Raw genomic sequence first — 72,089 nt, forward strand, 5'->3', positions numbered from 1 at the left:
TGATATGGAGCAATTACTGCATTGCTGTTGTGTTGAAGTTCACATAGATAATGTGGATCAAAATACGAAGAGAGTTTGAGGAAAGAATAAAAATGTGTGTTAAGTTTAATTGTTAGATCTGTATTTAGAGTTGGTGTGTCTGTCGTCTCTGCAACCTTTCATTCTGACAGGAAACACTGGACAAAGAAGCTGCTCTCAGCTCGTCTCAGTCTCTTTGAGTGCTTCCACAGTCCACCCACAAGATGGAGACTCTTGTGTGTGTCCCAGTCTGACAAACAAATGATTTTATATGTATTATTCTAGCTGAGGCTGATATTAACAATGTTTAGGGAGTAACTCAGTATTCTCATTGGGTTTATTAGTTGTTTATTTGTAAAAACAACTCGATAATGATTCCAAAAAAGCTAGTTTGTGCCAGATTAATTATCAAATACCCTCGTCTCCTTTTAAACCTGCATAGTGCCATGTTGTTGCTCATAAATAAATGTGGAATTGAATGCCAGATGTTGCCCAGTCTGGCTAATTCTTAAGGTTTTTCTGTGTTAGTTGCAGAAACAATAGTGTGGGTGCTCTTCATAGAGAAGGGGGCAGATGGGGTCCCCTCTTCAAACAATGTGCATTGCGTGGGGGAGGGTGTGATGCATTGAAAGTCATCCTTGACGTGATATCACCCTTTCACTGGTGTGACAGAGGGGGGAAACTGCAAAGGTTTATGTGAAAGCTCATAAACCCATATTACAGGAATGGAGAGCTTTAGCCACCACCATCTGTCCGAAATTAACATTTGCGTGCAATGAGTTGCTGGTAAACAGAACGGGATTTTTGTTTTGCTTGTTTCATGGTATGTAAATATAGACTTATGAAGTCTATTATTTATTTGTCAGATTGGGTATACATATATATGGTGCATATGAGTGTACATATCACACAGATATATTTAGTTTATTCTTCAGGAAAATAAACGAGTATAAACACACACATATATATATATATACATACATACGCTTTTTTGTAAGGATTAGAGTAGAATAAATGAACTAAATATATTTGCCTTAGTTCATGCAGCTCATGAGGTTCCTCTGAGTTTTTTTTTTTTTTTTTTTTTTTTTTTTTTTTTGTGGCATCTGCTTATATCGGTTAAATGTAACACAGATAAACCATAGCATATGTGAACATGCTCTATGATTCTAGTCTGACTACATCCCATCCCTGTATTCGACTGGATCCGTGGAAGCACGCACCATTTTCAAGCAATGGTATCATGTATCCTAATTCTCACATTACTAAAGCTTTGTAGTTTAAATAAAATAATCACCCATTTTATTTCCTGAGTAATGAGCTTTTCTCGAATGTGACTGGTAGAATAAACAAAGCAACTGAGTTTGATTGTTCCACATTGATTGCATTTCATGGATGGCCTGACTCAAAAGAACACAAGTGTTTTATAGTCATTTATTTTGCTCAATTTTCCCGCTTTAAATAGGAGTCAAATGTCTCAGTATCGGTTTGCCACATACCTCCACTCACACTGAGCATAGGCCTATGTATTTCAGAAGACACTGGCGCACTGCTGAGTTTTTCCACAGAAATGTGAAATTGCGTGAGGGTGGCTCTTTGTGTTCATGCAGTAGACGGCGCAGCATCACCTCGATGCGAATCTGGAATATAGAGAAGTGCTCGCCTCCGGCCCTGATGTGTTGACACAGGAGGAGTGTGAGTGTGTGACAAGAGGATACAGAGACTCTTACTGGGCACTGAGGACACTATATACTGTAAAATATGTATTCACTATGTTTGAACAAATTGTACAGATTTCAGTTTTAGTTCAGTAGTATTTTGTTCATTGGTACTAAGTTTTCAAAGCTCAAATACTGCAATAATGATAATAATAATAATAAGGTAAAATTAAATAAATATAAAAATAAAAATTACATTAAAACTACATTAAAAAAAAATAATAATAATGATGATGATAATAATAAAGTTATTTAATAACAATAATGATAAATAGTTATTGTTAATAATACATGATAATAAATTTACATAAAAAATATTCCCTAATATATTAAAAATATTTATATAAATACATGTACATATTTAATATATATTCAAATATAGACCTAAACATTTTGTTAACAACAACAATAATAATAAGGTCAAATTAAATAATAAAAAATAATAATAAAACAACATTAAAAATGAAATTAAATAATGATGATATAATAATAAATAGTTATTATTAATAATAATCATAAATAATAATCATAAATAAAATCATAATGATGATGATGATAATAGGTATTGTTAATAATAATAAAATTACATAAAAATATACCATATAAAAATATATATAAAAAAAAAATATATATATATATATATATATATATATATATAAAACAACAACAACAACAACATTAGGCTAATTATACCCTAATAATAATAATGATAATATACTGTGGTAGAATGATTGGGTGTTAGACAGAGACGAGCTGCGCATTTAGAACTACGACTATTATTTTTCACAACCCTGCGCCTATTTTTCAATGATGCTCTCGCATTTTTATCACCACCACCTCCTCCTGTCTGTGTTGTCATGTGACAAGCAGGATTTATACTTCGCTTTGCAGGAGAAAATCAAATCTCGACCAATCGCAGCTAGAGGGGGGCGTGTTAGTTCCTCCACATTTGACAGGCGCGCGCTCGGCTTCGCATGACGTCACCCGCGGCTCCGCGCTCCAGCAGCAGAAACGCGCAAAGATGCTCTGAAAGCAAGACTGCAGCATCTCCGAGTCAGAGCCTACAAAAACATCGCATCTCCTTCAAGCGCTCGTCCAGCGCTTCAACACCGTCCAGCTCTATCTGCAGGGGTTTGCCCACCTGCATGCGGGATCCGCTGTTTTTCCCTCTCGACTCTTGTACATTTCCCGTTGCTATTTATTATTCGCGCATCTTCCCAATTTTTAGCAGTGAATCTTTTGAGTTCTGCTGACCGCTGAGCCTGAGGTCTCATATTGTTTTCAGCTGGAGAGCGCCATCGCAGAGCCACGAGTGAGGACGTTTCCCACATCACTTGTTATTAATAATACCAGTAGCCTACAGCCTAAGCAAAATCGAGCCACTGGATATCGATGCGTCTTTCATTCTGTATCTAGGCTGCTACGGAGGATCGACGCACCCCAAACATTCATATCATCGTGGTTTCACATTCAGAAACAACATATCTGCGTATCGCGTGTAGGGGAATCGAGAGCGAGCCTAAAGCTTCTTTATAAAAAATGATGGCCGGTGGGGCAGTGCAGCAAAACGGGATTTTTTCCAATCCGCATCATCACAATCAACCGCCGCACATGGAGTCTGATCCCCCCGATTCCCGCAAAAGACCCCTGGAGACCCCGACGGAGGCCAGCAGCACCAAACGCACAAACACAGGAGGTAAGAGCCAACTGCTGTCTACATAGGCAACTCACTTGGCAATGAATTAGCGACTCTTCCCAAAGACAAGTGCTTTGATGTAAGTCCCAATGGCAAAGATGAAAGCAAAATCGTTCATGGCATATTCATTCATTTTCGATTTCCACGGAGCATCTCACCATCTAACGTGGTCATGCTTCACCAGACACGTGCATCTGTGATTTTAAATTCATATTTACAGTTCGCGTCCATTTTAAGTGACCCCGAATTGGTGGTTGCGTCTATTTACGCACTTACGACAGTCGTTTACCAAACGCATCCCCAAGTATTCCTAAATTAAAGGCTTATGTATGGAATAAACGGGTTGTGTATTTCTAAATATAGGCTAATATCATGAGCACGTACCCAAACATTAGAAAACATGGCTCGTTCACGCATCCTTTCTATCACCACAGATGACCTTGCTCTGGTGCCTTGAATCTATGTAGCCTATTCCTTTATTTTATTTTTCACTGAAAACTCAAATTATGCATGATAAACGATAATATAATATTTGGATGAGAAATACAAATATAGTGCTAATAATTATTATACCAATTGTATTTATGAATTTTATTACCAGTTGCAATATTTAATATAAAATGTTGCTCACAATTTGGTACACATTTGCATGCTTCACCTGCATCACTGATACTCGAAATTTCAGACTGTATTCAGTGCTTGAATGTGCACTCGATCCTTCAATATTTGACTGTAGTCTATTGTTTATAGCCTACTGGACCCATGCTTGCTTGTTTATTATGCATTCCGGCAGATGCCATAAGAAGTCTTGTGTGCACTACACATGTCTGCTAAACTGTTATGCAGACTAGTCATCGAATTAATCAGTTAAAAACAAAATAAGCTTTTACTCTTAACTGTTTTCGGCCGATTGGTAGATCTTAGTTTTTTTAGCAGATAAAAAGTGTAAAACATTGTTTTTCTGATCTGTGATGATTAAATCCCCATTAAGCAGGAAATCTTATAAATCTTATTTAGGTCTTTTTGAACTCTGTGACATTTAAGGCAGAGCATTTTGATATTAGCAATATTAACAATATCTCAACTGATTGGCTGAGGTCAATATTTGTTTTCATTAAAGGCCAACATTTTTTTAAGTGCAAGAATCTCTTATTTCACTTGCTAAAGGGTTTATTAAAAAAAAGAAACAAGTATTTGTAGTTAGAGTTATAGGGTTAATAATGGCGCATAGATGAAGTGATTGGCGGATGTTTACATGTGAAAGAATCGATGCTGAAAGCGTAATGAATTGTCAGTCATGAAGAAGCACGCTGGACCCGTGGGAGGCATAACCTGCAGATCCATTTGCTCAAATGAAAAGACTTTGATGCTTAAGAGATCTAGGCTTCACTGGAATTTATTTACCAAGGCAGATTATTCTATGGGGTTCTCACAACTATGGAAGGAACGTTTTTATATTGTCATTTCCAGGCCATTATTAATTTTTTTTAATAAAATCTTGAAATGTCATGGAAGGATAATGGAAATTTCTGTTGGTAATAATATACAATTTTGTGTTGTTATGCTTAGCTATCAAAGATCGCCTGTTAGAAATTGCTCTTTGTCCATGCAATCTCTATAAAATGATTTTTAAAAACCTTAGCCAGTTACGTAGTATAAAAGCGATTGAAATGTATTAACCAAAAGCTGTAAATCCCTGATTCTATTCAAATACTCAATTCATTTATTTCAATTTATTCAAAATAATGTATTTATATTATAGGATGAATAGGATGTATTAATATTACAAAACAGTTAACTTAATTTAGTATTGTAATATGACTATGTTTAAGCATATATATATTTATATGAATTAATCTATATTTTTTAACTTACAGGAAAATTATCAAATACAAATGCTGAAATGATTTTTTATTATTAATTTAGTGTTTTGTGTCTCTAAGAGTTGGTAAGACATGTTGATAAATATGTGGAAGGGAATTTATAATTATATTAAAAGAGTCAAATTAGTTAGATAAATATGGCACGTATTAACATACGTTTAGAGTCGACATTTACCCGTAGTTTCCGCTTTCTGGTTCATATTTAAACACCAGCAGTTAAACAGGCAGATCTTTGGCCAAGTTAGTGTGAATCTGAACCATTTATGTAGTTTATTTTTTTGGACTATATTTGAGCATAGCATGCTGCATGGATCCAGCTTAGCATGCTGAAAACGGGAAAAGCAACTGACAACAACAGTCCTACAACAATAACATTTAATGTTTTCATACATGTAGGATTAGTTTCAGATTTTGTATGACTTGCATATTGTTTGAACTTTTTTTAGCGGATTAAATCATGATGTGGCAGAAGACGAAGGATTTTATCTTAAAGGCTGCCTGGAAAGAAAGTTATAGACATTAAGATGAAAGTCAGTTGGCTTAAAAACAATAATCATTTTCCTGCCAATTGATCGTTAAGGCTTCGACTTCAAGTTAACCAAAGAGCCTCTCTCCGCGTTCCCGAGCTGTCTCATAAGATGTAATGTTCTAATTTTGTAAATGGATGAATTGGCACAGGACAGTGCTTCCATTTACAAAAGGTTGTTTTAGGGGATATATGCCCTAGCTGGACGGCGTGAGGGGACTGTGACCCTCTGAGGCCGCAAGAAAACGTGGAAATGTGTGTGTGTGTGTACAATCCTGTGTTGTTTTTACTATATAAAGACATTTTCGGATGCTGCTCGGCACCAGTGAGTAGCTTCTCTCGCTTGTGCATTTCTACCCGCAGGATGAGAAAATAGACGCAGGATCCGTCTTCGAAGGGGTCGTTACGTAAACATGATTTGCCAGCTGTGTTTGAAGATTCAGGCATTTATACGGGGGACCAATAACCGATTCTTCGCTGTCGCCCACCTAGTTCTCTCACATCCTACAATGCAATACTCCCACCACTTGTCAGATTAAGTGCACAGTTTTTTTCTACAGCAGTTTTTTGATTGGCTCAGCAGAAAATACATTTAGGGTGCGCTGCGTTGTGCTCCCCCATCATTTGTTTGTTTCGCCTCTAATCATGATTATGGGTCGAGGCAATCGTTTCTTCCTCCTTCCCGGGTCCATCTCTCCCATCCTCCATCAATAGCGGCAAGTCATTGATTATCCATGCAACCCTCAGCCTATTGATCACCGTACGATCACTTCAAAATGAAGGGGGCGCTGCTTCAGTTTTTTCTTTAATGCACTGCGTCAAAGAAAAAAAAAAAATCTCATGCAGGATGGCGAGGATTTGGGAGGGCGTTGTGAAAGGCAGCCCCACATTGGACGATTTGCTCGCCTCTCTCGGCTTGTCTGCCGTGGAATGGAGGAAGGGACCTGAGATGAATATGGATGAGATGAATGAAAGAAGCAATGCGAAAGCTTTTCTTCGAGCCTTCGCGCTTGTTAGAACAAAGCATGCTGCTTTCTCTCACGTGCGGCGGAAAGCGAGGAGTATGTTTGCAATGTTTATATCGGAAGGCATTTTGGTCAGGCAGTTGCTTGGACAGCCATGCAGGGAAAGTGGTCCTTTCATCACTCCACTAAAATTAGATGTTTGTTATGCTTAAGCAAAAATGCTGTCTAACCCAGTGATGCATTTGAAATCTAATGCAGTATAAATCTATTTGTCAAAGACTAAAAATCAAAATCAAAAAACAAAAAAATTCATTGCTTTGTGTCTGTTTTTGAAAGGCCCCCAACATAAGCTCTCAGGAACCTTCAATCCTCAAGGTAACGTTGCTTTTTCTGAACCACAGGTCGCTTGGGAGTCTCTTGCAACCAATGATTTGTATTTACACCCACTGGTTTATTATAAATAATACCCATTTGGGCTTTTTTATTAATTATTCTGACTTCTCAGTGAGTGTAATCATAGATACATGCAAGACGAGGACTTAAGATATGAAGTAAGTTTGAGGAAAGAAAAACAGCATACCAACTTGTTCTTGTTTTGTTCCCGGTGTAGCACAATGGGAGGGACTCATTTCCCTCAAAGGCACTGCTACGGATATGCGTGGAGTGTAATCCACTGATTTTTCTCAGCCAGGGCTTTTGTGTTGACAAGTGACAGGAAATATGCTTGATCCAACTCAAACTTGGGCTGTGGATGCTCCGTGTTTTAGAAGTGCCTTTTATTCTGATGTACTGATTATGGTTGATACAGGCTTGTTTAAAGGACTATTCCTAGTTCAAGTTAAACTCAATTGACAGCATTTGTGGCAATATTTTGTTATCGACTGGTTCCTAGTTTCCTTCTTTTTTTTTAAAAGAAAAGAAACAAAAATCAGTGAGGCACTTAAAATGAAAGTGAAGTCAATTTAAAAGCAGAAACATGCTTAATATAAAAGCACTTAGGCTACATGCGTTCATTATCCAGTTATTTTAGGCTTTAGACATTTCATGGCAACTAAGTTGAAAAATTGGAAATAACTGTATACATAAAAGTTTATTTAGGGGGTTTTCCCACACTAAAATCATGTTAGTACGCGTATTGTTTACCTGTGGCTAAACAGTGATTATATCTATGTTTATAGATTGGCCCTCTTTACTAATTTGTTTCTTTAAAAGAAAATTAGGAATAAGTTAATCCATTAATTTTTGTGTTAATCAACATTATGCCACAAGTGTTGTTGTTTATTGAGTTTAACTTGTATTGAACCTGGAATAATCTTTGAATTTACAGTGCCATTCAATGTAGAACAATTCAGTGCCATTGAACATTGTTATCAGGTCATAATAGTGAAAATAATTGGAAACCTGGAAGTCATTATTTTAAAGTTCATGATTACAGCATCTTGTATCTTTTATCCATGACGTAAACATTCACAATCACAAATTAGAGCAGGAGGTTTGAAGGTAGACTCTTGTCATTGACTCTGTCATGTTTCACTTTGTTTTGTTTTTCTATCTGACATTTCCACAAAGATTAATTTTCTCATTCACATTCTTTTAGAGAGATGCAACCAACCGGCCATCCATGATCCTCCATTTTCATCAGATTTTGTCGGATTTCACGGTAATGTTTAATTTTCTGCCCAAATTACGTACAGATCTTGTTATCTGCAAACCAGAGTCTACCTTTAACTCTATAATGTTTCTTTCTTTATTTTTATTTTTTCAGTGCATAACTGCCACAATGCTTTGTAATATTTTGCTGCTCATAATTAAAGTAAAATATGTAACCTTTAAAACAGCCTAATATTGTTATGAAAATGTGATGCTTGACATAATATCTTGTGTCTAATGTGCTACATTAATTAGAGTAGATAATGTCAATTATAGCCGGTCTGGATGCATCCGTGATCCAATTTATGACAGACTTTTGTTAGATGCTTTTTGAAGAGAGAATACTTATGTATGCATGATACACATTATTTATGAACCCCACGCCATATTAATCAAGGTTAAATTTAGACTCATCCAAATCAAAAGGAGGACAGTCTTAGCTCTGTGAGAAATCTGGGTCATTGCAGAAAAGCATGTATCTGTAGTGTTCTGTAGACACAGTTTGAACCGCCTATTCATAATGTGTGAAAACAACAGCAATTTTTAGTACGTGAGTGAAAAATCTAGACTTGTCCTTTAGAGCTGTTCATGAGCCTAGTTCTGAGTACATTTATTTATGTCGCAGTAAACCTCCATTATTCCCTTGTTGTTTATGTAACTCATAATCTGGTGGCATCCAGCACTAGTGTGGCTAAATATGAGACTATACTTCTTTAGTTAGAGATCCGCTTCATTACACATCCAGATCCATTGGCAATGTAATTCTAACGAGATTATCTCAAGAAGACTTAAACATTGTTAAAATCATCCCATTGCCTACTGTTAAAGGGATAGTTCACCCATAAATAAAAGAAACAATCCTGTATGACATATTTTCTTCAGTGGAACACAAAATGTGATGTTAGATATAATAAAAGTAATTGAGGACTGTGATTGTCAAGTTCCAAAATGACAAAAAAGCACCATGAAAGTATCATAAAAGTGGTTCATATAACTTCAATGCATTATATTTGAAGTCTTCTGAAGTCATAAAAGCTTTGAATGAGAAACAGTTAAGTCATTATTCATTGAAAATGGAATTTGCTTGTTTAAATTATGTCAGAATCGTTAAGAATCATTCCGTCAGAGTCAGATCTTTTCAATTATCCGTAGATCAAGTTCACAAAACCAATCTGAGTGATTCTTTCACGAATCAGATTCGAATTCAGTTCTTTAGTTCAATTCACTGAATCACTGATGCAGCCTCGTCAGTTACCAGCTCAGTGGAGGCGTCAACTGTCAGTGAATTACGAATTCAATTCCAGTCGGTTCGCCACACGAACCTGCGCACAAATCATATGGACTACTTTTATAGTGCATTGTTTTTCAAGCTCGAAATATCTCCGGTCCCCATTCATTGTAATTTACATGGAAAAGAGAGATCAGTACATTGTTCAAACTTACTCCATTGTGTTCCATGGAATAAAAGAATAAAAATCAGTTACGGGATCCCGCACATGACATACGAGTTAAAAAAAAAATCTTACTTCGTGGCCATGATATACATATTTGTCCACATTTCATGTGCAGGGCTCCGTAATTAGGTGAGTAAATAATGACAGAATTTGTATTTTTGCCTGAACTATCTCTTTAACCTTAAAACAAATCTGCTGTATTAATACTAACCCTCTCTATGATTTCCAGCTCAAAACAATCTGATCTGTGACGTCCATCTTGTTAACAGAACACTAACACTTCTCTTAATTTGGCTCACACGTAACTACAGACATGTGTCATTACTTTGTCAGTGATGCGGTTAAGTCGGGCCTTCGACCAAAACATGCCACGCATCCCCGCCGTCGTTGCTGTTGTTAGCTTGTTTGCTTGTCCAGCTGCACTCTGAGATTAATACTCCATAGTCTATATCATTTTTACCCAATCATCAGTATTAGGCTGCAACTGCATGTAGTTTAGCCTAGCCATCAGCCTAGCTTGACAAGATAAACTGCTTCTCCAGAATAACAATCTAATCTAAAGCGGCCGTCTTCTGGGAGCCGACACAGATTAATTGTGGTGGAATATTAAGCGCGTACCCAAGCGGCCCAGGCAGAGGGATACAATGTCATGTTAAAGTCACGGTGTAGGGACCATGTACTGTGCTTCTGCTGACCTGGATATGCTGCAGCCAGGTAGAGCCCAACAATAGATGAAGCACTTTACTGCCCCACCGCTGCTCCACTTTCAAGAAAACCTTTGCTGACCTTCCTCTAGAGAGGGAAGGGAAATCAGGATGTCTTGTGCTATATTTCCATGCTCTTCACTTGCTATAACTGGCTACTTCTACACATTACGATGTCTACGTTGAAATGGAGTCTACTAATACGTCTTTTGAAATTCACCCTCTCTTGCATTTATTTTGATTGACGTTTAACAAAATGTACCCTCATCCCTTTCCTACTTGCATAACTTATAATTTTCTTGTACCTGCACTGGAGTTTTTGTTCTGCTTTTGACTGCTAGCAGCCCTGCTTAACTTAAGCATTAATACTTGTGGTTCAGCTTTAATTACAACTCGTTAAGTCCACTGATCTTATTATAGTAGTCTTGTAGTTCTTTGCTGGTCTAGTATTTCAGCTTGACTTTTATTTATAGCTACCTCGTCTGATTGCCACTTAGGCAATATGTGCTTTTTCTCATAAGTCAGGCATTAAAGTGTCTAGCAAAAATGTGAATTGCTCTGTGCAGCCATAACCATGAGGTCTTCACTTCAGTTTGCCAACTTGGTAATAGTTGGATATTTCTGATCAGCATATGGTAAAGCTTTATGTCATACTTTCTTTTTTTCAGATAACAATTCGATGCTTCAGGCCATAGGAAATAAAGCTATTTAAAAATTCACTACCTGCTAAAATTTGGATGCACTTTCTCATTCTTTATTACTTTATTTTACATGTCAGAATAATAACAGTAAAGTCATTAAATCTATGATGTAGCACAAATGGAAGCATGTGAATTATGTAGAGGCCAAAAAAACAAAAAAACAAAATCAAAACGATCTTATTTTAGCTTCTTTAAAGTAGCCACCCTTTGCATAGATTACAGCTCTGCACACTCTGGGCATTCAACCAAATTCATGAGGTGCCACCTGGGATGCTTTTTAAACTGTATATATTATTAAAGAAGTTCCCATGTATCCTAGGCACTTGTTGACGGCCTTTCCCTTCACTCTCCCTGCTAAAATTCATCCAGACATAATTTATATTTGTCTACAAAACTGATTGCAGGCATTTAAGCGCATGCAGTTTTTAAATCTCAAATTTAAAAGTAAATGTCAGATTACATAAAGTTTAAATCCATTGCAAATATTTATTATTATTGTAAATGTCAGATTAATGTTTAAAAAATGCTAAAAGTTATTGCAAATATTTATTATTATTGTTATTATTATTAGTAGTAGTAGTTAGGAGGAGGAGGTATTGTAAATGTTAGAATAAAGGAAAAGTTTTGCAAATTGATATTTGTTTGTTTTGTATACTTGTTTGTTTATTATTATTGTACGTGCCAGATTTTGGTAAATCTATTGCGGAGTTAATTTTTTTTCTCTTTCTCTTTTTCCAGAGGAAGGCGAATATTTCTTAAAGGTGCTGATTCCAAGCTACGCCGCAGGCTCCATCATTGGCAAGGGTGGTCAGACTATTGTCCAGCTACAGAAAGAGACAGGGGCCACCATCAAGCTGTCCAAATCCAAAGACTTCTACCCGGGTAAGTCTCCTAATTCCAGAAAGCCTTGAAGGGAACCCTCATCAGCCTCCTCTTGTTTACTGCTCTACTCTACCATCCAGTCATTAAACGGCACACATTTTGAAGCACCTGGATTGCTTTATATCTTAATTCATCTATGCCATCAGTCTATGCTAATACATTACCAAAGGTACCTCGTTCCCAAAGTCACTGCGACTCGTGCTTAATGAGAATCATATGGGACGCTGTCACCTTTGGGCTTGCGGCCACACCATATGGCCTTTATCGGAGCTCAGGTTGCACATAGTGCCAGATCAAGTGAGGACAATGAGCTGAGAGACTCAGAATGGAGTTCAGTGCTCAAATGAATGCCGATACAATGTCTGAATGCTCCTTTTCTAGCACTGTTAATATTTAGAGAGAAGAAGAGAGATGTTTTGTGTCTGTGTGTGTTGGAATTCTTTCAGATGTTTTTAGGGATGGGGTGACAGAGGAAACGAGAAGTGGTGGGGGGCTTCTGGGCTCTTACTTAAAAGGGCTTTGTGCGATTTGCTCATCCTCCCATCGTTGGCATGTCCAACAGGGCACCTCTGTCCCTTTTCCCTTGGGATGTAGAGCACAGAGCGATGGCCAGCCATGGCAGATGCCAAATGCAAGACACCTCCTACCCACCCCCCCCTTTTCATTGGTTTTGGCAACCTTGAGTGCTCCAATGTCTAGAGCGGGGGGTTGTGATGGCTACTGAATTCAGCGAGAAGTTGCCGGTGCTGTGCTAGGTTGTTCGAGTGCTTAATGGGGGGTTCTTCCTCTCCAGTGAAGGGGGCATCTGTATGGAAATTAGCTTGAGCTTTTCCTTGGGTGCGAGTCAAAAGATCCACCTGCTGTGTTGCTCTCAGGGTGGGGAAGGAGGGAACTCTTTCCCTTTTCAGGAGAGAAGTGTCCGGTATAACTAAATCACTAAACTGTTTTAGGAAGCACATCACATCTCTGAAGACATCATCTGTGATAGAAGCCGCACTGGCATTTAATTTTGGACAAAGCAGCGCTGGCCAGAGACATCCATTATTTCTGCAGAATGAATTTATTAGTTGTCTTCGCTCCAAGTATAACTCCTGCTGCATTTTATTGGGAAACAGCCATATTTGACAACAACCTTGCATCTGTAAAGAACACTGTTCCATCTTAAAGACACCACAAGAGACTGCTAAATTAAATGTAGTTTCAAATGTTGTCGTTTTTATCAATTAGCAATGCATGCAAACGCAGAACATAAAACTGGATGTTACAGTTTCAGTTCACACAAAAATGAAAATTCTGTCATTATTTACACACCCTCATGTCTTTCCAAACCTCAATTACTTTCTTTCTTCTGCGGAATACACTTCAGAACTATTTTCAAAAATGTCTGTGTGTGTGTTGGGGTCTAATGTTGTTTTGGATCCCATTGACTTTCATTTTATGATCAAAAATATATATATTTTTGTGTTCCATTGAAGAAAGAAAATCATTCAGGTTTGGAGCAACGTGATGGTGAACAAATAATAACAGAATTTTCATTTTTGGGTAAACTACAAATTTGATTTATGTAACCCTAAATGTATTATGTTGTCATTTTTATTAAATAGCATGCAAATTTATGCAAATGCATAAATAGGATGTTAGACTAAGTATCCACTACTTAAAAGGATAGTTCACACAACAATGAAATTACCCTTATATTTATCCAAATCTGTATGACTTTCTGTTTTCTGTGGACCATTAAAAGATTATTTTATTAAAATGTGTCCATACAAAGAACATCAATGGGTCCAATGCTATTTTGGACCCCACTGACCTTCATTGTATGGACAAAAACAGTTAAAAACATTCCTCAAAATATGTTCTATTCTTATGTTCTTTTGTTATCCACAAAAAAACCCAAAAAATCATACAGCTTACAGAAAAAACAGCACGAAGGTGAACAAATGATCACAGAATTTTCCTTTTTGGGTTAATTGCTCAAAAAAATACTTTGAATTTAAAGGCTTATGTTCCACAGTAATTTGCATGAAAGAAAACTGCTCTAAAAGTCACATTTTAATGCACAAGACTCGCTCGATTTTTCTCACAGCATTTTCAGATATGAGTCCAGAGAGTTGCATCATCCTTTTTTTTTTTTCTTTATGATTGGCCAGCGCTCTCTCTGGTTTCCTGACCGTGTGTACATTCTGACTTTTCCATGTCCAAGTCACTGATCCCCATCCAGCCTCTGTCCCTTTCAGCAGTATGTAGCACAATATTAAAGCTCGCTCCTAATCTAGCACCGTGATTGCAGTTTTCAGTGTTTAATACCCAGAGAGCCATGCTGCCCTCCCCCACACATTATCAACATTACTGATTTCTCTGCTGTGTAATCTGCTTAAGACCTAAGCTTTGTGGCCAAAAGATGAAAAGCCGCAATATTACAAATCTAGGGGTAGAAATTTGATTTCTGTGTGTGTTTATATTATTTGTTTTTGCTCCCTTTCTTCAGCCTCATTCAGTTTACGTTTTTATTTACGATGACCTTAGTGTTGCTTAGTTTAATTCAAGCTGAGTTATCTTGTGAAAAAGAATTAAACTTTAGATTTCTTTTACAAAGAGTACTTAGTACGGAAATAACGTACTTTTAAAATAATTTACCCAAGTGAAAACTGAATGCAATATTTACAGACACTTGACTGCATGTTATTTGCAGTTAAATGAATGTCTTAAACATTTAAATTTAAATTAAATGCAATTAATTCAAGAGTACATTTTGACACCTAATTATGACTTACATTAGTATATCTTTGTATATAAATTCATAATTATTTTTTGAATATCACGGTATTACCACCACAGAATGTTTGCTAACACTTAAGGTTTATGATAGAGTTAGCCTTTATTACTACTAAATTAGCAAATGTTAGCAAGTAATTATGTGACTTTTGTTTGTGTCTTGGATTCGGCCTGTGGAAGACGAATAAACTTAAAAGATTCACACTCGAGGAGTGTTATGTTTAGAAGGTGAAGTCGCTCACTATGCTAGTTGCTCACTATGCTACTTCAAATTGTCAACTCCTAAAATGTCAATAGGCCTATGTCTTAAAGCTTGCGCGTTCTAATTAATGATTCAACACATTTTAGTGCTTGTTAATCAGTCTGTCTGTAAACTCCATTAGTGCTATGTGCTAGCCTACATGCTAATTGTCTTTAGCATGTAAAAGAGCCATTGTCAGAGGCGGCGGGATAGTCGGCATCTGGGCTGTGGAGGAGAGACGAGGTACCCTTAATCCCTGTGGCTTTGTTTTCTTTTTCAGGCACGTGACGTCATCTTCTGTGGCCGCTAGCCCTCAGTGCCAGCCAGTGCCTGAGACTCACACAGTCAAACCGTCTTATACAAAAGAGCCTTGCTTTCCAGAGCCAGTTTGACCCGAGTCTCATCATAGACAGAGCGATATAGAGAGAAACACTTAGCGAGGGGGATGATGGGAGTGATGGCGCAGACAGTGATCTTGAAAATGATGAAGATGCTAGGACATCAAAGTACATTTGTGATATAATTAGCATGTTGCCCACTTAGCCTGCTGACGCTTCTAATTAGGTATGACTAGACCTTTTTCAGGGATCATCAGGAAGATCTTTAGAATATGACTTCTATCTTTCTTTCTTTCTTTCTTTCTTTCTTTCTTTCTTTCTTTCTTTCTTTCTTTCTTTCTTTCTTTCTTTCTTTCTTTCTTTCTTTCTTTCTTTCTTTCTTTCTTTCTTTCTTGTATTAAATGGCAACTTCATCATAACAAACATAATTTTACAAATATATTTAAATACAAGACATACAACTAACTGCATTTAATATATATTCAAATTCTAATACATTTTTATTGAATTTCACATAATTAAGTGTCCGAAAAGTATATTCTTTAAGGTATGTTATTTAAGTAATCTTTTTTTTTGTAGAAAAGCTAATGTGTAGATCTATTTTTACAAAGGTATCTTCCTGGGTACCCCCTCTCTTTCATTTCTCTTTCCTCTTGGGTGTTGTACTTTTGCTGTAATGTGTAGCTTTTCCGTCAGATGTAATAAAAAACCTCAGAGGGACTTGCCATTAATAGAACACTGCAAATTTATTCCAGGGATCAATTTTTGCATCATGGGATTGGTGCCGTGTCCTTTACTCCACCCTCCCCCCTCGGCCGGCCACCATCTCTAGTGCATCTCTATGAGGCTTCAGTACAAATACTATTGATCGATCCTGCCACTGCAAATAGACAGGATAAAGGATAAAATTCACCATGAGAACTGAAGAGAATAGCAGGTGCCTTCCCTTCAATTTTCAAAAGCCAATCTCCTTCCACCCAGGAAGTACACTGACTAAATCATTTTGATAATTTTAACCTCGATTCAATAGCGTCGAGAGGGGATGTGTGTAACAGAACATTAAAGTCCGATCTTTCGCATTACTGGCTCAGAAAGACTGAGGCTTACCTGCAGACCCACACTTAAAAAAATGAAAACTCTGTCATTATTTACCTACCGGTCATGTCGCTCCAAACCTGTATGATGTTCTATCTTCTGAGGAACACAAAAAAAGATAATTGAATGAACATTGGGAAGTTAAAAAAAAACTATTGACAAAAAACACATTCTTGAAAATATCTTCTTTTGTGTTCCGTAGAAGAAAGCCAGTCATATAGTGGCCTACCGATATGCTGACCGATATTTTACTTTTTTTATTTATTTATTTGTTTATTTTTTAATCACATTGGCCAATACATTTGTCTGGATGAACTGAGACTTATTTTAACAGAGCTAACAAGATGCACAGGATTTTCCATTCTCCATCTTCATTAGTTTACTAGAATCAAGAGGTTACTATCTAAAATGTAAATCTTATCTATTTTCTTTTTTATTCAAATATATTTTAAATATAATTAATCTTTAAATTATTTCTAATTTTGTAAATATATTGTAAAATAAATATACATTTAGTTGCAACATTTGTTATTTACTATCTTTATATTAAATGGTGTGATATAATATATATCGGATTTATATCGGATGGCCGATATGATATAGATCATATCATATGATATCGGCATATTACTTAAAAAAAATATATATATTGGTTGACTACTACTGATTGATGATTATATAGGTTTGGAACAAGACAGAATTTTAATTTTTGGGTAAACTATTACTTTAATCTTTTTCTTCTGAATTTCAGCACCAATTTTGACTGATTGACTACTGAATTGACTTCAAATTTGTTTAAAATATGTTAGAATCATCATATCAGTCAAAAAATGTGAAATACACACAGCTTTCTGAATATCAACCTATTCAGATCCTCCACCGGGCAGCGACTGCATACGGTCCTGCTCGTCCGGAGCCAGTATTTCGCATAGCGCTTGTTATATTAGACATTTTCATCATGCAACTTGTTTGGATTGTTTTTAATAGTCTCTCATGGAAACGGTAAAAACAAATGAGTTGATGTCAGTTCTAGAAACTGAAGCCAGTTATGAGATAACGGTAAACCATTTTGTAGATCTGAGAGCCTTTAATCCAGCATTCCTGTAGGTCTCAGCGGCGTTCCCTGTCTGTCATCCCTCAGACTGTGCATCATTAGACCAGGCACCGAGTGGGCGAGAGCTTATGGGCACAGAGCTTAGGACCTCAATAACTGTCCCATGCTTGGGCGATGTGCGGAATAGTGGATTCTGACAAAAATATCCCTCCAAATGTTTGACCCATCTGTAAGTCCTTCCCATGGTCTAGATAATAACCTCTGACACTGAGCTTACCGCCTGACACTCCTGTCATTTCTCATATTAGACTCGAAGTTGTGAGTGTTTGTGTCTCTGTCAGAGTATATCAAGGGATTTTATATATTTATGACGGTGCAGTTATGTCTGGTCCCTCCGAAACATTAGGACAAAAAGATGCAGACATGGAAAGAAGTTGAGAGGGGAATGACACAGTGAAGGGGGAGGAGTGATTGAATATGTAATTGTTTGAATGGTCAATGATGGGTCTAAAACTGTGTAGGACAAAGAGGAGTGGTGGGCCACTCATAATGACAATAGAAGCTTTTGACATTGTTGACGACACAGCTCCTCAAGTTTGGGGGGAGGTGCAGGCACGCAGGCTGGTCTCCCATCTGCCTGAGGAGGTGTTAGTGTGTGTGTGTGTGATGATGCGGAGACAAAAAACAAGAGTGTATAGGAGACTGGCAAAAGTGAGAGTGCTGTGCACCGTGTAAATCTCAGTTGACTGAATTTGTTTAACACGATGTACATATAGCGGTTTTTAATTGCTGATTTTGAGATTAACAGCATTATTATTGTTCAGAGCCTTAAATTATATATAAAAAATGTTATTTATTTATAGTATATATCCATAAGGTTTATTTTTATATAAATGTATTTATTAGATCATTATAATATAATATATAATTCATTTCGGAATACAAATCTCAACATATAATTGCCATCATTAAATGATTATGCATACATCAGCATCTTATCAGACATCGACCAGCAAGCTCTTTAGATATCAGTCTCTGAAAACTGACTAATGCTGTAAAATAAATAGTTATCAATCATATTGAATAGCAAATATCTGTTAACTCATAGCAGTGGTAGTAGTTGTATTGAACAAGTCCCTTTTTATGTAGAAATGCATCCAGGGTGTCAGTGGGAGTCCTGACGTGTTACATAAGTGGGCCTGTCTCTGTGCTTTTGTCTGAGTCTGTCAGTGGTGTAGAGATGATGAATGTGTCAGTGGGAGACAGCCATCCTCTTCTCTCGCTGCGTTCACTCTGTCATCTGCTGCACATTTTATGATGAGCTCATCAGTAAAAGCCAACCCCCCACGCTCAAAGCTCAGCAATGCAGGAGCTTAACAGATTTGATCTATATGCATGGATATGCTTATATGGAAGCTTACGTGCAACTTTTGGTAAAAGTGAGTCGCTTTGGATAAAATCATTTATAAATGTAATGTAAATGTATATCGATTTGGATAAGTGGATATATTTTTTGGCACGAGTACAGGAAATTGATTTAGTGATACTATATATATGTAAGGCTTGTAAATTTTACTTTTTTTTTCTTCTCAAATGTGTAATACTTTAATTTTCGAATACCATTTTGTTTTTTGCGTTACATTGGTACACAAGTCCCTCCTTTGTTATTGTAAACAAAAGCTTTAAATTATTCAAATAAATGGTAAACAATCTAAAAACAGCATTCGATTTTCCAGCCTTGTCTAGATTGTGACTCTCATGTCTTATAGCTGCACGCAAGGTGCACAGGATCTGTCCCACGAAGGTGGGACCTCTCCTGGGGTTTGGTGCAGAGCTGACGGGGCCGACACCCCCCATCCCCCTTTGTCACAGACACGCCCTCCTCCCTACGGGTTCTCACTCCCCCCTTAGAGACAAAGCATGCTTTGTTAGTCTCTACACTTGGTTGCCTCAGAGATGGGAATTAAAGTGACGGCTCTAGAGGCAAGAGGTTCCCCTCTACCATCATCATTATAGCCGTCTTTCTCTGTTTCCCCAGCTACAGCAGGCAGGTAGACAGGCGACAAAGATGTCTCTCGCTTCTGTGCCGATGTTTGCCTCTGGGCTTAGGGCGAGACAGAAGCGTGGTCTGAGAGAGAGAGAGAGAGAGAGAGTCAGCCGCAGTAAGGATGGATACTCTTGCAGTCCAGTCACGTAGAGAAGCCTTAGACTCCGGCAGCCAATCGCATAATGGCATGGCCTCCATTTTGAAGTTCCCGCGAAGGAAAAAAAAGCGGTGGCAGATGTCCTGTTGCTCTCACTGGCTGATTAAAGCGTAACGCAAACACATGTGAACACATGTACCTTTAAAATCATTTTAATAATTTTTGTTGTAGCATTGATATATATATATATATATTAAGAATATAATATATATTCTTGGAATTTACTTGACCAAAAATACTATATTCAACAAGGTTCTCGGTTGATTTCTGAACTAAAATAATATAAATATTCTCAAAATTGCCAATAAAATAATTATAAATATGCAAATAATTTTGAGTGGCATTAAGATTAATATATAATTAATAAAAACAAATATTCTGACACTTAATCAACAGAATAATTATTCAGAAGCCATCTTTAATCAAAACTCAAACATCACCATGTTAATAAAGCCATTTGATTAATAATCTTTTTTTTCACTGAAGCACAATCAAAAGACACAAAAGCCTCCAGCACATTTCTTTAATCGTAGATCCACCATCATGACACCTGGCTTTCCGGTTGCTGTGGCATGCCCTCCCATTGCATAATGAGGTTATAAGTGCAAAATCATTTAATGCCTGTGTCCTGCATTTGGGGCAATTTAGCATTTGTGCTGAGACATTTGGGGCTTAAATGAGAAAAGCCCCTTACATAAGATTAGGACAATGGAAAGCTGCATTGTGTAGAATAGGGGGGCACCTTTCCTCTAAAACGGAAGGTGGTGAGGGATGACAAAGAAGAGTATTGAGTGTTGGCGGTGGGTTTCTTTTTGGAGCAGATCCAGCCTCTTCGCAGAGGGGACAAAGCTCCCCCTCTGTGCCTCAACAGAGCCTCTAAAGGCACAGAGTTCCGCAGCTGCCTCCCACTCCGCCCATTTGCCTCCCAAAATCTCTAATCCCCACTGAATGACCCCCCAAACTCCCTTTCCCTCTCTCATACACTCTCTACCACCTTGAGCCCACCAGACTAGTGATTCATTTCTCCTTCGTCCCCCGTCAGCTGTCGGAACGTTCCCTTCAACACACCGGCTGTATGCTCGTATTAATTGCAACAGATCGGCCACGGCTAATTATCTTTGACCCCTTTAGTCTTGTAGGAGTAGTGTGTGTCTATGCGTCAACTATGGGTTAGAGAGGATACAATTGGGAATTTGCATGCACAGATATCTACATGCAAGACTGCTATTTGATATATATCCAGAGATATTATACAGCCTATCTGATCATCTTTGGCACTAACGCATAGGTTGCTAGAGCTGTTTGTGGGTCAGCTTTGGATCTGGGGAGAACAGTTGTCCCTTAAGGGGACCTCTTGAGATGGTCATGTGATCATGGCCTTCTAGAATTATGTAGCATGAGGACTGGGATGGGTGCTGCCTATTGACATCAACCAATTGTCACTTTGATTTGATACCTTTTGTTGTTCTGAAGATACAGCTGTGTCTGTTATTTTTGCCATCAACAAAGAAATCATAAAAAAGAAGTAAATTATATATAGTTATATAATTATATAGTTAAAAATATGAAATATATTTGATTGTTTTATATGTAATTGTTTATAATCATCACACATCATTGACAAAAGAAAAAAAATAATATATATATATATATGTATATATGTGTGTGTGTGTGTGTGTGTATATAAAATTAAATATTTTTTTCCTTTTGTCAATGATATCCTATATCCAATGATAGCCTATATATATGTATATATATATATATATATATGTAAAATCAATGACAAAAGTAAATATATATGCAAATGTATCAGTGTTTTTTCTTTTTCTTTTTTTTGTTGTAATTTCTAGACTAAAGTCAAGTGAAACAAAGAGGCAGATTATAGTTTGCTATTCTTGTTGCAACCAGGCTGTATGATGTTGCCTTTTCAGTCACATGAAACCTTCGACCGCAGACACAAAGGAGATTGCTAATTGCTATTTTGCTGATTGCTAATTGCTATTTGCTTCTCAGCTATCGCCAAAGCCAAATGTTCCCCAAAGCATTTAGTTGATGCACCACTTGGGCTTTCCCTAAAAAACTTCAAGCAAATAAGCAAGGATAAAACACATTAAAAAGATTCCTGTTTGTCTTTAACTACTAACCTCTCAGTTTTCATGTCAAAACTGGAAGCAGAGGAGGGGGGAGATCCACACGTGCACTGAAGACTTCACAATCAGTGCTTTCAACCTTCGTACCCACTGTTTCACCTCCCTTGCCCACGCAGGGCAGGTGCAGGCAGAGGGGGCAGAGTTTCAGAGCCTCCTTTGTCATGAAATGTTAGCACTTTACTGCACAGGGTTTGGCTGGCCAGTGCCAGGAGCTCTATGCCAAATTTCAGGAAGGAGGATGAAAGCCAAGTCAATTGTGAAGACACCCACACCCTTTAACCGAAGAAACAAGCGTAATGCTTCTGTGTTCCTAACGGGGAGCTTCTTCATTCGGAGTGGCATTTGCTAACTCCTGAAAATCCCTCAGCAGAGCTGAATAATGGCTCTGGTTACGTATGCATTTTGGCAGCCGCAGCTAAATGAAACTTTTCCTGACAGGCAGTGCTGATCACGTCCTTTTAGACATGAGCTGTAGGTTTACCTAAGGCGGCCTAAAGGGGCTTTGGAGCTGAATCCTAATTGTACAGCAAGTAAAGTGACTCTCGGTTGTGTCTATAGAGCTGCACTAGCTGACTGTCGTAATAGTGACCTGAGGCAGTGTCATGATCGTCTGTGCTGTAGGGTTGTGCATTGTTCACAGTTAAATTGAGAATGCCTTTTAAATTCTTGTTTATTTTCTAAATTTCACTGTAAAAAGTGAACAGTTGGATCAACTTAAAAAAATTAAAAATATCGTGAAAAGCGTGATAATTTAAGTTGAGAAAACTTAATTTCTTTAGGTGTTACCAATTGAAGTAATTTTTTTAAGTTGATCCAACTGTTCACTTTTTACAGTGTTGAATTGTCTTGAAATTGAGGTAGCAAACAGGATGCACAATTGCAGTTCAAACCCAAATGTAAGGAAGTAGGTTTAAAAAGAACTGAAATTGAAAGAAATTCATATAACACATTTTTAAGGAGAAAAGCAAAATGAGACAATTGCAATAAATTTCAATTTTGAATTGCAAATTAATTTGAACTGCAATAGAGTGCAACAGCTGGGTTCCGGAAGTAAAAATGCCATTAATTTTCTCCAAAGGGGAATCGATATTTTACAATAATTTATAAACTATTAAAGACAGACCCACTATGAGTTACGAGGTTGTTAATTAATGGTATACGCTTTTGTTGAAGTCATGTATTTTTTAAATAATTGTTTAACAGCTGGCATCCTGGCGAGAAACTACATTACCCATGTTTCTGCAAAGAAATCTCTTCTGATTAGAGAATAGATCAAATCACACCAAGGCTGCATCAGAAATCGCATACTTCCCTATACTATATAGTAGGCGAAAAACAGTATATGACAAATTAAGTATGTCCGAATTCATAGTACTCACAACAGAGTTGGCAGAAAGTACCCGGATGATCTGCTTTTTCAAACCAGTATATATATACAGTATATATTTATATTTATCCATCATTTTTTATTTGATTTCCATTCACAATGCTTCATGGGATTGTAGTTCTTTCCCTCATTGAAGCTGTTAAATACACATTCGTGTACCTTTGTCTCTTCAATTACTTTTTTGCTTCAAATCAAAGTTTGTTGTGTTGTGATTCACCTCGTAACTGGTAGGTTTGGTTCATGACCTTATCTCTTTAACGAAGACTTTAAAAAAAATCCCTAATGTAATGGGATCCCTAATGGGAAAAATTAATGTAAAGAATACCGGAACTGTTCTCTGTTCTGTTCCGGAACTGTTCTGTTCTCTTCTGGTCATTCCAGGTCAAATTTCAGTTCAGCTTCTTGTGCGGTGTAGCCAATTCAGTTCAGATTTAGATTTCGATTTGAAAAGGAGCCAATTCTTCAATTCAACCCAACCGACATTTGAGAAGTGACGTGGCTGCTTCTTGGACCACCAGCTCTGTATTACACAAACGTCTTCTGTCTGCACATCTGCATGCACATGCGAGATCCATTCATATGTTGGCAATTGCATTCAGTGCATGTTCATTTCAAGCACTCTTTATTTCTGCGCGCCTGTCAGTATATTCTCATGGTGCTGAGAGCCTTAAAAGGCGGTGGGGGTGTCTCATTTTCAGGTCGACTTCTCCGGCCTTGCTTGGCTCCTTAACCCCATTGCCTCACTCGAATTCCAGCTGTACGAAATGGGGAACAGATTGTGTGCATGATGTAAAACGGCAGGCATTCTCCCGTTGCTATGGATAAGGTCAACTGTTGAGTAAACTCAAGCAGATTAATACACATTATGAAAAGTAGAAAACTGAAAACATGGCACTGGAGAATAAAAGCTCTTCTAGTGGTCTCTTGCAGCAGACAAATAAATAAATAAATAAATAAAAGAAGTTAGTGGTAAAGGGTTGCGATAAGGAGTGGGCTGGAAACTGAATCTTGGCTCAGGGTTCGGAGACACTGAAAGCGCTGATAAAGAACCAGAGCAGAAAGCTGGCCCTGGACCTTCAGGCCTCGGCGCCTCAATCGGCTCGGAAGAGATGACTCACAGGCCAGTGGAGGAGGCCCAGACCGGAGAGGACTCTCAGCAATTAGCAGTGCTTGGACATGACAGCGTTGGGGGAAGCGGCAGCAGGTTTGGATGGTCTTGTTGTAGGTTGTTTGGGGCAGCCATGCCAGCTGACTCAATCTGCCTATCGTTCAGACGGGCAATGTTTAGACATCTTTGATGGACAGCAGGCAAGCCGAGACAGGTGTGTGTTGGGCTCCGAGCACTTGTGTGGAACCCAATACCTCCGCAGGGAGATGCGCTCAACGAGCTGAGGACACGGAGTATGTGGACGGGAAAAGCATTTAAATGCAGATTTAAGAAGGAAGTGTTTTGAGAGTCGCAAACAGGCTATGCTATGTTAGCATTCTGGTATTGTAATAATAATGCCACGTTTTCCTGTTGCTCACCATAATCTTACTCTGTTAGCTTTTCTAATTCGATTTTTCTGATCCCGTAAACTTAATCCTCCTCCACTCTCATTAACTTGCACTTTATGGTTAGCAAAATGGACTAATGTTTCTAGTTCAAAGATACTTGGTTCAAAATTCAACTCATTTTGCAAATGGAGCTCTCTTTGTTTGGTGCTTTCATATAGTCTCTCTCATATTATAAGGCACAGTGTTCATTTTCCAAGTTACAGTCCCAGTTACACATTAGCAGCATACACCTAGTTGTTTTTCCTTCCAATTTTTGTCCTTAGATGATCATGTACCTGATTATGGAAACATTGCAAATTAGAAATATTTGAAAGGCACAAAAATCTGTAAATAGACAAAACAGAGGGACTGATGGACATTTACCAAGCGCCCCGAGAGTTTTGCGCCTCCTAACTGGAATGTGAAAAGCATTGTGACACAACCTCTCCATTATCTTGCTCAGTTTTCTCCTCTCTGCAGCTTTCTTACAGCTTCATTATTCATATTAAAGGATGGAAAGAGGTAGAGGAGAGATCTTAATTGCGTCGTCCACACACTATGTACTGAATTATGGGGGCCAGTGGGTTACTCTCTTCTCTATACCCTAAATGTAGATGACCATCAGTCACTGTTTGAATCATTTGTGCAAGCCTGGAATTCACACCAGCTCCAGTTACCACACCGGCCTTTAGAGATTGCAAATGCACTATGGGTTACCAGGCAGTGTACATGTGTGAGTTTGAGCGTGATAAAATTCCTGCTCTAATGGCTTAATTCAAGCACGTTTTGAAGTGAATTGATACATGGTGAAAAATTAAAAGAGTTGTTGTGTAGGTGTGCGACAAGCAAACAGTGTATTACTGTATGTGCATGTTGACACCAAGGGGCAACATTCTCATCTGAAAAATGAAGCCTACCCGGAAGTGCGAAAAACTGCAATACATCGAAAATCCGCTAGGGGAAGGTCCCAAAAGGGAGCAAATGTCCATAGCCCCCATGTTAAAATGTCCGTTTTCACAGCATAAATTCATGTTTTTACAGGTTGGTCCCATGGACTTTTATTGTATTTTTCGATAGCTTCCGAGTGCCTGACAACCATGAGGGCAGTGAATTTTTTTCTAACTCGTTAGTTTAGATCGTATTTAGATATAAAATGTAGGACAATAAGGGCGTGGTTAACTTTGATTGACAGCTTGATTGACAGCTGACAAGGCAGCGCCACGGAGAATGACAACATAAGAAGCGCCATTTTTTAATACAGTTGACATATAATACTACTGTTTCTGTATCATGAAATTTAGTTTTAAGAGTTTTTCAGGCGAGAATGTAGTTGTTTAAAGCTCAAATCTGTGGTTTATTTATAAAGATTTATGAAAATTGTATCCAGTTGTGAGATCCAGCGATGACCGGGCGCTCAGCGCGATGTACCCCGCCTGGAACAGCCTTTGCTCGGCTAGACGTTCTGAGGTGCCGCGGTCTCTGGCGTCTCTGTAGTGGTTAAACATGATTAGTCTTGTGTATATCTAACGGGCGATCTTTGGTCTCGTAACGTAAATCTATAATTTGTTCCCTGGGCAATCGTTTTGGCTGAGTAAGTTTCATAACTTTATATTGTTTATAAGCTATTTAACTGTACCGTTGTATGGTTAGACTAGATCGAGCGCTGACTTTTTATGTTTGACTGAATTGTTTGCTTTGTTTGTATAGCTTCTTGTAACTTTACCTTTTATATTGATAAAACTGAAATATATCAAAAAGAGACTGGGTTGAGTTTTGTCATTTTAATACAACGAATATGATCTAATGTTGTTTACTGCAACATCTGTTGTTTAGTACAAATGCACATATTGCCTGGACCATATTAATTTTTTTTATATTTTTATATTATATTTAAAACGAAAAGAGGCAGGTTGTGTTTTATATTTCGTTTTGTTATAAAAAGGCAAACGTTATGTGCAGTGAATAACATTTGTGTAGCTATAATGTTTAAGATTTCTTTAAATGAAAACGAAAAGAGTTAGTTTGGTGTTTTACATAGATGGTGTTGGTGTTTTATAACATATTTTGTTGCCTAAAATATACACAGAGATAAGCAGAGCGAGTTGAGTGACGCGCGCTGCGTCAGAAGGTGGGCGGGGTTAGGATTTCCCAAGATTTTCCAAGATGGCGCCGCCCATACCCCCCATAAACGGCTTCAAACCCGTTCTTCAGAAAGTCTATGGGTGACGTCACAGACGCTTTGTCCATATTTTTTACAGTCTATGGTTGACACGCGAGTCAGGCATTGTGCTCTGGTTAGCGTGCATTCAGCATAACAAGCCGTTAGACGTGTGTTGGATCTGGCTGAGCAGTTTGGTTGCTCGTTACATGAAGCAAGCTGAACCAAAGCGCTAACTTAACATCCACAAGATCCTCTTGAGGATAGATGGTTTTGATAAATCTTCACAAACAGATCCAATGGATTTGTAATAGAGTCTCAGTCCCAGTGTTAAATGCACATGACTAGAAACAAATAAAAAATACACATAATCCCTCTCAAGTGTGTGGAAGGTCTGACTGAAACCATAGTCTGTGTAACACTTGAAATCATTTCAGCAGTAAATTCATTGGCTGTAAAGCAGGGTCGCCTCTAACAAGGAGCAAACACTAAAGCATCTATGGATTTTACACCTTCTCTCCGTTCCCCTGCAAGGCAAAGGCAACTGGTCTGTTTAAGCATCAGCAGCCGTAAATCAGGGGCTGTAACTCTTTCGAAAAAAGATCTGCTGAAAATACCTTTTGATATTTTTATTAGAAGACATAACTCATGCAGCTATCGATGATGTTTCGCCAAAGTCCATGAGTGTTAAGTGAAACGCTGCTCAGGCTAGTTTGTTAAACTTTCAGTTTGTGAGTTCGAGTTGCGAGTCAGAATGTGAGGTATTCGTCCAGAAATAACATCACATTCTTATTTGACTTATAGGTTTGTATGCAACAGATTTATGACAGTAAATAGCTGGTTGTGATCTTCAGGGCTTAGGTTTGCGAAATCTGAGTTTAAGAACCGAGTCACATAGGATTACAGACTTGAAATGTCTTTTGAAACGACCCATTTTGGCAGTCGTGTCCCTTTCTTTCTTCTGTCCCTTGAGATTAGCCATCTCTAAATGCAGTTCCCTCTTCAGAAATCTGCATAACACACCCGTGGAGTTGGCCTCGGTTGCCTCTCGAGTCATTTCCTCATCAACAGTGAGTCAGTGTCTAAGCTCATGGACCCAGTCTTTATTTTTATTCGTTTCATATGTGAAATGTAAGAAATATATCCGGGAAGTCACTCGGTTACATTTTTTTAATGGAATTAGTTACATGAAACGGCAGTTCATTATTTTGATGTATTTGCACACAAATGAAGATAATTCAAAGACATTACATAACATTACACATTTATTTAGATGTTAATAGTGTATTAACGAAATTAGTGAATGGTAGTGTAATTTATTTACACTACCATTCAAAGGTTTGAGGTCATTAAAAAGTTTGGGGATATAATTTTTTTTTTTTTTTTTTTTTTTGGAAAGTAGACTTCTTTTCCTTTGTTACAAAAATATATATATTTCAAAGAATTAAAAATGATATTTCAAAGAAATCTGAAAATAAAAACTGTATCATGGTGTCCATAAAAAATTTTCAGCAGCATAACAGTTTTCAACAGTGATAATAATAATAATAATAATAATAATAATAATAATAAGAAGAAATGTTTCTTGAGCATCTAATCAGCATATTAGAATGATTTCTGAAGGCTCATGTGACACTTAAGACTGGAGTAATGATGCTGAAAATTCAGCTTTGCATCACAGGAATAAATTCCATTTTTAAAATATAATTAAAATAAAAAATAGTTTTTAAGTTGTCATCAATTAAATTTTTTAATAATATTTCACAATATTATAGTTTTTACTAGAGTTTTGATCAAATAAATGCAGTCTTGGTGATCATAACATAACATTTAAAAAATCTTTCCGACCCCAAATGCTTGAACAGTAATGTGGGTAGGTTGCACATTTTTGAAAACAGTGATATCACAAACTATTTTGTTTATTAAGGAGATTTTTTTTTCAAATTATTTTTTAGTTGTTTTTAATTATTTACGTTTTGCCATATGCTTAGTTTTTCAGCATCTCGCACTTGAGCACCACTTTGAAGAACATGTCTAGAGATCCTTGCTCTCTATTTTTTTATTTTTTATTCTGTTCTATTTTTCCCAGCTATACTCTTAAATGCAAGAATGCATGCTGTGTATGACTCAAGAGCATACAGAGGATTTTCAAGCTTGTATTACTCCAATAATGAATTTTATGGAATGGTCAGGGGGGCGTGACTAATACATTTTTTATTACATTTCTTAAATTGACAGCCCTAAATATATCACATCACATCTAAAATGCACAGATTACAACAGTTGAGGAAAATATCCTTTTTTGAGCCAAAGTGGAAAAGCTCCCCAGAGCCTTTGAAACCGTGTTAGGCACCTGGCAGGAAAGTTTAGACCCCCCTTCCCATCTCCTACCTCTTTTTTCATTCTTCATCTTTCTTTTTAGAGAGTTTAGTTACTCTCTGAGTAATGTTACCCCCTCTTTCCTCTCTTTATTGATAGGTTGGACATATTGAATAAAGAATCTCTTTTGCTTTCCCTTTAATCGCGTTCCCTTCCTCACTGTTTCTTTCTCACTCACTGCATGTTGTTTTGTCTCTTGCTCTCTCTTTGTCCTTCTGTGAGGTCTTGGAGGGGTGTGCAGGAAGGTCTTGAGAGGGTGAGAGAGAACATTAGGGAAAAGATGAGGACAGGATCTCAGCCCAGTCCAGGCATCTCTTCAGCTGTTTGCACGACATGGGCCCCGTATCCATGGCGACGTCACTATAGATGTGGGGGGCTGGGGACGGCTTAGGTCAAACTGAGGAAAAGGGGTGGACAAACCCAGCACTTCTCAATAAGAGTGACATCACTGAAGAGGAATTCACTCTTTCTTCCAGATCCTTTGTTATTCTTTGGAGACCCTTCTATCCTTCCTCTGCCGTTTAGAAAGGCTTGTTGCATTGGAAAGGCAAAGCCGAACTGATCCAAGTTCACTATTCTGTCATCGTTTACTCACCCTCGTGTTGTTCTAAACCTGCATGACTTGCTTGTTTCTGTGGAACACAAAAGAAGATATATTGAAAAGATTGTTTGTTTGTTTGTTGTGTTTATACAATGAAAGTCAGTAGGGAACCATGTTGTTTTGGACCCCATTAACTTTCATTATACGGACAAAAACAGTTGAAGAATTCTTCGAAATAACTTTTCTTGTGTTCCACAGAAAAAAAAAAGAAAGTCATAAAGGTTTGGAACAAAGACACAAGGAACAAAGGTTTGTTGGGGGAACTATCCCTTTAAGAAGACTTGGAAAGTGAGATTCCCATCTGCCCTAGTGACTGCTGACATGGGTTAGTTTAGGCCCATAAAGAAACGTCTGGATTTGGAGTGTCCATCCAGCCTGACAGACTATAAAATACCGGTTCAAACAGCATAAAGAGATTTGAATGGAAACTCTTTCCGAATTTCCAATCCCCATCTTTCTTCTTCCTTTTTACTGTTCATGATTACATAAGCACATGCAACACCCCTTCCTTTCTGTTTTAAAATAAAAACACATTACGTCATTAGCAGCTGCCCCACAATATTTTCAGGGTCTGCCAGTTGCTGTGGTGATGTGTCTTATGTCATATGTCAGGACTGGCCCTATCCCAAACATTCATGTAGTTATTAACATAATGGTGCACACTGACACCAACAGGACCCAGGTGTCCCCTGTTTTAATTTGCTCGTCTGCAGTCAACGCTTCATCTTGTAGTGGGTGCTTCATGCTAAAACAATGGCCCATGTGCTCCTAAGGGACTCGTATGTGGAGGCTGCAATCAGCCGCCCTTTGATGGGCGGACAGGAAAATACGAGTCACCGAGGAAGGGAAATTTTTTTTTATTCCCCCCACCTCCCCAACTCAATCTTCCTCTCGCTCTCGCTCTCGTTTTCTCCCCCCCCCCCCCCCTTTTTTCTTTCTCCTAACACCAAAGCCAGGAAACATCTGTAACCTCGTCCACAGGCAGGGCCGTATGTTCATGAATTCTCTAAGGCCACTGTTGGAGTCTTTGGAGTGAGGCAATCAGGAAGCTTGACAAAATTTACTCATATTGAGATATGGCGTAGAGACGTTTCTTGGACAAGCCCGTACGGTGTATATTCTGAAAGATTCTCCATGTGTTTCCGGCAGCTGTTCTCATTTGTCATGTGGTACGCAGCAGTTTAATTGGTTATTGAGCCTGCTGTGGACGTTTCTATGGGTTCGGTGCCCAATCTGGATCTTGTCAATCAATGGGTCAATCCGTCTAGCAGCTTTTGGTGTTGTGGGACTTGTGATCAGCATTTGTGATCTACATGACACTGCACTATTCTTCCAATTGACAAGCTCTCGGCATCTGGTTTAGGGAAACATCTACCTGCTCATGAATTTTTGGTAACACTTTAGCTTACGGTCCAGTTCTCACTAGTAACTAGTTAGCATGCATAATGATATTGGCTGTTTATTAGTACTTATAAAGCACATATTAATGCCTTATTCTGCATGACCATATTCTACATCCTTTAATCCTACCCAATACCTAAACTAACTATTAATCAGTAATTAGGTAGTTAATAGTTAGTTAATAGTGAGAATTGGACTCTAATCTAAAATGTGACCAAATCTTTTTTAGAATTATATATTTTTTGAATAGTTTAGGAAATCATCTACCACTTTAAGCCAACTGTTTTTTAATCACTTTTTTTATAATTTTGTGAAAAAACATATACCGCTATAAATTACCATATTTGTTATAGTTTTGGAAACAAGAATTTTTTTGGAAACAAAAAAAAAACTTATTTTTTGGGGGGGATTGATTATGGTGTCATTTTCAACAGTATGCAACAGCAATATGTACCAACACTGACTCTCCATCCGTGGCAGCAGCAGCAGAGATTAGAGGGCGTTCACACAGGACGCTTTCTCCTTTCCAAACAGCTAGACAGAGCTGGAACAGAGCGATGTCTTGTGACACGTTTCTGCTAGACTATTTTTAACCTGACACACCTTAAAAACAACGTCTGTACATAAGACCAACAAAATAATGCAGATCTATACGCCTCTTTCCGCCGTCCTTGAGCACATTTATCTGTCTAGTACTCAAATAAACAAAATGACCAAAATATCCATCCTTGCTATGAGCCACCATATTTCTGTTCTCTCTCTAAATAATTTGCAGGATCTAGGCATTACCTCATATTACTGCACAGTTTACCAGGTTTAATTGGCTCTTCTTTTTTTTTTTTAATGAGCTCACATTACATTCCATATAGTAGGCTACATGTTAATGTTTTGTTCATGCTCATGTGGTTTTGATTAGTGGCCCTTATAGACTTACATTGTCTGTTTTGAAGTCATGATAGAGTTATTCTTTAGAACAGTCTTCCAGACACTCCATCAGTCACGCAACTACAGAAAACATGGCCCTCCTCTGTTTTACATGCTTTTGGGAAAAAGATTGGCATTCCTGTGAAGAAAGATAGGATAGCCCATGCAACAATAATAATAATAATGATGTTCTCAGTAGCTAAATCACCAAAGAGGAGCTCCATCTAGCAACAAGAACAAGGAATGAATGACTCATCGACTTAACAACTGTATAAAAACAATTTAGTACAAGAGTGAACAGCCAAGCAGGCATTCCCTAGGCAACTATAGAAAACACCTCCGCACTGCCCAATACCTTTTCTTAGTTTTAATTCTTGGTCTGTATTGAAGCTTATTGTGTTTCCATAAACGCTACTATAGCACAAAGCTCACACATATTCTAAAATCAAATGGTGATTTAATAGATCTATTAGATAGTCTCTGGGCTTAGAGACCAAACCCTTAATTTCAGAAGTTGCACAGTGGTCCATCAGAAATCATTCTAACATGCTGAATTATGCTCAAGAAACCTTTATTATTATTATCTTATTATATTATTCTGTTGAAAATATTTCTACTACTTTGATCATTTTTCAATATTCTTTGATGAACAAGAACCATTTATTTGAAATAGAATCTTTTGTATTACTGTGAAATTATTTATTGTCACTTTGATCAATGTAATGCATCCTTGCTGAAAAAACAACAATTATTTAAAAAGAAAATTGAACGGTAGTAGATGTATGTATGTATGTACGCTCCATTCCAGTTTTTGTTTGACCAATTCTCTCTCATTTAATAAGTAAATGTTGGTAAATTTTATATTGTCAACCAAATAATATAAAATATATTGTGTATAAATATACTATTGCCCAGCCTTACTATGTGGTGTGTCTTAATGAGGAGGCAGAGCGCTGTTGAGGGGGGTGTTTATGTGTTTGGATGGGTGGTAAAGCAAACTGCCCATCACTTTCAATGAGCTCCATGAGCAGAAACTTAAACGTGTGTCAGAAAGTGTTCCGTCCATTTGCAAGAGGAAAGAAGATCCTCAGTGACCTCTTTCTAAACACTACCCCACCCCACCCCTTTCCCATACCCCGCTGAGTATCTCACAACAGACACATCACAACCTCTCCAGGAACTCTTCATCCAGACAGTCAACACATCACATAAGCTTTCTGCTTGTATGCTATAACCTTGCCTGTGCAGCTATTTGGTATTTAACATGTCGAGTTTAACTAATGGTCATTGTGTGTATACCGTATATATATACACCATAAACATAAGTCATGTTTCAAAACTAGTCTTCCATCTCTGACAGTTGTTTGACTGGTGTTGTCCACACCCTACCCCCTCGTCTCCCTGCCAAAACAATGGTGATCTCTGCTCTAATAATCTACCACCCCGATTGGTCCGTCAGAGATTACTCTTGGGCCGCCAGCTGTCGAGAGCTCAGCAAAGCTTTTTTTTTCCTTTTCTTTTTTGTAAGATCCCATCCATGATCCTGAGATTCCTCAATTTGAGTGTATTAACACGGCTTCATATAGCTAGTCTGGGCCCAAACCCAATTATTTTCATGCTAAACAATAGAAGGTTAAAGGAAACCGGAAAACCCTACTGCACCATGCCGATAAGGGCCGATTCTCTTCCCAGCCTCTCGGGAGCCAAGAGATTCTGGCTTCGGATCAGTCTGGTTGGGTTTTTTTTTTCCTCTTCCCTTCTACTTTAGGCTTTTGTCTTTATTTCTGAATCTGAATGGCAACGTTTGACTGTCTCACTTATGGTGCAATGTGATTTTGTGTGGGTTTTGTAGGATAAATATCCCGGAATATAAATATCCTTTCAGGCAAATTGTTATAGTGTAGAAGATTAGTAACCAATCAGAGAACCGCAGTCGGCTAATTCCTTTAGAGTCTGCACCAAAACGCAGTTAATCGATGGTGATTTGTATGTGTGTGCATGCACTGAACCTCCTCATGTTTTGTAGGAGAGATGGTGGAACTGGAGTCGAATTGCCGATATTGTATCAGAATTAATTGAAAGTGGAGACTTTGGGGCGTCTAATGGAAGGCTTTCTGTGAATAGGCTGCCAAAAATAGTAGCTTTGCCAGGCGACTGTTATTGCAGCTGCTCCCATAACTTCAGTCTGCATGTACATAGATCCATGGTATTTACATGGGCAGATGCTTTAATGCTGCTTGTTTGCCTCCTAACACAATGTCTGTAGTCTCGTGTAATGTGATTGATAACCCAATGACTGACGGATTCACTCTCTGATAACACATACTACTCTGAAACTCTGTATGTGCCTGTCATACAAACAGTGCACTATAATATTATATCATTTAGTGGAGTAAAAACAGAAAGTACGTTTTCTATTATCAGCCATTTCTGATTTTGTCAGCTGATGATATTTTATGCTGCTTCCATGTAAGGAAAAAAGCATTCCATCACCGTTTCAGTTCCATACACCATCAATCGCAAAAACATGCTGTACTGACGTCTTAAACCAGAAGCAGTAAAACAACTATGGGTTACTTTAGAAATGGGACATAATATGCTTAGAAAGATTACTAGGGAGCTTAAAAAAGGTGACGAATTAAATTTTAAAGTGCAATTTCTTTAAGTCTTCAGTGCACATTATCCTTCAGAAATCATTCAAATTTGCTGATTTGGTGCTCAATAAACTTTTATTATTATCGATGTTAAATACAGTTGTGCTGTGTAATATGTTTGTAGAAGCCTTGCATCCTTGGCCTTGCTGAATAAGATATCATACTGACCCCAAACCTTTGAACAGTAGTGTATTATTCATTGGTCATCTAACACTTCACTAGTCAGAATTTCAAAAGATTTGGCCAATGTCAGTTTTAATTCATTTTAATTTAGAATAATTGTTTACATATTTATGTATTATATTTATATTAGTGCTGTCAAATCGATTAATCACATCTAAAATAAAAGTTTATGTTTATGTAATGTGTGTATAAATATTATTGTGTATAGAGTGTACACACCCATTTATGTATGCATTTTTTATATTTATATATATATATATATATATATATATATATATATATAATGTATATATGTATATAATGTATATGTGTTTGTGTATATGTATATTTATGCACACGCACACACACATATATAAACAAAAAAAAAACGTTTATGTTAGATTAATTGCGACTAATATCGATTTAACAGCACTAATATAAAATGTTATGTTTACATGTGCATATTTCAGTGTGCAATAATTCTATTGGGGTGGTTTATTATATTATATTTTATTTGACGACATGGCAGTCGTCTTGGACGACTTGTTACGCACTAACCTATACTGACATTACTAATTTAATCTGGAAGAGAAAGCGTATTTAAAAAGTATTTTTTGGCTGGTCATGTGATCTAAATATGGCTGCCCCCATGAGGTAACCTGAATGAATGTTTATTTTCAAAAAATCATTTTAAAAACATTTATTCACATGTGAAACATTTTATAATGAGGAAAAACATGCTCCTTTGGCCCTCACCTCATCACAGCACTGCAATTTTCTTAATCATTTTACAGCACTCTTTGGACAACATCTGTAAATCGCACTGAGGTTAAACTGGAGTTCTCTTTGTGTGTGTCCTTCAGGAACAACAGAGCGTGTCTGCTTGATCCAGGGCACTGTAGAGGCGCTGAATAGCGTCCATGACTTCATCGCGGAGAAGGTGCGGGAGATGCCGCAGAGCGCTCAGAAAACAGAGCCAGTTAGTATACTTCAGCCACAGACCACAGTCAACCCTGACCGTGTCAAACAGGTGAGGCTTCACTTCCTTTAACTCGCCCATTTCCTGTTTCTTTTCATTTCCAGTTTCCTCTCTATCCTTGCAGAATTGCAGAGCACATGCACAAGATTGTGAACTTCCTTTTTATTCATTCTATATTTAAATCAGATTTTTTCCCATTCCCATTTGATAAGTTGTAATAAAAAGCACAAGCAAACAGACCAATGAATATAGCCACAGAATGAAATGAAGTGTGAGGAAGGACATTTTGATTATATCATCCTTTCTAATAAACTGTGTTAACTCAGTCAAACAGGCCCCACTTGGTTTTGCCTTTGGATTATACAAGCAAACAAACTCTCGAAGATTCGGAGTGTGTTCCAATTAGACAAGTCATTGATTGTGTACCGGCTATCTGTTTAGGAGATTATCGCCACCGGTCACTTCATTATTATGGTCCATTGATCTGCTGGGCTCCTGCATTGTTGTCATCCACATCAATGATTCTTCTCCTTTATTTATAATTTGCTTAATTAAATCACCCTTAGGACAAAGAGACAGAGTTGGCTGTATTCATGAATAATTTACGACATGCTACCGTTTTCTGCTCTTAATTTTTAGTTAAGCCTGTCCATTAAGGAAGCTTCTTCTTTGTGCTTATTGAGCAGTTTCTGTGAAGACAGGGCCATAACCTGAATTCCTAGAACATAAGTCCAAGACGCTTACCCCTGCAGAGTTGCCGACCTAATTATTTATGCATGTAATTATAGGGCTTATCAGCGGAGCAACACAACTCAATTTAGTGCACACTATTGTCTCTGCTGGGACAGCATCACTGCATTCTGCTGCACCCTGCAATATGACAAACTATATTTGTATGATTATGATATATATATACATACAGGGATGCAGAGAGTATAGATTGTGGTGATATATTAAAAATGTTGAATATGAGGATGTACAGTTGAATCATAACTAGCTGTCCTTGAAAAAATGTATCAAACTGTTGATCAGACCTTATGGATAGGCATTGGTACTTCAACATATCGTTTAAATATATATTTTTTAGTCATATAATGAAATATATTTTAATGAAATGATTCAATTCAATTTTGTACATTTTTATGTCAATATTTTGTTTATATTTTATTTCGTTTGGTCAGAATTTTGCCAATGCCAGTCCGGTTTTGGCCACAGTGAGTTGTGATCGATGTCATATGATCTTGCATTGCCTTTGCGTTCTTTTCCAATTGTCACCACACGTGCAGCTGTCATGGCATGTATCTCATTGCAGTGCACACTGATTGAGAGATGGAGGGCAAGAATTAAAGTCATATTAAGCGACAGCTGCTAATTTCGGGTCAGGAACATCAACCGCTGATCCTGCAACCAAATGGTCAGGGCAGGAGCGCGGCTGACACCTAACTTAATCCACCCGCCCATCAGCACAGGAAATCAATCTGGTCATCTAGATGGCTCATTGTTATGGACGCCTCATTGTTTCCAACAGAGTTTGACTAAACTCAAATGTTGAAGTGCCAGCCTTCAGTGGCTTCCTCTTGTCAGCACAGGTTTCCTCTGATCCTTTCCTCTGCCTGCTTCCCACATCCTGTTTTTCCTATCTACAAAGGAAATGGACCATTAATGCAGAGGAATGCAAGAGTTCCTAATGTTGTCTATAGGTAGACACAGTGAATCAATGCAGTTGGCCATTTTCGTCGCTGAAGAGCTGGCAGATGCTGTATATGTGAGCAAAATAATGCGCTTACTGCATACCCAAACAAATCAATCCCAATGTAATTTATTCAACTGAAAATCTATAGTACTGCATATGGCAATTACAATAATTCGCTAAGCAATAAAGAGAAAAGAAACGCATATCCTGGACTTTCATTAAAGCTATGAAATTAATTTTGAAGCTTATTCACATTTTGATTTGGCACAGGAACACCATCAAAGGTTCCTCCTGCTTCGCTTATGACTTTGAAAAAATGGAACAATTTCTCTGTAATATCCATTTCTACATCAAAGAGAAAAGAATGATTTTCTCCATGCATCACTGGCCTTTTTCATAATAACCCACAGCTTTACTTCTATTATATTGATCAGTGGGATTGCCTTAAGTGGCTGTGCTGTTTCAAACCATCCTTTCCCTTCACGACACCACCAAAGCCAGCCTATTTAATTATCCTGCATCATGAATCTAATAAAAGTTCTCATTGGAGCACTACGCCCGCACACACACATAGAGACAGCCAAGCGAAACACTGCTGTGTTCCCTGCTCATCTCCTAAATTAAAAGCGACATCAGGAAAATTGCTATAACGTCTAAAATTGAAGAAGAAGAAAAAAAATCTCTCGCCCGATAGCCCCAACCTTCCCTCCCCTCCCTGCTCCGGTCTCTGGAGGGATGATGACTGGCTAAAATATTTTATGCCTTTTTTAACCTTCAAATCCATCAGCCGGCCAGGAAAAAGGTCACTGTCTCTCCACGGAGGATCGATCTAATTTCCAGAAGAGCCAATGGAGAGGGAGAGTCTTACACAACATTGGTTGTTGGACAAGGAAGTACATCCTCTAATGCTGGGCTCAAATCTCTTTTGGGTGAAAGAAAGGACAGATGCTGTCTGTGTTGTGTGTCTTTAGTATTTGCAGACTGGCAGTTTTGTTAGTTGTTTGTTTATACAGTCATGGCGTGTTTGTGGAAAGCATGTGTCCAACTTATGCACACTTTCTACAGGGTTCTCACAGGGAAAATATCAGGGAATTGTGGTTTCCAGGTGTTGAAAAATCATGGAAATATTTATAATGATTGTTTTTTATTTATTTATATAAAATAAAAGATTTAATTGGCCAAAATGCCTTTTTTGTGAGTGAAATCTCATTTTACAGCTTTAAAATGGTCTAACAAATTTTTATTTCTAGACATAATTTTATTGTTATTGTACTCACAAATTGCACTCAAATACCAACCCAAATATATATTCACTATAAAAATGTCTTACTTAGTTTGTGATCTAATCATTTCAAAACATTATTTTATAACCAGAAACACTAAAAAGTCATAAAAATACTCTTGTCAATCTACAATATATGCAAAATAAAGCTCTGAAATCACATGTCCGATGGATGATACAAGAGGATATTAATAAGTCAGAATGTTGAGCATTATTATCAGGGATCATATTGGCTATTTCAGAAGAATTGACATGTCTATATCAAGTCTCACAGCAAGTGTCACACCTACCTTAAATACAGGTCGTCCCGTTGATTTTGGACTGTGGTGATCTCATATTGTCTATGTGTGAGAGGATGTTCTCTATCCGAAGCTCGCACATCTCTAATCCTGAGCCAGACCCCTGGAGATGTGAGTTGTAACATTCTTTGATGGATGCAGGACTTGAGCTGTCCAAAATGGCATAAAAATCAATAATAAATTAGATCTTCATTAAATATGCATTTGTAAGGCGCATACTTAATTTGGTGTTGCTCTGCGTTTGAGTTCTGAAGAGATCTGTGATGTTTCTGTGTCAAGACTAGATCATAATGTTCAGATGGATTTTTTTCTGATGCAAGTTTATTTTATGTAGATATCCTTATTTAAAAATCTAATCATATTTAAACATGCAAATAAGTGATGAGCTGACCAAATTCTGTCATAATTTACTCTCACTCATTTCGAGAGGTCGACCGATAGTGGATTTTAAAGTTGATTTTAAATGCACTGGCCTATAATCGATTAATCAACCGATAGTTTTTAAAATGGATTCTGAATGAAACCAAACATAACACATAACATAGTGCTGAACTTTATTAAATTTTTTTGAAAACAGTACTGAACCATGAAAATGTAATTGATCCTTGATCATTCATATTAGTTCATATAGTGCATCAACTAATGTTAAGAGATGCAACTTTAATGTATTAATAAATGTTGAACTTAACAATGAACAATACTTTTTATTAACCTCAGTTAATGTTACAAATGGACTCTTTTTGTAAAGTGTTATTATTTCATATAAATCCAGTCATGCATAAAGATGGCCATCTTTATATCTACACAAAAGCCATAGCATTGAAATGAGATATGTATAAGTATACTTTCACACTTGATGATTATCTAATCAAAATAACAAAATATGTATTACAGTGATGATAAAAAAAGAACTGAAATCAATGCATTCCTGATTTATTTATGTTTCTGTTGGCTGCGTGACGATACAGTTTGCGTTCTCATGACACTAGCTTTAAATATGCAACTTCGCTGCATAACGAATGCATAAAGCAATCAGCTGGATATAAACTAATGCAAATAGTTGGTAACAATAACCGCTTGAGGTACTGCTAATGTTAGCGTCCTCTCCGCCTCAACGGCAAACATACTGCTGTTCTCCACTAAGGCAGCATCTAATCAACAAATTAATTGCTTTATAATGATATGAAAACATGTACTGTATATACTGTTTCATTGTCTGTTTTAAATCCACATTGGAAGTGTCCATCTTGGACCATGTGTCAAAACAAACACCAAGAGGTGTCAGTGATAGTTTTTATTTCGCCTCTAGAGGCCGCCATCGTACTGTATAATGACAGCAGACCCTTCTCAGCCGCTCCAGCAACGGACGAAACCCGTAAAAACTATCGGTATGGATTTTTGCCGATAACCGATGGTTCCAGCGATTGGTTATCTGTGCCAATCAATCAGCGAAACCAATCAATTGGTCGACCTCTACTCACCATACTTGTAAGACTTTCTTTTTTCTGTGGAACACAAAATATATTCTTATTAATGTTTCAAGTGGTTTTTTGTTTTATAAAATGTTAAGTTAATGGGATCCAATGTTGTTTAGGTAAGTTTGTCTATTGTATAGACAAATGTATGTTACAGAGAAGAAAGAAAGTCATACTGGTTTGAAAAAAAGTACATGATGGCAGGATTCTCATTTTTGGGTAAATTATCCCTTAAATAACATTCTGAGACTGTAAATATTAATATTTATTGTTGAAGAGAGCAGCACACTGAATTTTGGGGAAGCCAAGGACCTTATTTTAGTTTACTATGAGTTTGGCCATTACGGAATAGACAAATTTTTTGGGAGCATCACTCGTGTGATTTGGGGTTATTTAATGCTGTCTAAAGAGCTGAGAGTTACAATTATTTGTTTATATGTGATATCTGGTATCTTGCAGTCATAAATACATGTTAATTGCTTTGATATGTCAAAAAAAATCCTTATTTTAAGCATCATGATGTCTAAAAGTAGAAAAACGAAATTGAATACCAGGTTAAATGAGTTACTTTGCTCTACAAATTCATTGAGAAGCTCAAATGGCGTAATCCCTTGCCCGTTGCATTTTGCTCTTGTGCTCAAAATATAAAACGACTTGCTGCGCCTGAGCCTGACAGAAAGAATTATAGGGAGTGAAAATTGAGAGTGTGACCACTCATACAGGACCCTCGCTAGCAAACAACAACCTCTCACGACAGTGACCAAGGTGAGAAGGAGGAGGAGGACAGAGTGTTATTTTTAACTCGTATGGAGTCTTTTTTCTTTTCTTTGTCAATGCCAGCAGCCAGAGCACACAGGCAGATGCTGTACAGAGATGGGCGGCTAAGCCCGGGATCAGGAGACAGGCGATTAACCCAAAGGCAAGCGCTTAAGACTTCAAAGTGCAAACAGCTACGGCTCTAGAGTCAGGCACTGTTTCGGGGACAGAGGTTGGGAGGGGGGAAACAGTTGCTGTGTGCCCGAGTCGGGTGGGATGCGCCAGGGGTCATTGTTTGAGACCCCTTGTCACCTTCAGGACTGGGTACATTTTGATGGCACATCAGTAGAAAGTAGGACTCCACGATATGCCGAAATAAAATCGCTATCGCGATATGGCTTAGTGTGATTGTCAAATCGTGCAGACTACAATTTAAAGGCACAATATGTAACTTTTTTGCTTTAAAAATAGCAAAAATCACTATATCTATGTTATATATATTTTTTTGTTGTGTACTTACATTATCCCGACTGTTTCCAACAACTTTCAAACCAGGAGAAATTTGTAATTTAATTCGAAGACACGTCCCGTTTCTTTATTTCCGTTTTGTCGCCGTCAATGGCGTCATATCCGCGTTGTCCCTGGTTTCCGCTCGTACTGCCATAGCAACCAGAGCCCTCTGATAGTAACCAAGGTGACAGACGTGGACAACTGTGTAGTTCGTAATGTCTATTTGCACGCTGTTGTTGTTTCGTTCAAACATTATGGACCATGGCAAGCAGACTTTGGATAAAAAAGGAGAACTAAAAGGAGAATCAATATCAGCGCGGTGTTTTCGATATGCCTAGAGCTCCCATAGACAGTATATAAACGAGAGCTCCACGTCCGAGACTTCGACCGCTCCTACATGTACTTTATTAAACAGGGGAGCACATTTACATAAAACTAATCAATGTTATATAGTTCAACAATGATAAAATGTTAGAATATGATCTGTATGTTATTTTAATGTTGATCTAGCTTACTGCTAGTCTCATACAGACAAACTAACACATACATTTCAACACATTCAAATGCAGTTTAGTGTGATAGTGTAATGTTAGACCAAGTGAAACAGCGCTGCGTTACCTCACAAGTTTAATTTGTCTAATAAACTGACCTGTGAGTTGTAATTCTGCACTTGTATGTAGTTCGGTAGAATGAAATGTCCATATTCCTTTTATATCCGCGGGACTCGCGTCGCGTGTGGAGCTGATAGCTGTCTCTTAGCAATCCCGAACTGCTTCATATCACAGTCATGATAAAAACATCGATGTATTCAGTCATCCATAAACATTATTAGATCGGTCGGCTTGACGTTGACGACAAGATCCATAATTCTTAGCAAATGTTGCGTCATCAAACTACGCCTTTGTTATTGTAAGAGGTTAGCGACCCCTAGCGGCGAAAAAGATTACATACTGTACGTTTAATTAAATAAATATATGAGCTACCGGCTCCAGAGTGGCACTGCTCATCCACATCCCATGATGCAGTGCTTCACAGGTCCACGAGCTGCTCGCTTGCAAAGTGCCGAGTTTCACTCTGAAACCAGCAGCGCATACATCCATTTGCCAGAAACCCATTCAAAATAAAAGCTTGATGGTTTTACGTTTGAAAATGGAGAAATTCAGACGTAAATATTAGTATTGTAATTTTACAGTTGTACTGTGAAATAAAACTATTTTTATGAAATATTAGATTTTCTTAGTTTATGGTACAATATTACAATTATATTTTGTTTAATTTTATTTAATAAGAATTATAATAAAAATCACAAATATTATTTTATTAAGTACTTAATTTTTCATTTAACAGTACAACAGTTACAATATTACAATATCTTTCTTATTTAGTTTAATATATTATTTAATAATAAAAAATAACTATTTTATACTGAATTGGTCAAAAATAGTGGAAATGTGCCATATGCAAACTCAAGTAAAGAGATATATTTTTTTAAACTGTTCACTTTGTTTACTGAAGGCTTGTGTTAGTTTTTGTAAATGGTAAATCCAAGTGTGAACACCCGAATTTAATTTATTTATTTATTTTTATCCCAAATCGTTCAGCCATAAAAGTGTGGTTTGCACTGAAAAAAAGTCTTTTTTCCAGCTTTTTAAATTTGCATTTATTCATATTGCAATATACATATAGCAGAAAAAGTAAATATCGCAAAGTTTTTTCCAATATCATGCAGCCCTAGTTGAAAGAGTTTAGAGGAAGTTTGAACTGCTTTTTTTTCAGTGGCAGAAGGTTTTTTATAATGCGCAGCCGGATACGAAGACTCCCAGGGCCTCATCTGCCCGTTCAGCAAAAACACACACAGAAAGAGACTGTATCCTTTGATTAATTTGTGTCTTAGATGTTGCTCTCATTATTTTATTTTATTATTATTTTTTATTTTTTGCAGGAATAGAACAAAGTAACACAGTCTGCATAAGGAGTGCATACATGTCCTTCATGGCTGACCAATCTTTCATTGCCCATTACCCACAACCCCCTGCAGCATCCTCCCGACAATTCATCAAAGGCTTCTAGTCCCAGATGACTGGTGGCGCAGCAGCAGCAGGCGTCTCTCTCTCTCTCTCTCTCTCTCTCTCTCTCTCTCTCTCTCTGTCTTGCACTCTTTATTTCTCTGTCTCAGCCTCCTCTTCCGTTCGCTCTTTTATAGATAGACGAAGCGGGCATCCACCTCCCCTAGCTCAGCACTTGGATGCATTCAGTCAAATTAACTTGAATATGTGTCGACGCTGCTCGGTTCCTACCCAACAGGCTCGATTCTATCAGCACTTCTCCTGCCAAATGCCATCATAGCAAATGATGGCATCATAAAGAAAGAGGCGGAGAAGGAAGAGGAAGGAGCTGGATCTGCTAAAAGTAGCAACAAATGCCACTTAATTATGCTAATAGTCATCTGTGTCATATGGATATATTGATCAGATAAAGTAATTAAACATTTATTTTCAGATACATTTTCTTTTCATTTAAGCATTTTCTGGTTACATTTATAATGTTACAAAAGATTTAGATTTACAATTCCATTTTAAAGTGTATTAAAGTGTATTGTTTTTAGTGAGCAAAGAGACTTTCAAAAATATTTTACAAAATCATACCGAGCCCAAACTTATTAACTATAATTAACTTAAGGCATTATTATCAATCTTTTTATTTTGAATTTTTTTATATTTATTAATTTCATTATTTATTATGTTCAATATTTATTAATTAAAATTAATTAATAGTATGCATACAGTATACGTATTTAATAAAAACGTTTAATATATATATATATATAAAAAAGATTTTTAAAGACCACATTAATACAAAATCTAATTTAAGCCTGGCAAAAAGTTTTAGGATTTTGACAAAGTGACAAAAGAAACATGATGTAAAAGCAAAAAAATAATATTTCAGATTTCGGGGTCACTAAACTATTTTTTTACATTATGTGAACAAAAGGTCTCAATTTTTAATCTGCTAATAGATCTGCTGACTGATGTGTTTTTTCACTATTGGACTGCACTGTATATGAACTGATCAATCACAGTACATCTCTAGTGCCAACAACAATCTGCTTTCCAATGCATTAAACGATAATTGTGAATATGATTATTTTGCTCAAAATGTTCTCTAAACAAGGATCTGTGTATTCTAGCAAGATAAAAGGTGAATGTAGGAGTCCATGAAATTACCTGTCGGCAGTTTTTCATTTCTATGCTAATTCAGTTGAGCTGAATGAGAATTGGAGCTACAGTGGCAAGGCTAAACAGCCTCTGTAAAGACATGTCTGTGGGCAGCGAGCTTCAGCAGACCTTGAGGCAAAGAGTGAAAAGAACGAAGCGACTCACAAAAGAAACAAACGTAAAGGCTGAGCCGATCACCACCCCTCCCCAACCTCTCTCTCCTTTCCTCTAGTCTCTCCTTGGCTTTGTTCGTAAACACACACACACACACACACACACATACAGAAACACGCCCCCACAAACACACATCCTTCTTCACCCACATCTACCCGCTCCTCTCTTCTCCCCTTTTTACAATTTTCATCTCTCTATCTGTCATTTTGACAGTGCAAATATTCTGAATCCAGCATTGTCAAAGCGCTCTCGGAGGGCTGGAGCTTTTCATTATACAGAGTAATTAACTGTCAAAGCGAACACCACACCGCATATTTTGTTTTCTCACAATGCTACAGTGCGTAGATGTATCCGGCAATGATCAAAGAGATCAATCGCTAATTTGTCAGTTCAATTAATAAGTGAATATGTCAAGTCACACAAGTGAAAATCAAAAAGTGTGTGATGTTTTCTTACAAAATTGTTGGTAGTGTATGAGCATACGCACTGTTATGGCACAAGTAGCTGGTGTTTTTAAGTGAATGGTTGCGAGCATGTGAGGTGGGGGGTGGAAGGGTGGTTGGTTGGTTGCTATGCATCATTCCGACTCCCTTTCAGTCCCTCTTGAATGCTGGAGTTGAGTTTCCATGGAAACACTGACCCCTGGGAGTCGATGCTTTTCAGGAGGAGCCTGTTTTTACCTAGTGATTCACAGCTCAGGAAGTACAAGAACAAAACACATCTTTATATTTATCTTCTAATACATCATTTTCTGGTCTCATCAGTGCTGCAGTACTTTCTTCTTTTGTAATGTTAACTAATATCATTATATTTATATTTATTATCTCATATTTTCTTATATATATTTCAGATAAACCAGTGTCAACTCAGTATTATTTATACACTATTATAGTAATTATTTATAATTTGAATGAGCTTTTTTTTTATCATTCAATCAATTAATTTTAATTTTATTTGTAATTTTGGTATGTTTTTTAATTTCACTTTTAGTTTTAGTAATTTTAGTAAATCAACTTATTTAATTCAGTTAGTTGCATCATTTCTTACCGTTTTTTAAAGTGTTTTATCTAATATTTATATTTTATTTTAGCTTTATTTCAATTAGTGAAAAGTATTTTTAATAGTTTTAGTTATCAGTACCAACACTCAAATTTTTTTTAGATTTTGTATTTTAATGTGATATTTTGCAGTCTACACTCAAAAATAGATGTATAATTGATTGAGGATTGTTCAGTTATTCAATTCAAATACGCAAGGATTATTCATTTCAATTTGATGGAATTTTACTATTAATTAAATTGCGTAAATCAAAAAAAAAAAACTTCATGTTTTGAGTGAGTGTGATAAAATAGTTTACTTTTTTTTTTTATTAAAACTCTTTTAAACCAAATGTTTCTAAACCTTTTATACTATTTTACAGCTTTTGGTTACTACGCAGTTACCAGCACCTAAAATGGAACATAGAAACAAATTCTGATTATTTTTTTATTTTTTTTTAGGCAAGACCCAAATCATTTTAACCACCACATTTATCAAGGGTGCTTTTAGCAACATTTTAACAAGATCGGTATGTACTGTGTAAAGCTTTGGTGAAAAGTACCAGTGTGAGTCACTGCTTGATCAGAGGAGCAAGCCTTTCTAAGTTAAGGAAGAAACCATGGTAACCACTGTTTACACTTTTTTCCCCCCCTCTATTAAAGAGGAAATTGTTTTCGCAGACATTATCAAAAACATACTCACTGAGAACACTATTTTGCTGTTGCACTAAATTACAAGATAAAGCTCTTCTGTCAAATGCAATTTGATTAATGCTTTAATGATACAGCAATTGATGAAATGGCAACTTGAAGCAAAGTAATTACTGTAAAGTCAAAAAGCCAGGCTTTGGTTTAAACACATACAGGCGCAGTTGCCGCAAAAGTAGTTGTTTGTGTTCAAAGACATTGGTTGGGCTGCAACTAATGGGCTCCCAGTGGGATAAAAAATAAATTCACACTTTCTACTTTTAAATCCCAAAACTGAGAAATGGTGCTTCCTAGACTACTAGAGTGACTCATGAACTGACACCAGCCTCTCTGCTTCTGTTTCCATCAGGCCAAGCTGATTGTGCCCAACAGTACGGCAGGGCTGATCATCGGCAAGGGTGGAGCCACCGTGAAGGCCGTCATGGAGCAGTCCGGTGCCTGGGTCCAACTCTCACAGAAACCCGAAGGTATTAACCTGCAGGAACGCGTTGTCACCATCAGCGGAGAGCCCGAGCAGAACCGCAAGGCCGTCGAGATCATCGTCCAGAAGATCCAGGAGGACCCGCAGAGCAGCAGCTGTCTGAACATCAGCTACTCCAACATCTCCGGCCCCGTGGCCAACTCCAACCCCACTGGTTCTCCGTACGCCAACTCTGCAGAGGTGATGCCGGCTGCTGCCGCGGCGGCGGCGGCCACGGCCTCCAGTCTCCTGGGGCAGGCCAGTCTGGCTGGAGTGGGCGCTTTCCCCACCACCATGTCCAGCTTCTCAGGGAATGACCTGCTGGCTATCACGTCCGCACTAAACACGTTAGCCAGCTATGGATACAATACCAACTCCCTGGGTCTAGGGCTAAACCCTGCAGCCGCCTCAGGAGTCCTCGCCGCTGTGGCTGCAAGCGCTAACCCTGCTGCAGCCGCGGCCGCCAACCTGCTAGCCTCCTACGCCAATGATGCGTCCACCGGCGCCGGCCACCCGGCGGCCAGCCTGGGAGGTTTCACGCTAGGCTCGCTCGCCGCCGCCACTGGAGCCACCAATGGCTACCTGAGTGCCGCTTCCCCGCTGGTGGCGAGCTCCCTACTGGCCACTGAGAAGCTGACAGAGGGGGCGAAAGATGTGGTGGAGATTGCAGTGCCGGAGAACTTGGTGGGCGCCATTTTGGGGAAGGGAGGCAAAACGCTTGTGGAGTACCAAGAACTGACGGGAGCCCGCATTCAGATCTCAAAAAAGGGAGAGTTTGTTCCTGGCACCAGAAATCGTAAAGTTACCATTACCGGATCGCCAGCCGCTACACAGGCAGCCCAATATCTTATCAGCCAGCGAATCACATACGAGCAGGGTGTGAGGGCCACCAATCCGCAGAAGGTGGGCTAAAAACAGGGAGTATGAAAAAAGGAGAGAGAAAGAGTGGGGGATGGGGAAGATACAGAGAAAGATGGAGGGCGCGAATAACGAAGAAAATCAGCCACATTCTTTGTGGGAAAAATCTCAGTATTAAAAAAAAAGAGGGAAAAAATTCCTCTCGACGTGGAAAATTTGAAAAAAGAAAAATGTGTAAAATGTAAATATGGGTTTATTTCTTAAGTTTGAATCTTTTTGGAATTTTTATTGGTTGATTTTGTTTTGTTTTTCTTTCTTTTTGTTTGTTTGTTTTTTTTGGTGCATTTCTCTGGACAGCAGTGAATGGCATTTCAACCTGGCATGCTGCCGCGCTGCAGTTCCCAGCAGGTGGGCAAGGTGGTCGGATGGGGGACAATGGGGTGGAAAAATCCCAGGAAACGGCCCTTTCCCCACCCCCATCCCCTCCTAGCTGACAGATTTTTGTTCTTTATTTTTAGTCTTTAGTTTAACTCCCTCCCTTTCGCCCATGCCTCCTCTTTAAGAGGGTCTGAGACTGATTATATATCCCCCCCAGTCTGTGACACCCCATTCCCACCCCAGCCCCCTTCGCCTCAGCCCTCACGATCCCAGCCGGCCTGACCCTGCTCCGTGCTGGGCAGGATAGGGTAGGGGATGCGAGGCTGCTGAAGGGGTCTCAGCGTCACTAGACATTGACCTGGGGTTCCAGTTCGACCAGGTCCATTGCCACTACAGATGTTGTTAGCATAAGGGAAGCTTGTAGATCATGTTGCGGACATAGGCCAGGACGCAAAATGCACCTGAATCTTTCGTACCAGAGCTTCTAGAGTTTGTGGCATTTCTCTATGGGATTCGAGGTCTGGTGTTTATACAAATACTATTATCATTATTATTATTACTACTACTATTATTATTATTACAAATTATCATCACCATCAACGTTATTTATTAATATGATTTCACCCATAAGAACTGAGGTATTTCCTTTTTTTGTTTTTCTTAATCTGTGAATTCAGGTTGACATGAATGTAAAGACAATATTTTGGATTTAGTTTTTTATTTAAGTAGATTGAATCGTGTGTCCATTTAATATATGTCTTATTTAACGTCCAGTGATAACTGCACCGTCGGCACCAACAGAGAGAATAGGGGCAGATGTACTGTACAGTGATATTAATACAACAAAACACACACCCTCAGCAGACTATTACCAGATTTAAATGCTGAAAATACAACTAAGCATACGCAGACTTGAAATCACAGTGGGGACTAGACAATTTATTCACATATCTACTGAATGAGAATGTAGGTCTTTGCACAAGTCCAAGGGAGTGTATCAGAATACGACTTTATAGAAAAGCCAATCTCTTTCTGTAACGTCCCAAAACATATCCCCGTCTTTACTCTATGCTGCCCTTCTGCAGTGCGAGACATTGTGCACTTTGAGCCGCTGCAGTTGAATATCTGCACAAATGTGCTGGAAAATGTGCTGCGTAGATATTCCTTATCAAATCAGAAACTGGCCCTCAGAGCTCTGAGGCGTTTCATGAACACATACTACTGAACGACTACGAACAAATTCTGATCGGCACAGGCTGCTTAGTAACATGGTCTGCACTGGAAGTCCCAGGTTGTCTGCTCTATTGTGGCTAATGTGATAGCCTCGACATTTTTTAATAAACGTCCCAAGTCACCAGTTCCAATTTGGTTCTGGTTGCATTATACTGAACAGGCTGCCCATGTGAAGATCTTCCTGTGCAGTTCAGAACCACCCATGTGCTGCTAATAAGGTCCTATTTTCTTTTTGTTTTAAATCTGAGTACACTGAATTTCGTCTTAATGCACTGTGAAGTGTGGAGGCCGTGATGGAAGGCCAAAATAAGTCAGGGTTTCTATATCGTTATCGTGTTGATGCATCACCATGATGGAATGTACTCAAGTGGAACATCTCATATTTAAAACAGCCTCCATGGAGTCAATGTATCACTTACCGTACACTCTTAAAAATAAAGGTTCGAAAAGGGGAGTTTTTGCAGCGATGCCATAGAAGAACCAGTTTTGGTTCCTCAAAGAACCTTTCATTGAGCAGTTCTGAACAGAAACTTTTTTTTTCCTTAGTGTGAAGAACATTTTAATAACCAAAAGAACCTTTTTCTACCATAAAGAACCTTTTGTACAATGGAAATGTTCCATGGAAGTTAAAGGTTCTTTATGGAACCATTGATGCCAACATAGAACCTTTATTTGTAAGAGTGTAGGGCGGAAAGGAAGCCTGGATGGTTTGTCAGGTTGAGGTCAGACTCTTCTGAGCAGTTTTTTTTTGGCTTCATGTTGCAGTATCCAACCTTAACTTTCCAAGTGTGCACTAACTAACCGCCAGCCGACCGTGCATATTTATCGTGAAGGGGCAGAGGATGGTATATTTTGTATGTTTAAACTATGTGTCCTCCAAATCTATTCTGGTGTCTAAACGACTGCTATAACAACATATTGATTCTTTACCGACTGGAATGAGCTTAAAAATACCAAACTGATCCTCATTAACCACAAGACTTGTATACGTTAGCACAGAGAGCATTTCCCAAAGAAGAATTAGACCAACAGAGAAAGACAGAACTGTGCTCTCTCTCCCCCTGGCTAAAGTTATGATTCTTTCCTCTCCTTTGCTATTGGAGCACCAAGGAGAGTAAATCTGAACCGATTGGTAAGGAGGCTTCTTTATTCTCATCTAAAAACCATCACCTCCCCTCACCTCTTCTCAACCCCCCTTTTTACCTTTGTGCACCCCCATTCTGACACATCAACCCAGAGACCCTCTTTTCTCTCACATCTCTCCATGGGTGGCGATGACTGGTGTAACAGTGCATGTCTGCTTGCCCTTTGACGAAACTGACAATGCGAAAGGGAAGATGCGCCTACAGAGTAGAACTAGAAGCTTGCCGTAGATCACGTTCGAGCACATCACACCTTCAACAAGGGACTTACTACGAGCCATCAATGTTTGTATGGTGTGAATGTGTGTGTATATGCGTGTAAAGTTGATGCGTTTGCATAGATATGAATTTGTCAAGCAGTTGTGCCCTAGGTGAGGAGGTCTAACAAGCAAGCGTTTGAAACAGCAATGACTCCAAGTGCTCCGAAAGGTAGTTGCACGTTTTTGAGGTGCAATTAGCGTTTCTTTTCAAATGAAGGGACACTACTGTTCAGACTTGAAGATCACGACGAGAACGCGATGGCAATCGAGCGCCTCCGCATTTTAGAGTGCATCTGTGCATTCGGTTTTACCTATGATGCAGTACTTCATCAGACACTTCAGAGCTTGAACGAGTGGAAACAGTCTTGGTAGATCCCCCAGATCATTTTTATGTTAAGAAACGTTACATGACCGTTCAATTTGATTAAGACACACAAAAAGCAAGATATTACTGTGACAATTCAATGTGAAAACTATAAAAAGGTGCCAACATAGTGTCAAGGAGCAGCTTTCTGTTTTGTTGTTTTTGTATTCAGTACTGAAAGTACATATGTTTTTTTTTTTAAGTAACTGGGAAAATAGATCAAATGTGATGAGTACTGAAAGCAATATACGTAGTAGCATGTCGTCATGTCTTGTCCTTTTATTCTGTCTGTGTAGGAGCTTTGGATTTACCTAGATGTTGAGTAGATTTGCATATACTATTTTTTAAGTTGTGAAGATGCTGCTATTGAATAAGTGATGTACTAAAATTTAAGATTAAAAACATATCTGATCAGTCATTTAGCAGGATGTGGTAGTTGTAAGAGGTGTAACTAAATGCTACATTGATAATGAAATAATTGCTATATCAATGGATTTAAATAAACCTGTGCCAAAATAGATCTTTACAGATTTAAATGTGATTTAAACACCATTAGTTAAGAGCAGACATACTTTTGTAATTTAAAAAAGGTGAGGAAAAAAAAAAAATGTGAAAAGTGCCAAACAAGCCACAGTTAAGATATAACTAGTGGAGGTAAAGTGACTAGAGAAGCAAAAAATAGACATTAGCACTATAAGGTTGAGAGTTTTCTGCCCCTTAAACAAACTAGTCCTTGTTAAAAAGAAGGGATGGATTCATCTCACAGGCCAAACAAAAGCAGGGTGCCATGTGGCCATTAACACACATCCCCGGGGCTAGAAGACTGCCGAGTTAGCTTAGCATGGTTAAAGTTTTATAAGTTATCAGCATTCTTAAGTCAGCCTTTTATAGTTCTGAAAATGTATTTTGTGAAGATAGATGTTATCTTTTTTGCACGTTGATATTTGCATGATACCAAGTGAGGCGTGGATTTAAAAAAAAAAGTGAAGACAAAAAATCATACAAAAAAAATTAGGCAATGTGCATTCATTTTGAGGACAAAATCTTTGCATGGCAACAACAGTTCGAGCTATTAAATTAGCTTTTTCACATTTTTAACTTATTCTTTTTTAGTTTTGCTAAGACCAAGCTGGAGTTTTGTTGTCCTGTGAAAACTAGGCCACAGAAACCAAAATCATTCATAGCCATGGTCATATTCAGCGTCATAATAAGAGCACTCATTTTGTACAGACTTATCAATGTTTTGTGATAATTTGTAAGAAAACCAATTGGAAAAGTTGGAAACGGAGGGTTAATTCAGCGACATTAACATTCAAACATGGTCGTGAATGTATTCACCACTACATAAGTTTGCATATCACTCTTTCGATCATGATTTTAGGGCTTGTGTTTGCTGTGTCAGTTCTAACAACATCATTAGGCTTCTGTTCTTTAGCTTGTTCTGCCATCACTGCACATAAAGCTTGACTCATTATCACGAGAATATGCACTTTATAATTCTCTCGCGCTTCACGCCACCCCAGATAAGAACAGCCCCGTTTCCGAATGAGAACAAATGCAATGACACCGCTTAAACTGCTTGAATCCTTTACCTCAGATCACCACGAATAAAGGAAAGGGACGGGACTTTCCGATGACGTCACAATGCAATGATGCGGCACTACTGTTTGCATGAGAAAGGATTGGCCAGATGTTCGAAGCTGACCAAAACCGGCAGAATAGTTTTTACAGAAATTGGAAAATGTTGTTATTTTGACAGTGTTTTTTTATTATTAATATTAATGTTAATAAGTGCCAAAAAGGGCATGTCTGATATGATGAATATTGTTTTTTTTCCACTTTCTCTCTCTTTAAGGCCATCAAAATTGCACTGTGCTTAGTCATGGTTGCTTTTTAAGCTACGTTCCTGTGCGCAGTTGTGTTTTTGTGCATGCGCTTAGCATTTTCGCGCCCACGTTCCTCTCCCAGGTCACTGGGTTTGTCACACGCTGTTAAGTCGAGATGAATGCAAACTTATGGTTTAGATGATGTCGAGGAGGTCATTGCTTTTATGTGGGCGCATGGCTAGAGCTCGTCGCTCTTCCCAAACCCCACACGCCCCCCCAGTCCAAGCCCCCTCCCCCTCGCCCCGCCCCCCACGCCATCAGAAGATGATAACCCGGGTCACTTTTGAGCTCGTACCCATTGAAGCACCAGCAATGTTAGAATACATTTGTCATATCACTGTTCTGTTCTCTTTTTTATTTTCCTGTTTTTATTTGTACGACACTCTCTAACCTAGACCAAGTATAACAAAAATGTCATTCATATGTATCCTGTTTACTCTCCCTTTTTCTCCCTTTTGCACTTTCACTGCTCCCCTTTTTTCCAACCACTCCCCACTCTTCTGCCGACCTCCCCCTCACACCCTCCCAGACTTTCTCCTGAGTGCCAAACAAAAACAGTACCATTCCAAACTTTTTGAGTTCTCTTGTATGTTGGACATCCATTGGACGCACCCATGAAGCCAGCATGTTTCTCCATAACATGATGTCAGTCATGACGCCTCAACATTACCCAAAAAAGCGAGCAGTAAAAGCAAGACCTGGATTAACACGGTAAAAACACAGCTGGCTACCTCTCATAAACTGCTTTTCCTAATTCTCTGTCATCTCTTCAACCTCCAGGACATCACTGATTGTGTGCCATAATGTTGGGGGGCACTGTCACTCTCCTCACCCCCGAGTCTCTCCATTTGATTTTCTCGATGGAAAACATTAAGCGCAAGCAAAGAAAATAAATCCATTTTAACGGCAGGTTTCTTTTTGTTCCTTTAACATAAAAACATGCTCAAAAAAAGCTGAGGAGTGTGTAAACGTCAGCCGTGCAGCCATCTTCTGTCTTCTGAACTTTGAACTTCTCACCCCTCATGAACTTTATTGACCTTCTTCCTCCCCTTCTATGTTCATCAAATGTTTGGACTTAAAATCTCCATTCCATCTCCAAACCTTTTTGAGACTGTGCAATTCTAGTTGAGATGATTGGATTTACTTTTCTTTCTTCTTTTTTTTTTTTTTTTTTTTTAAGTCATCATTGGGGACGAAAAAATTATAATAATAAAAAAGACACACACACAAACATCAGTAAGATCCAAACTGTTTCCTCCACGATTTCATTATTTTCTCTCATTGTAAATATCTGTCAGATTTGGTTGAACTGTAACCAGGAACATGTTCATCGTAATGGGGCTGGCAGCATAAATTCGCTTTTGTGGAGTGCTCTTATGAGCCGGCGATATGAAGTTGAACTAAACTAAACTAAAGCAGCTCCTTTTTTTAAGAATGATTTAGTCTTGTTGAAGATGATTATAGAGCCACATACGCAGTACTGAGACTGAAATCCGGATCCGGCCCCTCCAAACAATGCATAATCACCACTAACCGCTAAAGTAGACTAAGAATAGCTTGAACTGATGCTAGTCGCTAATCTCATTGTACATATCAGACGTGTTGAGTGTAAATTGTGATACGTGTCGATTAGGTGTCTTGACCATTGCAGCATCTGTTCACGAGACGAAAATGTTTTTCTGTGATGCCGAACGATCATTTTCATGCGTCTCAACCATGCTTGAGCTCCACATCTAATGTTTCTATGCTGCCAGCTTTGTTTTCTGATAACCCTTCATGAGCTTATTTATTTTCAAACTACTTTACATTATTAATAAATGGCATCAAGAAACTAGACAAAAGGGAATGACTGGAAAGATGAATTACTGTTTTGTTTTTAGTATTTTAGTGTTTTAACATCATCCATTAACTGACTTAAAAAAAAAGTATTAAATATTTAATGTAACTGTAGCATTGTGTTTGTACAAGAAATAGTGAGTTGTGTTTCTTGACTTGTGGATTACCAGTGAAGTCAGCAATTTAGTGCTAATATCTATTAAGTCGTTCCTTTTCTTTTTCTCTTTTCTTTTTTTATTTAAGGGTTATTATTTTCCGACAGCAACAGCAGTCATTATAAATGTTCATTTTACCATCACCTGTCTTCTGTTGTCTTATTCTTCACCTCCCACTACACTCAGTTTCATCAAATAACACATTGCAAGTTCGTGCCTGAAACCATGTGCTCGGTCTTGGGGGAGGGGCCATGCTGCGTGAGTGAGTGGGCGAGCGAATGAACGAATGCGACTGCTTGCGAGAGGCTTGGCCGGGTGGGTGTTATGTCTTCTGTCCACCTAAAGCTAAAACCTGTTGGGTTTCCATTTACCAATGGAACCTGCTGATGTTATAGCTGAATCCCATCATGTAAGCCTAGTTGATTTTGATCGTCCATAACTCCCCTTCCTCCGTTTGCCAACCACTTTCCACCACTACCTTTCCCCCCCCCCCCCCCCTTACGAGCCATTCCCTCGCCACACCACGCCATGTGATGTTCTCCATCGATAACATACTACTCGACCAGACCCACATTAACTCTGTTCTCATGCCTGCAAATGAAGGCGGTTGCCAGTCAACTCACCCTCCACTCATGATCCGCCACCATCCCTTACCGGCTGCCGGGGCCAGGCCCAAATTATTAAAATAATAATAATAATGTTTTTTAAAATGAGAAAGAAAAAAAAAAAATAATCAAGAAAATACAGACAAGTGACTCTCAGGGTGTTTACGTAGTCTACCTTACTCTGTGATCTCACAGAACCGCAACCCAGCTCTCTCTCAAGCTTTTTAAGGAGCCCAAAGACAATTTACCATGTATGATTGCTTATCAAGTCTTCTTCAAGAAAAAAAACAACAACAACAGAATGATATGCACCCAGTTAAAGGAGCAAGCAAAATGCTGTAATGTTTACAACCTTAACGAGACCAACGCTGTTGAAAGAATGTGTAGGAGTTCAAAGACAATTCTTTAATAATTACGTCCTTTTCGAAGTGACTTCATTTTAATTGATCATTTCTATGTGATATGGAGTTATGTGTTAACTGAGGCATTCTGGAAACATTGCATGTTCCTCTTTTTTGCAATGACTTACATTTTTTTTAAATGTCAGAATGGCTGGTACAGTGTAAAGTTAGAGCTACGTTTAGTTGCTAATAATAAACTACATTGATGTCAGTGTTCATCTCACATATTTTGGAGAAAGGTACCGGACTGTGGTCCAAAAAAAAAAAAAAAAAAAATGCGTCACTGTATAGAATTTGTTCATATTTGTATATGGTGGCAGTGAAATAAAGAATATACTGGAAGTATCAGGGACACGTGGGTAGAGTTTGAAGGGCCACTGACTGTAAAGCTCGCAGTCATGAGGTAAGTTACATGAGGGGGGAAACAAAATCAATTTTGTTTTTTATTTATTGACATTAAACCTTTATTTAAAACAGCATATGAATATGAAATACATGACAGAGATGCTTTAATGGACCTGGCATCTACATGTTAAGTAAAGAAAAAACATTAATTTTACATTTTAAACAGTGTATCAGTGAAATAAGCCTGAAGAAATTATGTTTTTCGTATGGGTGTCTTGAGTGTGACTGATATGCAAATGCAGCATGTGTGATGTAATCCAATGTAATTTGCCATCACATGCTCGGTAAAGCAAAGCCACTGGTCGTTTTGCTCATAATGCATGTGGTTTCAGGTTGAAGTCAATTCAAGATGATCTCAAAAACATGATAAAGTCTCTTGATCATTGTCATCCACCCACTTTTTCTGTGCACTAATTCATCCAACCTGCAAAAACCACCTTCACCTTCCCAACATGTCTCCAAAGCCAACACCAGCTAAAAGCACCGCGGAAAATCCCAATATAGTCACCGGTCAGCGGGCTTGACTGGTCTTCATGTTGGCTTCCAGCACATTGATCTGTGGTGGAGACCCCAGGGAAATTAACATTCACCGCATGATTAAAACCTGTCTCACCAAACCAACCATAAACTAAAGAAGTATCTCCAGTGTTCAGACAAAACGGCTCAACTTGAGTGTTATTTTTTTAGACAGCGTTCAATTCTAATAGGGTTTTGCAAAAATATGATGCACGTTGAGGGATTTAAAAGTGTTTACAGGCAGCTTCTAGATGTCTCGCTCTGATGATAAAAACGTAGGAATGTTTCTGCACCAGTCGTCATGCATAAGTAGTGATTTCATAATCTAGCCATGATCCTATGATATCTATATCTGCATCCATAACTCGGCCCAAAGCTCCGAGCTCCTTTTTAAACATGGAAACTGTCATGATGAATAATTAGGTCTTTCAAGTGGAATCATCACTCCCTCTCTCTGTATCCACTGGGAATGGTGAGCTGGTGTAGCCGAAGCTCCATCATTTCAAATGTATCCAATCTCGCTAATTGTGCACCTTTACCAGCCTTAGGCCATGATTGATTTTCCCCGCTCCAGCTCGGTTCCTTCCCCTCACCTTAAACCCAACAGGCTCGTTGCAGCCCAGCTGTTCCAGAAAGCAAACCTAATTGTTTCTGCTCCCCTGCTTTTCTCGGAGGGGGAGAAAGAGAGAGAGAGAGAGAGCAAGAAGCAGACAAGAATATGCTCTCAGCTCTCATAAATCCCTAGAGTTGGAAAGCAGACCTGTGGAACATGTGCAAAGATCTCCAGTCCTTAGTCCAGCACTTTTCAAGGGAGAACACGTATACTCTGTCCTGAGATCATTTCGTCCTCTCAGCTATTTTTATTAAGGTGGACTGTCTTTACCTGTATGTGTATTTGTTGAATGATATCTGTTGCAAATTTTTAAGTTGGATTATTTCTAGTGACCCTAAAAAGCATTTGGACATTTAAAACACACTTAAAATATATGAATTTCTATACACACATTATATAAACAAAAACTTTTTATGTTAGATGTGATTAATCGTGATTAATCGATTTGACATCACTAATATAGGCTATATTTACAGTATATATACACATCATTACTGTAGTCTTCAGTGTCACATGATCCTTCAGAAATAATTCTAATCATTCTAATATGCTGATTTGATACTCAAGAAACATTTCTGATCAATAGAGAGTTGAAAAGAACAGCATTTATTTAAAATAGAAAGATTTTGTAACATTATAAATGTATTTACTGTCACTTTTGATCAATTTAATGCATAAACTATTGAACGGTAGTGTATAATGTTACAAAATCTTTCTATTTCGGACAAATTCTGTTCTTTTGAACTTTCTATTCATCAAAGAATCCTGAAAAATAATTGTACACAACTGTTTTTAGCATTGATAACAATCAGAAATGTTTCTTGAGCAGCAAATCGCCATATTATAATGATAAGAATGATTTCTGAAGGATCTTGTGACACTAAGTAATGATGCTGAAAATTCAGCTTATAATATTAATATTACATATTATTAATAGCCTATAATAATAATTGAAAACGTTTGCAAGATGTTTTTATTTTTATATTTATCATAAATTATCATTTTTATTTTTCCTCATTTTAACTGGGCCTAAGTGTCCAAATACTTTGTGGGGCCACTGTACAGTGTTGTATGACATCAAAATGACTGAAGTAATACAATCCTTATTATAAAATGCAATTATGTGCAGAAAAAAAAGTTGAAGATTGAAAAAAATGGCAGAACATCTGTCACTACAAATGTGTAAGAATAAATCATTTTGATTTGCAACCTGAGCAACAGCTTTCTGGCTGCAAACAGGCCTCAGGAATGCATGAGCCGTAGATCTACACAAACAACGCTGTTCCTCTTGTTTCCTCGACTTCACAACAGGTTTCTGCCTGTGCGGTGGGGCTGAAGACAACAGCACGAATTCGGCTGGAAATCTGTCCTTTTAATAGGGCTGACTCCTTAAAAACAGCTAGTATACAGAATCAGTCAGTGTGACGCAGTCTAATCAATTTAAAGCTAGTGTCTCAGATACATGAAGGCTTGTGCTGATACAGAGAGTAGCTGTCACGTCAAAGCGAGGTCTGGCTCACACGAAGACTATAAAACTAAAGTCAGCAATCTGAGTCACAGTAGAAAAGCACTTTGTCCTTGTTTTCCCCCAGATTACTTTGTGTATGAAAATATAGCAACTGAATATACAATATATATATTCCTTTTTGTATAATCAGTGACTAATACTAGTCTTCAATGTACATATTTGACCTTAAATACTGTTTCTAAGAGAAAACCAAATCAGATGGTGGTAAACTAACTGTGGTCCATTAGAATATGCCCTTTTATCAGCAATAATGTTCGAAACTTTATAAGCTACCTTTTTATGGCTTTGATATATTTATTTGAATGTTGCAACATGTATTTTGACAAAATAGTACAAAAGTGACAAAAACATTTGATTAATCACTCCAATTAATGTACATTTCTAACACATTTTTGTTCATCAGCTTGCTTGTTTTTAAAGAAGTGCAATTTAAAAAGCAAGAAAATGCTTTCATATCCTACTGTGAAAGAAAACTGCAGGCTTCCTAGAAGACGTCATCACCGGTATTTAAAACCCCGCGCTAAATTCTGATTTAATTTTGCTCCCCCTTTTCTTTATTTAAAGAGTACAACATTTCCTAAAGTGGGAGTTTGTTTTCGACAGACCAAAATATCCATCCAGTTCCATTTCACTCAATTTAAACTGGTTTCACGGAAAACACTGAAAATGATTGTAACAGTTTTGTATGGTTTTTTTGTTTCTTGCTGTTGTAATATTTCTAACAAATGAAGCTGATAAATTATCCTAGAGATCGTTCGTAATATAAGGAATAACTTTTAACATCAGTGTTTTATGAGTATATGTACATAAGATAAAGAAATAAATTAAGAAAGTTGCAATGCAAAGCTGTGATTTTAAAGCACTGTAGCGTGTACAGTGATTTGTTTTTTATCAATTTTATGGTACATATGATATGTTCTGCATTTCTGCAGTTGTTGTTTCTTTTCTTTATGTTCATGAGCATATGCTTTAATAAATATGTTTTTTACAGTATATTGCTGAGGCCCAAGCCATTCTTATGACAAATTACAAAGCGACCTGCATATAGGTCGTGCTTTCCTTATCTATATCCAGTGTGTATTTTTTTCTAATTATCCATGAATTCTTGCTTCTATCTGTAATTAGCTTTTGGTGCTGTCGTACATGGAAGTTTATCTCAAAAGTCTTTCATAGGTGATGTACGTTAGCGCTGATGAACCCTGCTGGGCTAATGAGGGATATAAATGCACAAGTTCGAGTCTTAATTGGGTCACTGCTTGCCACAGATATGACTAGTACAATGAAGACAACAACTTATGCTCCCAAGACGCAAGATAAAATAAGAAACGTCTAAGTTCTTGTATAAATCTCTCCACGCTTTCTGTGTAGGTTGACGGTGAGAGACACCCGGCACGCAATGATAAACCTACACGCCTGTGGAGGAGGGTCTTTGTGATAAAAGACTTTCTGGAACTAACTAGATAGAAAACTTTTAATTGAAATCAAAGTGCATACCAAACAAAATAACAAGTAGTGGCCAAAAGTGATGTCTGCTTTTCAGGGTCTATTCAAACTATGAAACAATCAAACTATGAGGAGTATGTTATATTAAAATACCTTTGCCCAAATACCCAACAAATGCCCATTTTTAAGCATATCATTAAAAATGGGTTTTATTGTATTATGCAAAAAAGGCATAGAACAACAAAAAGCTCATATGCAGGAAATAAAACACACATTGACAGAATACAATGTAATCAGTTATTAATATTTTGTTGGTTCTCCCATTCTCCTGCACAAAACCTTGTGCAAGTGTCGTGCATAACTTCTTTCCAATCCTGTTCTTCCCAAAGTTGAGCTTCGTTGGAAGACTTGTATGACTAATCAAAATTCAGGTTTATAATTTTCCAAAGGTTTTCAATGGTTGTATTGTGGTTGAAAATGAAAAGTCGGGGTTCTGACGTCAACCCGACTTTCATTTCCAACCAAAATGCAACCCCTGCGACCAAAATCACCCCCTGACTGACGTTACTACTTTCTACTCAAGGGCCTTGACAAGGGCTGTGGAGTAAAAAGTATGAAATTTGGACAACCAACACAGCCATTTCCAGATCTGCAAACTAAAACATACTGTAGGCTGAAATAAAAGTATAGATTCATAATAAATGAATTTTGCTTAAAGCCATGAATGCAGTAAACAGCACGCATCAGTAACGCAGCAAGCTATTTTTTTTAATCACCATAGAAACTGGTTGAAGCCTTCTGACTGAGCACAATATGTCCTCTGATGATAAACTCTCATTGTGGACAATCAAGTCTCTGGTAAGTGGCCTACAGTAATTTTAGCACTGATAAAGCTCCAGCACTGAATCTCTTCCAGCATCTGTCTCATTTTCCTAAAAGCTCATTTAAATAAACGGAGCTTTTAAACACCTAAGAGTTGCATTAAACAAACATAACCATTATTTCTGACACTGAGGTGAAATGCTGCTCTACACTCCGCCTCCCCAACTCCTGTCCTCCAGAAGACGTCAACTGCCAGGGTGACTCCACTGAAGACAGGCCGAATGCAGAGGGGAACCATTACTCTCTTTTACTTGGCCACAAGGGGACAAAATACATGTCTTGTGACCTTTCAAAGCAACTCACCGCAGCACTTTGAAAGACCATAGAAGGAACATTTTATGGTGAGTTGAAAGGAGGAAATCGCCCTTGAATCTGTGAGTGTATGTGTGTCCCGTAGCCCTTTAATGGTGAATTTAAGTGCCAGAGTATAGCTGTGGAAATCCAAAGAACAGTAGGACACAGCTTGCTGATCAAAAAAGCACAAGTAGCCTATAGTGCTTACAATCAGTATCAATACATGCAGTAAATTGACAAGCTTTATGCAAATAGGCTACCTTAAAAGCAAACTTTCAGCCTTATAGCCTACTTGTTTTTAAAGTCAACATATAATCAAAATTGACCCCATTTATTTTCTTAACACACTTAAAGCTGTTAACACCAACGACGATAACTTAAACGATAATGATAAAGATATAGTTCTAAAAATCGTCCACACCACAAATATATGGATAACGGCAAAAAGAAAAAGAATCATTGGAATCACTTTTAGAACGATTTTTTCCAGCTGATAAACGATAAAAACATTGAAAGCCAATCAGAATCATTTAAAGAGCTCGAGCATTTAAAGTGGCAGACGATAAACCCAACTGTGCAACTCTTTCCCCTCTATTGACAGAATTTTCCGTGTTTTCACTGTTATATGGTAGGGGGCGCTATTACTCATCTTCTAAAAGAGTACAGAATCTGAGGAGCAAAACACAGGCAAAAAGGAGCAGAAACAAGCGTTAAAGCATATGCACGTTGTTGTCTTTCTCAGTTTTTTGTTACTTTTTTATGAAACTTGCCCATATTCAAGTGGAGCAAGCAATGCGTGAAGCAAGAATAAAACGTTTAAAAAAAGCAGAGGCTCTGTTCTTTCTTTTGATATACTGCATGTTCAGATATTCATACAACAAAATATTCTGGGGCCATGCAAGTTTTGTGAAAATTATCAAAAATGCTGGGGGTGGCAGGCAACTTAAAAAAAATTAAATAAAATAAAAACCACTGGCAGGGAAAGAGTTAATGTTCATCAGATGTGAATTTCTTTTTATTTAGGCTACATCGGAGCCTTTCTACAATAGCAATAGCTCACTGTAACTTTAATGTGATAAATCCATGCATTTTCACAATTCAAAAACTGTTTCTAAATGATAAATTAGAATTCTACTTGAATATCCTGTTTAAATCTAATAGGCCTAAATGTCGCATTACAGAAGGTTTGAGAAAGCTTTTTCTAATTTCTAATCTTTTCCTTAACAAATTTATGAATAACCATGAAAAGGTGAATAAATGCAAATGTAGTAGTTTTATTCTACAATACTTTGTAAAAATGTTTTTATTTTGAAATACTGTAACATTCTGCAACGCAAAGACACTATCCTACAGACACAACTATAGGGCTGCGTTTCCCAAAACAATCATAAGTAGATCGTTGGTGCCAATGGTTTTGGTATCAGTGGTTTCTACAATTTTAGGCTTGTGATGCTTTTGGAAAATACTGTCCAGATATATATCCCAATTCACACAAATGACAGAAAAAGTAAAAATGAATCACACTCCCTAAGCAGTCTAAGCAACATTTCTGTACACAGAGAGGGAAACCCTGTCAATTTCATTTGAATCACAAATCTGACTTCCAATTAGCCTACTTTACTAACATCTTCCCCTCGTTTTTCCACAGTTTTAGCTACAACAGCTAGCACCTGAAGGTTAAATCTAACAACAATTCCATGAGGTTATAAAAAGCTCTAGTGACCCAGTTTCCATCTGCACCCCCTCCTTTTATCTCGACAAGCCAAAAGAGGCAGAAACAGAGAAGATGTCAGAGCCGCGCAGAGGGAAGCGTGCGTTTGGCACCGATGGGGAGTAAGTGACCCTTGGACAGATGGAAGCACAGCATGTGTAGCAGAGACAGTGCCGGCCTGTCCTAATGGGTCATGCAGTCGCCACCATGAACCCTGGCCCTAGACTAAATAAGGCTAGTTGGGTTTTTGTTGAGGCAGTAAGAGAAAATGGCATATTTTCAACAAATCTAATGGTTTTTATTAAGCTAAATTGAGTGTATTGCCTTGCCACGTCGGTCACAGCCCACAATATAGCCAAATAAGATGTGTGTCAGATCAGCATCATGTGCAGCAACGTCAACGTCAGCAGCCTAATAAACCCGATGCTGTTTGTCATTAAAGGGATACTCCACTTTTTTTGGAAATAGGCTCATTTTACAACTCCCCCAGAGTTAAACAGTTGAGTTTTACCGTTTTCGAATCCATTCAGCCGAACTCCGGGTCTGGCGGTACCACTTTTAGCATAGCTTAGCATAGATCATTGAATCGGACAAGACCATTAGCATCTCTCTCAAAAAAATGATCAAAGAGTTTCGATATTTTTCCTATTTAAAACTTGACTCTTCTGTAGTTACATCGTGTACTAAGACCGACGGAAAATGAAAAGTTGCAATCAAGAAACTTTGCTGCCGTACCATGAGTCCAGCAGGCGTAATGATATGGTAATGCGCCTGAAAATAGTCCCCAGCTCGGTAGACTATAGGGTCGACTATTTTCAGGCACTGCGTCATATCATTACGCCTGCTTCACCCATGGTATGGCAGCAAAGTTTCTTGATTATTACGCAGGAATGATAGTATAGTTCCTAGCCATATCAGCCTAGAAAATCGCAACTTTTCATTTTCCGTCGGTCTTAGTACACGATGTAACTACAGAAGAGTCAAGTTTTAAATAGGAAAAATATCGAAACTCTTTGATCATTTTTTTTGAGAGAGATGATAATGGTCTTGTCCGATTCAATGATCTATGCTAAGCTATGCTAAAAGTGGTACCACCAGACCCGGAGTTCGGCTGAATGGATTCGAAAACGGTAAAACTGTGTTGTAAAATGAGCCTATTTCCAAAAAAAGTGGAGTATCCCTTTAAGGATAATCAAAGAACAAAAGAAAAAGAGAAAATTACTCACTGCTCTTGACTGAATAACTTTTTGCTATAATAAGTTTTAATCTATATTCAATGTATAATTTTTGCAGTGAACACTGTGCAGTGTTTATTACCTGCACAGATACAGAACTTATTATTAAAGTATTTTTTTAATATTCAATTTCTGTATATTCACCTGTTAGACTGAAAATCTTAAGCACTAGCAGTTTACAAGGTTACACCAAAAACAATGAAAACTATAACCTTTTTTGTGCATTTTAGAAGGGAAGGTAAAAACCTGAACCAGACCGACTGAGGGGGGAAAATGTTTTTTTTTTTTTTTAAACAGTTAAATGTGACATTTATTATAATGGGTTTATGTGAAGACTGTTTTAAGTTCACTTAAATTAAAAGTTGTTGTATTCAAAATGTAAAGCCTATTAAATGTTAAAATTGATAGCTTTCAATTATACTGTAATGCTGAATGGCTACAATTAATGGCTAAAATTGAGGGAAAAAATGAATTTAATAGACATCAGTATCATTATTGATATCAGTGATACTGTCCGTCATTCATAAAAAGATGCCATTGAACAAATATTTAAAATATACTGTCTTTATGTTATTTACTTTAATTTGGAGATTCAATGTGAAAGTAGGCCTATTACAATATAAAAATATATTAAAAACTTTAATGTTAGGTGAGATTAATCACAGAAAAATATGTGATTAATAAGTTAATTTTTTTATCGATTCACAGCAATATATATAAAGTACTATATTGACAAACTTTTATGTTAGATGCGAATCATGCGACTAATCGCGATTGATTGATTTGACAGCACTTATAAGGTAGGATATATATAACGTTACATACGTTACACAGATAATAAATTGGGCAGGTTAGCTAGTTAAATTGGCCTCAATAAGCATCTGTTGAGTTTGGACGATCTCGACTCCACTGGCTTTATCATCACAGCCAAAAGTTGGTTTGAAAGGCTTTTATAAAGATAAATAAATAAATAAATAAAAACCAAATCTTGGTCAGAGACAGAAAACCAAGTCCTTGAGCACGAACACAGTCATAGAGGTGGGTAAGGAAACAATGAGGGGAAAAAACGGCATTGTGGTTGTCATGACGACCAGCTGAAAGACCTGCTGCTTTTATAACATATGTCTGACTTGAATTGGGTGTGCGCATAGCAACAATAGGATCACACTTCATTTTTTTCTATGTAACGCAAGAGCCAAATCCAATTGCACTCTTGCTGTCATGACAAATCAAACAATGAATAAACAATCCTGTATTTCTGACACCATCTTAAACTGAAATGTAAAGGGGAGGCTTGTGCTGAAAAGCTCCCAGAATTCCTTGCTGCTGCAGAGGAGGCTCAATGACACATTTTGGAATAGATTGCTTTGAGTGAGTCACGTCAACGTATTAGTATGCAAACAAGTTCCTGGTGCGGTAATTCATCCCAAACAAACACTTCAATAGGAATTATCAAGAAGAATTATCGACTTCCGCCTCTTGACAAGAGGAAAATGATGCATGTCTTGGTGGATACTAGATACTAGTACTATCGTCTAATTGGGGAAAGGAAGGTCCCTATCGATGTGAGCCGAACCCCATTCCGACCGCCGCGCGGCTCCGTAGTCCTTGGCAAGTGCGCGTTGCTATGGTAACTCCCCCAACCCCCCTCCCCAAAAGCTGCAGGCCGCATGGAGCACGCTGAAGAGAGAGAGAGAGAGAGAGAGAGAGAGAGAGAGAGAGAGAGAGAGAGAGAGAGAGAGAGAGAGAGAGAAGAATTGCTGCAGTAAAGAGGGGGAGGGTGTGCACAAACGAGATTGGCTCAAAAATAAAAAGAAAAAACATTACTCCCCCACCCGAACCTTATCGTTTGCATCAGTTTAGGGCGCACAGGGGCCCCGCGCTGAGCTTTATAGTCTGGGCACGTTGCTTCCAAACTTCAGATTGCATTCAATTATTTATCTGCCTCACCAGACACCCAGCAATGTTCAAGCATCTCATAACGCCTATGGCATTCCGCGGGAAGTTTTTTTTTTTTTTTTTTTTTTTACTAATGGGTGTATAGAAAAAAATATATATAAAAAAAGAGGCGCGTGCACGAACGCGATTAGCGTCTCCGCCTCTGTGATAAAATCACAGGTGATGACAAACCACTTGTCTTTCTGTGACTCAAACTCAGAAAATAAATGCCAAACGATGTGAGTGCTGTAAACAGGTGCACATTTGAATATGACCCACGCAGTCTTGGAGTTCTTTATGTGCATCAAATATGTGTGTATGCGTAAATACACGCACACATAATATACACATATGTGTGCAACAACTTTTGTTAGATGCGCTTGATCGATTTGACAGCACAAACATATCTATAGAGAGGGAGCTTGTGATAATGTTCAGTTCACAAAAACGTCTCCATTTGAGAATCAGCAGGTGCAACATTCTTTAAATACCTGGTCAAAGAAGAAGCGAGTAGCGCCTATATGAAATTCCTCATGTGATCCCACTGGACTCTAGGATGTTGAGCTGTACCTGCATGTGCGCAGTGGGAGGGGCAGAGAAACCCATTTTGCAGGCGGCAAACGTGCCTGTGCTCATTAGAAATCATGGCCATACCTCAGTGCAGAACAAGCGGAGAACCTTCAGCGCTTCCACCAGCAGAGGGACATCTTCCGCCACCTACCGGTGAACTGCAAGTACTGCAGGTACGCAGTTTTAATGGGATGGTTCACCCCAAAACACACATTCTGCTATTCTTTTTGTGGAGCATGAAAGAAAGTATTTTTAAAAAACACTTAGTACAGTTCACTTTGGATAGATAATTACATTTTCTGTCATTCTTTCAAAACACTTTGTCAATACAATGAAATTGAAAGGGCTTGACTTTCGGACAAACATTTGAAACATTCTTAAATATCCTCTTTTATGTTCCACAGAAGAAAGCCATCGTTTAAGAAAAACCATGTTGGTGAATTCTCCCTTTCATGTCTGTATCACATAGCACTCTGCACATCTGCAGTACAACAAAACAAAAGAGACCAAAATACTGCTTTTAAGCCAAAGAAAGAATGCTTTTGAGGTAATACTGAGTGTTGTACAGAAACGTTGAATTCTTTTATGAGAGACACAGTAAGAGATACTGATTTCTTAGTTGTATTTTGACAGTTAAATATCACATGTGTGAACATGACAGAAAAATTGATAGAGCATTTCAAGTTCTTTTGACAGTCTACTCATCTCGACTAGTCTTCTTTTTCTTCTTCTTAGTTTTCCCTGGGGTGTCATTATAATCATAAGGATCCAGTGGCTCTGTTTTGGATATTAAACTTTCATCAATCATGTCTTCAATCTGTCTTTCCTTCTCTTTCTTAATCTTTTTCTTCTTCCTCCTCCTCTCCTCCATTGACTCTTCCTCCATAGGTTCAGATGACTCTAACTGATCACAGTCCATTTGTGTTTGTTCTTGCTTGATAAAAACAGTTTCACTGTCCTCTTGCCTCTTGTCTTTCTTTTTCTTTTTCTTCTTTTTCCGCTCCTCGCCCTCATTCGGATCCTGTCTGGCTCTCTTGGGTGTAGTTGGAGAAACTACAGTGACTTCATCTTCCATGTGAGCTGCGACGGAACTACCAAAAGGCTGGAAACGTTGCTTGAGACCAGCTGGGATGCGCGGAGCTGGAGCGGCCGGGATGGGAATGGGGTCTTGGTTCTCACTGCAGTTTCCGTAGCTCTCAGAGATCTTGAGGACACCACTGAAGCCGGAGGAACAGATAGAAGTCTTCTGCTTTTTCCCTTTGGTAACGAGCAGATGGAGGTCTGATGGAGCCGTCCTGCCACCGAGGACGCTGTAGATCTGAGGTGCCGTGCCACAAGACTGGACCCTTTTCAGCCCTGATATGGGAAGTTTGAGGTCTTTAAAGCTGCGGAGGACACAAAACAACAATTATTGAATTGATCAACCCCATATTACAGCTATTTTTAAATTATGCAAAGCTTGATACAGATGTTTTGTTTTTAAATATACATTTTATAAATAATATTGTAGAGATATCTTGAAGGTAATACATTTAAACCATTTAGCCAGTAACTTCGAAATCCCACAGGCAGTTACCCTCAATGGACAGATTGAAATTATAATGTTGCCATGTTTTTTTTTTTACTCTATATAGGAGAATTTACAAGATACATGGCCAATATTTTTAAAATGAAAAATTATAAAATAATTACAATTAAAATTTAGTAATTAAACATGTAATATCCATAATTGTATATGTTTAACTCATTATTAATAATATATTGTTATGCAATCTCGTCAGGATTGCTTCCAAATTATGACAGAAATCCTATTCCCAAGTTATTTCCAGGTTATTTTGTACCTTTTAGGATCAAAACGAGCTGGAGCTTTGATGAGCCATAATTCCTTCTGTTCATCTCCGTCCCATGAGTCATTTACAGAGGCATCATATGAAACTGCCACAAAATCATCCGGACACTGGTACTTTGAAACTGTGGAAAAAAAAATAATAATTAGAAAATAAAGTTAGATACATTCTATTTTACATGTTCGAGTTTACAACTGTATGTAATGAACAGACTGAAAGTGTTAGCTAGTTAGCACTACCTTTCTTCTGTGCTACTGAAGCTTCGTCTTCATTTTGCGACATATCTGCACTCTTCTTTTACTCTAACAGTATGCAATAAATGTATTCCAATCCCAGTGTCACCAATACTTTGCTGCCAATACAAGTGTCCATGTAAACACGTGAATCTCATGTGGATGGAACGGAATCAACCTTGACCCGGAAAGACTTCTGCGTCGCGGTTTGTTGGAGAACTCGTTATGGCAAGCCGTTTTAGCTTAAATTGTACCCAGCGTTACTCGTCGTAATTGCATTTTTACTAGTAAGAATTCAATTAGAGAGCTCTACAATTCAATTATTACTAGTAAAAATTACAATTAGAGAGCTCTACAAATGAATTGTTACTAGTCATATGTCTCCATTGACTTCCATTAATTTTTTATTACGGAGCTCTACAATTGAATTGTTACTAGTAAGAATTACAATTAGAGAGCTCTCTCTACAATTTAATTATTTAAATTGTTACTAGTAAGAATTGAATTAAAGAGCTCTGCAATGTATTCTTACTAGTAACAATTCAATTGTGGAGCTCCGTAAAAAAAAATGAATAGAAGTCAATGGAGACATATGACTAGAAAAAAATTCATTTGTAGAGCTCTCCAATTGTAATTGCTACTAGTAAGAATTGAATTGTAGAGCTCTCTAATTGAATTCTTACTAGTAAAAATGCAATTACGACGAGTAACGCTGGGTACAATTTAAGCTAAAACGGCTTGCCATAACTCGTGTCTGTAATACATGTTTGTGACAGCAGAGGGTGCACTTATACAGCTTTTCTATGGGACTCTGTGCTAGAGGTATTTTTCATGAATATCAGTCGGGGCAAGTTGTCACGTTTAATATGCTGCAGACAGTTTAGGGTATAGGGTATACACGTTAGTAATATATAACTAAATTACAGTAGGCCTACATAATTTATCAATGAGAAATATGGACTTTTTAAAACAATATGGACTAGTATGGACTAGCGATTTTTTTTACGGTTTACATTTTACTGAAAGACCTGTAATGGCCTGGGCTTTGTGAGAACAGTCAGTCCCGCTTTTATGTTTCACAAAAAGTCAACGTCTATCAAATGGATATTTTTCCTTGGCAACATTGGTGGGGATATTCAATAGCAGTAGACTTTGTGCCTAGTATTTGTTTTATTTGTTTAGAAAATAAAATAAAATATTACATTTTACATTGATATTTAAATTCATTTTAAATGTAATTATTATTATTATTATTAATTATAGTGACATATCAGTCTATTTTGTTGGGAGGCATGGGCTTGGTATTCTCTTACCCTTCTAGGTTTATTTTACCAAGTTCATCTCAGGTTCAATACTGTGGGAAAGCTCCCCAGTGCAACAGAGCACAGTAGATGCATTTTGTAATTGGAGATGCTCCTCGTGAAGACGCAAAGCCTCCTCCAGTGAACAAGATCCTTACAACAATATCATTTATAGCAGGTCACTGAGCAGGTCGTAGAGTCCATATAGTCGGAGGGTCAAGATTGAGAGGTAGATCTGTCAGTTGAGTTGATGTTGTAGTGTGTGTTTTGGCTGGACCAAGCAGATTAAGTTGTCCTGGTTTAATTTTAGAGCACACATGAAAAGTAAATAAATGAATGCTGAGCAAAAATGAATGTAAACAAAATATGAGTCTTCTCATTTTTGGTTGTGCATTGCCTAATGAGGCCACTATTAAAAAAAAATTTAAAAAAAAAATTAATTTTCCTTTTTTTTCTCTCTCAAAGCATCCAAAAAGTTGTAGAATACATCATTTGGAATATTATTATTTTTTCAATTTTTTGAAAGAAGTCTCTTATGCTCACCAAGCCTGCATTTATTTGATCAAATATACAGAGAAAAACAGTAATATTGTGAAATGTTATTACAG

The 72,089-nt window shown here is 37.8% G+C and overlaps 2 protein-coding genes across 3 annotated transcripts; one reads left to right on the top strand and one right to left on the bottom strand.

The window, feature by feature from the left end:
* The first annotated feature begins 2,623 nt into the window (after positions 1-2,623).
* Positions 2,624-48,924, top strand: nova2 (NOVA alternative splicing regulator 2). Of its 2 annotated transcripts, XM_084419520.1 has the most exons (5): positions 2,752-3,432; positions 8,404-8,466; positions 12,054-12,197; positions 36,123-36,289; positions 47,737-48,924. In XM_084419520.1, the coding sequence occupies exons 1-5, from the start codon at positions 3,276-3,278 to the stop codon at positions 48,757-48,759; spliced, it is 1,554 nt and encodes a 517-aa protein (XP_084275646.1). In that variant the 5' UTR covers positions 2,752-3,275; the 3' UTR covers positions 48,760-48,924. The 2 variants fall into 2 exon arrangements, with proteins under 2 accessions (XP_084275647.1, XP_084275646.1); XM_084419521.1 differs by lacking the exon at positions 8,404-8,466 and having other exon boundaries at positions 2,624-3,432.
* Positions 48,925-68,250: 19,326 nt separating this feature from the next.
* Positions 68,251-70,393, bottom strand: polr1g (RNA polymerase I subunit G). The gene is made up of 3 exons (XM_084419524.1): positions 70,187-70,393; positions 69,942-70,071; positions 68,251-69,485 (listed from the first exon to the last, which is right to left on the bottom strand). The coding sequence occupies exons 1-3, from the start codon at positions 70,227-70,229 to the stop codon at positions 68,798-68,800; spliced, it is 861 nt and encodes a 286-aa protein (XP_084275650.1). The 5' UTR covers positions 70,230-70,393; the 3' UTR covers positions 68,251-68,797.
* Positions 70,394-72,089: the final 1,696 nt, after the last annotated feature.

The sequence above is a fragment of the Rutilus rutilus genome (assembly GCF_951802725.1).
Source record: "Rutilus rutilus genome assembly, chromosome: 9".
Classification (NCBI taxonomy): Eukaryota; Metazoa; Chordata; class Actinopteri; order Cypriniformes; family Leuciscidae; genus Rutilus; species Rutilus rutilus.

Coding starts and splice junctions, on each gene's coding strand:
- nova2 (XM_084419520.1), top strand. CDS start 3,276: ATGATGGCCGGTGGGGCAGTGCAGCAAAACGGGATTTTTTCCAATCCG. Junction 12,198..36,122: donor ATCCAAAGACTTCTACCCGG/GTAAGTCTCCTA, acceptor TGTGTCCTTCAG/GAACAACAGAGCGTGTCTGC. Junction 36,290..47,736: donor ACCCTGACCGTGTCAAACAG/GTGAGGCTTCAC, acceptor TGTTTCCATCAG/GCCAAGCTGATTGTGCCCAA.
- polr1g (XM_084419524.1), bottom strand. CDS start 70,229: ATGTCGCAAAATGAAGACGAAGCTTCAGTAGCACAGAAGAAAG. Junction 70,072..70,186: donor TTCAGTAGCACAGAAGAAAG/GTAGTGCTAACT, acceptor TTTTTTCCACAG/TTTCAAAGTACCAGTGTCCG. Junction 69,486..69,941: donor GCTCGTTTTGATCCTAAAAG/GTACAAAATAAC, acceptor TGTCCTCCGCAG/CTTTAAAGACCTCAAACTTC.